The sequence below is a fragment of the Manis pentadactyla genome, chromosome 5 (genome assembly GCF_030020395.1).
Source record: "Manis pentadactyla isolate mManPen7 chromosome 5, mManPen7.hap1, whole genome shotgun sequence".
NCBI classification, from domain to species: Eukaryota; Metazoa; Chordata; class Mammalia; order Pholidota; family Manidae; genus Manis; species Manis pentadactyla.
This window is the reverse complement of record NC_080023.1, coordinates 139,988,636-140,060,724: the sequence shown is the minus strand read 5'-3', so window position 1 is coordinate 140,060,724 and position 72,089 is coordinate 139,988,636. Positions and strand designations below refer to the sequence as shown.

At 41.5% G+C, this 72,089-nt stretch overlaps 1 protein-coding gene across 3 annotated transcripts; it reads left to right on the top strand.

Annotated features, from left to right (window-relative positions):
• The first annotated feature begins 28,717 nt into the window (after positions 1 to 28,717).
• On the top strand, positions 28,718 to 67,359 carry BTBD3 (BTB domain containing 3). Of its 3 annotated transcripts, none has more exons than XM_036876194.2 (5): positions 28,718 to 28,872; positions 58,794 to 59,061; positions 59,535 to 59,625; positions 60,193 to 60,311; positions 63,369 to 67,359. In XM_036876194.2, the coding sequence occupies exons 2-5, from the start codon at positions 58,919 to 58,921 to the stop codon at positions 64,399 to 64,401; spliced, it is 1,386 nt and encodes a 461-aa protein (XP_036732089.1). In that variant the 5' UTR covers positions 28,718 to 28,872; positions 58,794 to 58,918; the 3' UTR covers positions 64,402 to 67,359. The 3 variants fall into 3 exon arrangements, with proteins under 3 accessions (XP_036732089.1, XP_057358706.1, XP_036732087.1); XM_057502723.1 differs by lacking the exon at positions 28,718 to 28,872 and adding an exon at positions 39,330 to 42,289; XM_036876192.2 differs by lacking the exon at positions 28,718 to 28,872 and having other exon boundaries at positions 57,201 to 59,061.
• The last annotated feature ends 4,730 nt before the right edge of the window (positions 67,360 to 72,089 follow it).

Sequence of the window (72,089 nt, the reverse complement as noted above, 5' to 3'; positions counted from 1 at the left end):
TCAGACCCTTTCTATACATACACCATCTCCTTGTCCTGAAGTGTGCACCCCCCTGCCCATGCCTCATCCCTCTCAGCCTCAAAGAACCTTCTCTGAAACCTTCCCTCACCCTCTAAAAGGCTCAGTAGGTCTCACTCCATCTGGCACATGCCTCCAGCACAGTACTCCTCATGTTGTAATAAAACTTGTTTGGAAGTGTTTCTCACCCTTAGACTGTAAATTCCTCCAGGGAGGCAGCTGTCTCTGTTCTAATTTGCATCCTTGGTACTTGCTACTAAGGTTGAGTGAGCTGTGCACAAAGAAGGCACTCAATTCATTTTGATTGAGTGAAAGAAAGGACAAGGGCTGACTATTCATTTCCCTGAAAACTTCACTCATTCATTCATTCATCCATCCATCCATTCATATATTTATCTATTCATTGGGTGCTTCCTAAAAATGAGTGGATTATTATAACAGAAGCTCTGGGAGGCTCAGTAAAAATAAGGCCACTTTACTTGTCAGAACAAGAGGCATTGAAAGCCAAGTTAACTCATCTCAGAATTTTGCTTAGGGCCAATATATGTCAATTATTAGAGCAAACGGGTAAATATAATAAAGAGGGAAATGTACATAATAATAATGATAATAACAATGGCATCTCACATACATACATCACTTAACAGTTTATGAAGCACTTAGGAGTTTTCAACCTATTTCTCACATTTTAAATCATTAGAAATATTTGGAAGGGAGGTCCTGATCATCTCCAGTTCATTGACAACAGAACTGAGAACAGACAACATTGACAAAGAAAGATTAAGTGACTTGTCTAAACTTTTGTGTGATAAACAGCAAAAGTAGTCCAGTTCCTCACCCCTTCCTGTACCTATGCCTCTAGCCATCAAACTATGAAGTACTTTCCACTCTGCCTCTAGCTTCAGCTACCTACTCTCTTTGGCCGATGAGACATCAGCAAGTGTAATGCCAGTAAAGGCTTGAAAAGCCCATGCACAACTGGGCTTTCTTGCTCTTGTCCTCTGCCATCACCATAGGAAGCACCTGTCCAGGCTAACCTGTTGGTCCCAGAAGAAGGGGAAAAAACACCTAGAGCAGATCCCAGTCACCTCAGTCATCCAAACCACGGCTATATTGACAGCTAAGAATCTAGGCAAGTAAGTGGATCCAGTCAAGGCTAGAACTCCCCAGCTCAGTCCAGACTAAATTGCAAACCTCAGACTCATGAACTAATTATATGCTTCTTGTTTTAAGCCACTGAATTTAGTGGTGGTTTTATAATAATTATTGTAATATTCCACCCAGTTAATAAAGTAAAAACAAGAGAAGGTAGGACTAGAGAAGATAATGAGCAAAATAGTCCTCTTATTGCAGTCACCCTTTATAGATACTGGCGGCCTTGTAGGACATCAGCGACCTAGGTATTGAGGGTTGAACATATCTGATTTATAGTCCAGATTCCTCTCCATTTCCTAGAAATTACCTATCTTGAGTAGTTCTGTGATTTAGCAGTTGAGAGAGTACAGAGATATTTCTTTATATGACAGACAGTTCATGATTTTCTAACTTCCAAAGAAGCCATATTACAAGAAAAAAAATCATAGCATATTGTCCAAGACTATGCTAAATTGTGGTTTGGAGAGCAGTTGTGATTGGTGAACTATTACACCAAGGTGCCCATTCACGGGAGGCAGGGAGTGCTTTAGAGGAAGTTGTCTAAGTGTCTGGGTCAGAAATGGGAGGAATGAAGAGAGGGACAGGGAGGCCAGTGGGGGATGCTTCTTCCAAGTCCCCTCCAGCAATCAAATATGACCCCAGAGAGAAAGTGAAAGTCATAATACATGAGTTGGAATGTGGGAGATAGATGGGATTTAGGCAGTTGGATAAAGGCAAGGAGATGGAGGTAGAGGCAGAAATAATGCTTTGGAGCCCAGATAACAAAGACTTTCATAGTGGAACACAGAATATGACTTGTGAAGGGAGAACAGAATGGAACGTAGCATATGCTCTTCAGGAGCCTTGGACTTTGGCAGCACTTGGAGTGCTGTGAAAAATCTCTCATGGTGGAGACACAGTATTCACTTAGAGGGCTTAGCATCCATGGTCCTGATTATGCCACCTGCCTTATGGGCACCAAGTACTTGTCAGTGTTCAAAGACAAAATCCAAAAGAAGATTCATCTGAGCTAAATAGACAATCAGAAATAATTAGGTAGCTTTGAAGTTAGTGATTAGCCCCTGCATTTATGTAGGTGGAGATCAGGGACAACAGAGAACCTTTTAGTGTTAATATCAGTGTTTAACCTAGAGACAAGTGACACCACAAAGCTCAGGTTCCACCTATTAAAATTAAAATTGAAATTTAGTATCTCTGTGATGTGATATCACACCTAGCAGAATGAATAAGATGAAAAAAAGATGATAACATGAAGTGTTGGCAAAGATATGAAGCAACAAGAACTGTCCCACAATGCTGGTATAATTTTGTATACCACTGGTAGGTGATGTGTACTAGAGCTGAATATAAGCAAATCCTCTGACCCAGCGATCTACTTTTAGGTGTAATTCCAAGAGAAATATGTATGTGTGTTCATCAAAAGATATGTATAAGAAAGTTCATAGTACCACTATTTGTAATAGTTTTCCTATTGTAAATGACTAAAATGCCCACCAATGATCAGACGGATGATCAAATTTTGAAATAGTCACATATGGGATACTATACAAGAATAAACAAGCTACAACCACACTTAATAATCTGAATGGAACTCACAAACTTAATAATGAACAAAAGAAGACATAAAACTTACTGTATGATTCCCTTTATATAAAAAAAGAAAGACAAAAGGAATCGATACTGTTAGAGGTGAGAGGATAGTGTTGTCCTGGGAGGACTGGGCAATAGCATCCAAAAGGGGTGTAAAGTGGGCTTTAGGGATGATGTCATGCTCTGTTTCTTGACCTGAGTCCTGACTGCATGGATATTTTGAAGTTGTGAAATTCACAGTTGCATATTTATGATTTGTATTCTTTTCTATGTGCACACTATACTTTGTTAAAATGTTTGAAATTGATATTAAGCATCAAGTAAATGATATGATAAAAATGTGATTATCTTACAAATACTGTACACTGTCTTTATAGCTGAATCAGTAAATTACCATCCAAGTTTCACCTTCCTCATTTTTAAAATGGGGAGAATTGTATCTGTTCTGCCTATTCAGTTGATTTGAAAATCAATGAGTTAATAGGCATGAAAAAAAACAAACTTTGTAAACTGTGAAAATGTATACACATCTAAGGTATTCTTATTGGAACAGGGGCAAAGGGGAGATTTCATTTTAATTTTTAAATGATTTTGCACTGTTAAAGAATAACTCCCTTTGCAAATGATAGTAATTTTAAGTTCTTTGGATCAAGTTCTTAAAAGCATGCTTGTCAATTACATAATGGTCTTTAATGTACCCAGATTCTTGCTTTTGTTTCAGAAAACAGAAAATTACATGATAGCTTATAAATGGCACAATCAATTTCACAAACTGAGAATGTTTGAAAAGCAAAAGGTCCACATATAATACAAGAACTCAAATTTAATGGCATCAAATGATACATAATTTGATTCATTCAACCACATTTCCAGAAATTAATCACTGAGTGTCAGTATCTTTCTGACCTTCAGGACTCGGTTTGTCAAAAGAAAACTGCCCTTTTTGCCATAGCACTACTAATCAGTAATAGTTGATTCTTTGGATTTAGCATTTCAATCCAGTGCTTAGCATCTGGAAACATTTAAAAAGGTCAGACTGCTACTCCCTTATTCAATTTAGTAAAGTTTCACAAAACAGAATGAGCTTCCTTTTTGTGCCTCTCAACACACTTAGAAACACCTTTCAAAATGAATGGAATTGTAGAGAAGAAATTGAAGGTGAATATTAGGAGATGAAATTAAAAAGCACAAACTGGAGCTTCTACTTCGCCTTTAATGTTGTTTCTCTAGATCAGTGTCTGAACAGTGCTAAAATTGAATGTTTAGAATGGCTAATTCTTTGAGGAGTGGGAGGTTCTGCCCAGAGCATTGTAAGGAGTTTAAGAGCATCTCTGCCAACAGTACCCTCCCCACAAGTTGTAACAAACATCAGTGTCTGTAGCCCTTGTCTTAGGAATGAGAGGAATACTATTTTCTCTAGTTGAAAACAACTGCTGCAGATGGTATCTGCTAACACCTTTGCCTTCAGATCTTCTCCATGATGTCTACACCTTCATACAATTTCTTCCAAATTTTCTGGAAACAGTCTGGATATAAGGTACCCTGGTCAGAGGGTGTGCAAATAGCCTGGTGGTTTGGCAAACCCATGTTGTCCTACAGGCAGGCATAGTGGCTCACTGTCTGGTGTGTACATCTTTAGAGCATTCCTCTATTTAGAGTATTAAATGTTGAGAAGATCAGTGTGGGGAAAATGGAAGTTAATGTGAACAGGATCCTCACCTAACCTTCAACTACTTGATGATGTAATTGGCCTGCTGCTAGGCTACTGCTTCCACATCTGTTGGTAATGATCTATTATTGACTGAATCATTATAAAAAGAGCTCACTGGAATACAGACCTGCAGACCGCTGGAAGCAGACAAGATCCTAGTGCTCGACCTACCACCATGAGAATAAACCCAAATATAAACCCTTTTACCCCAAAAATGTTCCATTGTCATTCTTGGTCTCACCGAACTCATAGTGAACTTGCCCAGGGCTGAAACCCTCAGGCAAGACAATTGGTGTAGTTGGCAGGATTCACTGTAGACCAAAGAATGGAAAAGGCTGCCCTCATAGGAAGGGTACTTCAGCAGGCTGCTCCTATGGATGGGGAGACATTCAAGTGTCCCCCAGTGCACATGTGGCATGAGGTGTCTTGACTCCTAGAGGGCTAGGCCCCACCCCAGGACCGGGGGAAGATGGAGGTGATGCCTGAGGTAGAAGGAGGTTCTTTGAAAAACAGAATTCCCACAAGGTGGTAGGAACTGTGAGTTGGCTGTTTCTCACCATATTAAAAAAAGGCTACAGATGGGAAGAATGTCTTCCTGCAAGGGACATAAGAAATGGCAGCATGAGAATGCAAGCTGCAAAGTTCTATGGATTTGTTGAAGCATGAAATGGTGTTGATATAAGAGGAGGCAGCACAAGAACGTGAGCTGTGAGATGCTGTGGAGGAAGGAAAGGTCATGGAGAAAGACACACCCCTGCAAGAAGCATGAGGAGACACAGCATGAGAATGTGATCTGTGAGGTTCCTCGGAGGAGGTAAAAGATTCTTAACAGAATGAGCCAGTGATGTTGAAGGAGCTGTGGAAGAGGCAAAGGCCACGAAGGAGAAGGAAATACCCCTGTGAGAAGCACAAGAGAAGGCAGCACAAGAATGCAGGCTGCAAGGTATTGAGCTGAAGGTAAGAAAGCTGTTGATGACTGAGCTAGCATTACTGTGAGGTACTGTAGAAAAGGTATAGAAAGGAGATACTTGGGGAAGAGGAGAGAAAGATGCCATCAGCCCCAGAAATGGAGGAGGGGCCAGGGAAGGATGAAGGGGTGGTGCCAGAGGCATGGACCCCTCCTCATTTGAAAGCCTGCCTGGTTGTAGTCAAGAAAATAAAGACACAGCAACATCAGGTTCCTCTAGGAGAGGTGCAGCCCCCTCACCAGGTCATGGAGCACTCTATGCTCTGCCCCTACACTCAGGACGAGCTGGTGGATTGGGGCTTCTGGTTTTGACAGAAGCCCTGAGTCAATATCAGCTTGGTTCCTGTGTCTTTGGAGGTGTGTGTGGGGGGGTGGGGTGGGGGGTGGTGTCGGGGCAGTGGGACTGGAATTGTTCTGTCTGGATCAGAAATGGGAAAGCTGGTTTCCCTGAAAGTTCATCCTGCCTTGATTACAAATGTACATCAGACCCCAGAAAATCACTGTCTCCTTGATTGGCTTATGGCCACACTTTGCAGCCAATCAGGGTGATTTACCATCCTTGCTCACTAGATGTCAGACATATGCCAAGCTCCAACAGATATTACGGAGTTAGGCATGAAAAACGCCGTTTATAGTCCAGAGAATTATGGCCCAGATGAGGAGCCTTTTCTAGCAGGGATGAGAAATGTGGTGCTTCAAGAGGTTCTCATGTCTCTCTTGGGCCCCTAGTGGCCATTCTTGCCCCTTACTTAGGGCAGCCCATAAGTGAGGTTACTTTTATGGTAGCAGACTTGGAAAGGCTGAAGCAATGAGATCATGGAAGCAAATATGGTCTGCTACTAAGAGGAAGAATTTAAAGGGCTTCATGAAGGTCATAGGGACCCAGGTACAGGTTTGTTTAATAGGGGCAGGAGCTGTGGCAATAACTGAAACTGGAGCAGCAGTTCTGGCCATGGAGGACCGGGAAGTGGAGGATTGAGACAGAGCCTCAAGCCTAGCCTGTGTGTTTGCAAGACTTCCAGCAGGAGTGAGCCAACCTCAACTGAACCTGCACAGAAAGATGATTGGGGGATATGGTTTGACTGAGGGGAATGTTGAGGTAACTGCCCTAAGGAGGCCACATGTTGAAATATCAATTCATTGGTCCCCAATGAACATACAGTGTGTCCTGACTTGGTAGACAAAGAAGCTGAATGTTTACTGATTAATGGCAACCCTGAGTGGTTTCCTGAGACCCGTGCTGTTATAGATGGATACAGGGGTAAGGCTATTAGTGAAACAAGCTCAAACCCCATTGGGAATAGGGTGTCTACCCCGAAAGGAGTATACTGTATGTACCTTTCCCATCCCCAAATATATTTTGGGGATAGATATCCTGCAGGGCCTACTGCTGCAGACCACTGCAGGTGGGTTCAGATAGAGGATATGTGTGGTGACAGCAGTTTTGAGGGGACATGATAAGCACCCACCTGTAGCTTGCCTGTGCCTCAGTGGGTGACTAATACCAAACAATACAAATTATCTGGAGGACATACAGAAATTGGAGAAACCCTCTAGGAACTGGAGAAGGTGGGTATTATAAAGCCCACCTGTTGTCCTTTCAATTCACCTGTGTGGACAGTAAAAAAATGGTCAGATCCTGATCCTGGTGTATGACTGTGGACTACAGAGACTTGAATAAAGTCATACCCCCTCTGCATGATGTCATCCCTTCAATTGCAGTCCTGATGGATACACTCAGTCATGAACTAGGAGCATATCATTATGTTGTGGATCTTGCTAATGCCTTTTTCCATTGACATAGAACAGAAAAGTCAGTAACAGTTTGCCTTTACGTGGGAAGAATGGCAATGGACTTTCACTGTCCTTCTATAGGGATACTTCCACCACCCCACCATCTGTCATGGACTTGTAGCCCAGGACTTGGCAGCATGGGAGAAACTGCCAACAGTAAGGCTGTACCATTATACTGATACCAGGCTCACATCTGATTCTCCTTCAGATATAGAAGGTGTAGCACCTAGACGGCTGCAACATCTACAGGAGAAAGGATGGGATGTGAACAGCAACAAGGTTTGGGGACATGGTCTGTCTGACAAATTCTTGAGGGTCATCTGGTGAGGTAAGACTAAAGTTTTCCCAGAAGTAGTCATAGACAAGGCCCAGGCTTTCCCTGTCCCTACCAATGTGGCACTGTTACAGGAGTTTTGGGGTCTATTAGGTTACTGGGTTTATTAGTTTTGTGGTCTATTTAGGTTATTGGAGAGTGTTCATCGTGCACTTGGCACAAATTCTGAAGCCCTTATACCAGTTGGTATGAAAGGGCATCAGGTGGGACTGGGATGAGACATGTGCATCTGCTGTTACTACAGCATAATGGGCAGTCAAGGTCGTGCATGCCTTAAGTGTGATAGATGCACCAAGGCCCTGCGAGTTGGATGTTCATGTGACTGAACATGGTTATGGCTGGGGTCTCTGGCAGAAGCTTGAGCAAACTCTCCAACCTATTGGATTCTGGTTGCAACTCTGGAAAGAAGCAGAGGTACTGTATACCTTAACAGATAAACTATTGAATGCAATGTTCCACACCTTGATGGCTACTGAACCCATCACTGGAATGGCCCTGATAAAGGCAATAGCCACCTATCCCATCACAGGGTGGGTATGAGACTGGAACCTAAAGCTGTGGAGTGGCACAGACACCTACATTGGCCAAGTGGGGCATGTACCTACAGCAGTGTAGCATCGCTTGAGTGAAGAACTCCAAAGCTTATTGGGGCCAGCAATAGGCAGTGAGGCAGAAAGACTTTTCTTTACAGCCATTAATAGCAGAGAGCCCTTATCAGAAAGGAAGAGACCTTATACCTGAAAATGCATGATACACAGATGGCTCCTGCATGGGCAGGCCCTGAAATGGAGGGCTATAGCTTTCTACCCTAAGACTGAAACAATATGGATGGAAGATGGTGAGGGCAAGAGCAGTCAATGGGCAGAGTTGTGGGCAGTGTGGCTTGTGATCAGCTAGGAGCCCTCCTCAATAGTTGTCTTCACTCAGAGCTGGGCCATCTATTGAGGCTTGACCCTGTGGCTACTGACATGGTACCATGCCAACTGGATGGTTGGTCACTGATCTCTTTGGGGACAAGAGCTGTGGCAAGACTTATGGGCCTCTGGTCAGACTAAGACAGTTACAGAATATCAGGTGACTGGCCATTTATTACTGGCATCTCCAGGAAATGAGGAAGCAGATAAACTGACGCAGGTACATTGGCTAAAAGGAAAGCCTGCCTCTAATGTAGCCCAATGGTTACATCAATGTTTGTTGCATGTGGGGCAGAAGACAAATCAGTGGAGCCTGCCTTAAAACTTTGAAGAAGACAGCAGAGCCCTCCAGGAGTGCATTGTATACTCTAAAAGGGACTTACATAAAGTCCCACAGCTACCTGGGATGATAGCTAAGGGGCCAATACCCTTTGTCAAGTGGCAGATAGACTATATTGGGCCTCTGCCCATGTCAGAAGGGTTTTGCTGTGTCATGACTTGTGTAGTCACAGCTACTGGCCTCCATGGAAAGTGCAAATTGTGAACTGGGACTGGTTTAAATATAGCTGGGTTGACCACTTGATGGCAATCAATCTCCTCAGGCTTGAGGACAACTACTATTATAATTTCTGCTGTTACAAGATTCCACCTTTCTTGAAAGCACAGGGACTATTGTGGAAGATTGATTTCTCCCATAGAAAGTATGAGTCATGAACTCACCTGAGTAGAACTGTTTTGAATACAGATGGAATAACCACTTGGTGGCAACCGATGTCCTCAGGCTTGAGGATTATCATAATTTCTGTTACCTGTATCATAATTCTTGTTGTTATCTGTATGTTGTTGTAAACCTCTGTTGCTATTGTGGAATATGGTTACAATGCTCCAGGTTTCTCGCACAGGGATCATTGGAAGACTGAGAGCATGTAGATTGTGAGGCAAGAATCCTGGAGGGGTGGAGTGTGGAAAAAATGGAAGTTCCTATGGCCGGGATCCACACCTGACCCTAAACTACTTGGTGATGTAATTGGCCTACTGCTAGGCTACTGTTACAACATGTGTAGGCAATAAGCTATTATTGACTAAGTCACTATATGAAGAACTCTGCCCAGTGCTCTGGGCAGAGGAATTGAAGGAGGAGGATTACAGACCTGAAGACTGCTGGATGCAGATGGGATTCTAGTGCTCAACCTACCACCATGAGAATAAAGCCAGTATAAAACCTTCTAACCCAAGAATGTTCCACTGTCATTTCTTGATCATGCCAAATCCAAAGCAAACATGCCTGGGGATAAAACCTATAGGCAAGTGTCTTGCTGTGGATAAAATGAGAGTTCTGTGGCCAGGATTCTCACCTGGCCATGGCTGACTAGCTCACTGCACACCTGTGGGCAATACATGGCTGTTGACTCTATGAAAAAAAAAAAGTGCTCTGGGCACGAGATGGTGACACGGCTGCAAGGCTGCAGGAGAGCAGAGTAGAGGCTGGAGTGGTGGCAGTGCTGAGGACAGAGGCCCAGAGGACAGCTGTGCAGAAGGAAGGGCCCAGATGCAGAGACCGGCTTGCTGCATGCAGACTCGCTCTGAGTGAATGGGATTTTAGTGACTGACTGCCACCTGGAAATAAAGTTGAGCATAACCCTTTCACCCCAAGAACGTTTTGCTGTCAATTTCTTTGGTCACACTGAATCCATAGTGAACTTGCCCAGGGCTGAAACCCCCAGTTTCAGCCCCAGTTTCAGCCCCGGGAAAGTTCACTATGGATTCAGTGTGACCAAAGAAATTGACAGCAAAATATTCTTTGGGATGAGAGGGTTTATTACCCAGCTTGTTCTCCCAGTGGTAGGTTGAGCACTGGCATCTCTGCCTCCACCCAGAGTGCTGGGCTGAGCTCTCTATATAGTGCAATAATAGCTTATTGCCTAAAGGTGTAGAAGCGGTAGCCTAGCAACAGGCCAGTTACATCATCAGGTGGTTTAAATTCAGTGAGGATCCTGGCCATAGGAACCCAACTTCCCCACACTCCACCCCTCCAAGATTCTCGCCTTACAATCTACATGCTTTCAATCTTCCGCAATGGTCCCTGTGTGAGAAAGCTGGAGCACTGTAACCACATTCCATAACAGCAACAGAGGATAACAACAACTTAGAGATAATAACAAAAATTAAGACACAACAAGATTTTGATACAGGTAACAAAAATTATAATCATCCTCAAGCCAGAGGAAGTTCCCAATCCACAAAGACTTTAGGGGCGATAAGACACATGTTTTAATGCCACGAACATAAGCAAATCTTGTCTATCAGGTAGGATGCATGCAAGAGAGTGGTCCTGTGATAGGACTATAGAAAGAAGGGGGCCCCTTCCAGGTCTAGTATACCATACTTTTACTCCTTCCCACTAGGGGGTCACTGAAGGGTCTATGTATAGTGCTACTGGAGGTGTATGCACTGGCCATAATGATAAAACAAAACTCCCCAGTAAGATCCTCCTACCTTCTGGCTGTTCAGGATATATTACTTTGACCTTTGGTGGCCACTCTGTTGTTATTCCAGGAATACACAGGAGGCCAGCTTCCAGGCCTTGTCCCCAAGGTGCCAGGAGAGCCAGCCATGGTTGGTCCATGTGTCAAAAGGTCCCAGGCCACATTCACTCAGTGGAGTCTCCAGGGTTCAGTACAGTTGGTGCTGGCAGCAAGACGTTATTCTGGTGGCTAAACCTCGGCTTCAGTGATTCTTCCTTGATTTGTACTTGCAGTTGTACAGGGGAGGCAGCCATATGTGTTAACATGTCTATGGGGCTCAGGGCTCCCTTTTGGGGTCTCTCGTTCAAATTCTGTAGCACAGTCCATAAGTGAACTGACCATCCCTGCAGACTACTGGTATCTGACTTTAGTCTGAATTTTAATAGGCCATTGTGCCTCTCTTATCATGCCTGCTGCGGTAGGACTGTATGGCACATGAAATTTACACTTGATTCCGAGCTGTCACACCCATTCTTGCAGTGTATGTCCAGTAAAATGGGTGCCCTGATCACTCTCAAATACCTGTGGTCAGCTATAGGCAGCAAAGAGATGCTCCAGGCCTCCTTTGGTCTTCTGCTAGTCTGCACAATGGGTAGGAAAAGCAACCAGAAATCCAGAAACTGTATCCACACAAGTCATGGAATATCAATATCCTTCTGACACAGGTAGAGGCCCAAAATAGTCTATCTGCCACCTGACGAGGGGTATAGGCCCCTTAGCTATTGTCCCATGTTGCTGTGGAACTTGGAGTAAGTCCCTTTTGGAGCACACGACACACTCCTGTCAGGCTTTATTAACTTCTTCAAAGGTCAAGGCAAGCCTCACTGATGGGCTACAGCCCACATTGTCTTTTGCCCTGCATGCAACAAACGCTGATGTACCCATTGGGCTACATCAGAGGCAGGCTTTCCTTCTAAACAACATATCTGGGCCAATTTATCTGCCTCATCATTTCCTGGGGATGCCAGTGGCAAATGACCTGTCACATGGTATACTGTAATTATTTTGATCTGACCACAGGCCCATAAGTCTTGCCACAATTCTTGCCCCCAAAGGGGTCGGTGACCAACCAGCCAATTGACATTGTACCAGGATGGTAGCCACAGGGTCAAGCCCCGATAGAGAACCCAGCTGTCAGTGCAGACAACTATAGGGGAGGGTTCCTGGATGATCATAAGCTACACGGCCCACAACTCTGCCCACTGGCTGCTCTTCCCCTCACCATCTTCCATCCATATTGTCTCAGTCTTAGGATGGAAAGCTATGGCCCTCCATTTTGGGGGCTGCCCATGGCTGGAGCCATCTGTATACCATACATCTTCAGGTATAGGGGCTCCTCCTTCCCAATAGGGAGTCTCTGTTACTAATGGTTCAAAAGCAAGTTCTTCCTGCTTTTCACTAGTATAAGTTACCGGCCCCAATAAGCATTGGAGTTTTTCATTCAAGGGGCTACTAGAGAGGGCACTACACTGCTGTAGGTAAGCACCCCACTTGGCCAGTGTGGCCATTTGTGCCACACCACTCCTTGACTTTTGGGTCCAGTCTTGTACCCACCCCAAGATGGGATAGGTGGTTATTACCTTTATCAGGGCCATTCCAGTGATGGGTTCTGTAGCCAGCAAGGTGTGATACATGGCAGCCAGTTGTTTTTCTATCAAAATGTATCATACCTCTGCCCCTTTGGTCTTAATGGCTGGAACTGCTGCACTGGTTTCAGTTGTTGCCATAGCTCTAGTAAGATCCTATTTGACGTCCCATCTAATTTCCTTCCATCTACTCCTGCCCGTATTAAATCAACCCACATCTGGGTCCTCATAACCTTCATGCTGCCCTTTAAATTCTTCTTGTGAGTAGCAGATCTTATTTCTTTCTGGGTTCTCATTGCTTCATTGTCTCCTAAGTCTGCTACTGTGTGTGTCACCTCACTTATGGGATGCCCTAAGTGAGGGGAAAGAATGGCCACTAGAGACCCAAGGAGGGATGTGGGAGCCATTTGAAGCACAATATTTCTCATCCCAGTAGTGAAAATCTCTTCATCTGGGCCATAATTCTCTGGACTATGGATGGCAGTTCTTATGCCTAGCTCTCGTAACACCTGTTGGAGCTCAGCATATGTCTGCCCTCTAACAGGAGAGGATGGTAGATCACCTGGATTGAGCCATACAGCACGAACTGGAGCCATAAGCCAATCGAGGAGAGAGTGACTCCCTGGGGTCTGATGTACATTATGTAATCACTGCTTCAAGGCAGGCTGCACTGTCAGGGAAGTCAGCTTTCCCATCTCTGATCCTGACAGAACAATTCGATCCACCCCTAAGTCCCACAGATGCAGGAGCCAAGCTGATATTGACTCTGAGGGCTTCTGCCTAAACAGGGAGCCCAAATCCACCAGCTCAGCCTGAGTATAGGGGCAGAGCATAGAGTGCTCCATGACCTGGGGAAGGGGCTGCTCCTCCCCTTGGCGAACTTTCAGCTGCTGGGTCTTTATTTTCTTTACAACCACTGGACATACTTTCAATACAGGAGGGGCCAGTGCCTCCGGCACCACCCCTTTGTCCTTCCCCAGCTCCTCCATTTCTGGGGCTGATGGCACCTTTCTCTCCCCTGCCCTGAGTGCCTCCTCTGCTACAACCTTTAACTTCTCTACTGTGCCTCACAGAATGCTAGTTCAGTCTTCAGACGCTCTCTTACCTTCACCTCAATGCTTTGCAGTGGGTGTTCTCGTGCCACCTCCACCTGTGCTTCCCTCAGGAGTTTGTCTTTTTCCTTGATGGCCTTTTCCTACTTCAGATCACCTGGCAGCACTGCCAGCTCATTCTGTAAGGAATCTTTTACCTCTTCAATGGCATCTTGCTGCTGGTGTTCTTGTTCTGCCTCCTCTTGCAGCAATGCCATTTCCTTCTTCAGGGAATCCACAGAAGTTTGCAGCTCGCATTCTTGTGTCACCATTTCTTGGGTCTTTTTTATGAGCATGTCCTTCTCTTCTGTAGACTTTTTTGATACTGTGAGAAGCAACCATCCCACAGTTCCTGCTGCCCCATGGCACTCTGTCTCTCAAAAGACCTACTTACTATATCAAGGGCTACCCCTATGGCCTCAGGTATCACCTTCACTTGCCTCCATTCCTGCGGTGGGGCCTAGTTCTCTAGGAGGCAAGCCACCTCAGACCACATTCCCACTGGGGGACAATCTACTGTCTCCCCATTCACAGGGACAGCCCGCTGAAGCACCCCTCCCATATGGGCAGCCTATCTTTTTCCTTGGTCAACAACGAACCCTGTCGACTTCGCAAATTGTCTTGCCAATGGGTTTCAGCCCTGGGCAAGTTCACTATAGATTCAATGTGACCACAGAAATTGACAGCAAAATGTTCTTTGTGGTGAAAGGGTTTATTACCTGGCTTGTTCTCCCCATGGTGGGTAGAGCACTAGCATCTCTACCTCCTCCCAGAGCTCTAGGCTGAGCTCTCTATATAGTGCAACAATAGCTTATCACCTAAAGGTGTGGAAGCGGTAGCCAAGCAACAGGCCAGCTACATCATCAGGTGGTTTAAGTTCAGGGAGGATCCTGGCCATAGGAACCCCAACTTCCCCACAGCAAGACAATCAGAGAGGACAAGATAGAGAAAACTTGAGAAAAGAGGCAGTCATGGGAAGAGGGATGAAGATAATATGCATGTCTGCCTGGAAAAGGACTTCATGATGCCACTTCATGTCCCTACATACCTGGTGCATACTGGTACTACCCTGCTCATATTCCTATATGCTCACAGGTGCAAGCTGCCTTTCTTCTAAGTGCCAGCAAATGAGATTCATTGCCTTGTTCCTGGCCACAAAACCATCGTCAGCGCATGAGAAAGGGTGTAGTGAAAGTGCAGGGAAATTCGTTTTCCTGGGAGCAGCCCTTAGTTTTGATAGGCTAGGTGGGAATTAGAGGATAATGATTCCAGGTTTCTTGTCTCTTGATAAATGGAAGTTAGTGGATAATAATCCCTGCTCCTTTGACCCTTGATTGGGAAGCACCTGAGATGTGTGTTCTATGGAGGCTCTCAGAGTTCAGAGTTTCCCTGCAGGGTTGAGCTCCAGATGGTAACTTGGCCACCTCTCCTTCATTATTTCACTTCCGCACTTCACCACCAGCTTCCTCCAATCAACTCTAAATAAACTACTTGCACTTCAATCCTGTTTGGTGGTTTGGTTCTAAAGAAAATCAAGTTTAGAAAGTCTGGTAGGATACAGATTCATGCTGTTACATTAGGTTCCAGAATATTCCAAACTCACAAAGCTAACCTTGGGAGAATTAGAATCTGCAAGGCTTCCCCTATTCCAACTTAGTCAGAAAGAAAATCTTCTCTAGCTTTATGGGGAGTTACCCAGTAATAACCCCTTTTTAAAAAGGCAAACATAAGTAGGTGGTGTTTTCTTAGTCTATTTTTTGTCATTTACTCATATAGGCACAAAATGTTACATGGTAACTGAAAGCTCCATGAACTGTAATTTACTCTTAAAAGGTTATAATCTAGTAACAAACAATTTACAATGTGCATTTAAAGGGAAAAAGAAAAAAATGTTTCTATAGACTCTAAACCTCCAAAGACACCAAATAAGTAACCCCAGGGATAGAAATGTACTTGTTTCATATCTTAAAATACAGTTTTGTCATATACTCAATTGACAAAACACAATGCACTTTACTTTAATGTCTGGATTTAAGAATCTTTCCATACATAACTCCTCAGTATGTTTCCCTCAAAATTCAACCAGGAATGGTTTTACATGATGAATTGAGCCATGGGTTGTGAAGGATTACAGTGAAAAATGCACATGTGAACTACAAATGTTAAATGGACAACTGGCAAGCAGGAAGTGATGTTTATCATTACTGTATGGATTGAGCATTTACTTGCTTAATCTTTCTGAAATCAGGTTTAAAATTTTGACAAAATTTATAGCACTTAAAACCTTTCTGGAACTGAAGACAAAGCATAAAGTCTTTCAAAAGCATTGTATCTGTTTACCAATTGTTTAGTTGGTAAAGATAGTATTCCTTTTCATTACTGATCCATATAATGAGGTTGTAAAAAAGATTTTAAAAGTGTGAAAATGAATAAACCACAAAAGAAGAAGTTCTCAAAGACAGAAGGATACTAATAAAACTTGGAGAAAGATCCTACTTATAACAGAGAGATATTCAAAACTGCAAAGCTAAAGTAGATTTAAAAAAAAAAGCTTTGCAGAGCAAAAACAACTGGAAATGAACAGAATAAAACATGACAGAACTAATCAAATGAAACACTGGGCATGGCCGATTGAATGCAGTAATGCCTGTATCCATGTCCTCTGGTAGTGCCCTCCTGCACTGACCCTGGGCTTCACCATGTGATTTGCTTTGGATATTAAAGCAGGATCAACTTGATCCAATCAGAAGCTGAAAAATGTGCTCGCATATTTTATACCATCTCTGGAAGCCCACTGGTACTCTGAGAACAAACCTGGGCTAGACTGCTTTAGAGAATAAGAGACCATGAGGAGCAGAGCTGAATTGTTCTAGTTAAGAAACTCCTAGACCAACTAGCCTCTAAGGCATCACACCAGCTAAATGTGGATGCTTGAGAAAGCCCAGGCAAGGTTAGCCAAACCTGGCCCAAACCACTAAATCTTAAAGTAGTTTGTTACTGAGCAACATTAGATATACCTGATATATTAAGTACAGATAATCAATAATCACTGGAGTAGAAAATAAGATGGAAAATATTTGTCATGAATGTGGGTTACCTATTATACGTGCAATAGAATATTGGCTACAAGAGTTAAAAATTGCCTATGTACTTTGTATTTGTGGCTAACATTTCTTTCTACAAAACAGCACTGATCCCAGACTGTCCCACTAAGCTAAAATATAAGGTATGGAAATAATTAGTTTACCAGTCATGTGACTTTACAAAACCTTGCTTAATATGGTACGTGTTAACATTCTAGAAAACTGGATATAATGTTCTGTAGGAGGTTCATTTTTAAAGAAAAATCCCTTTGTAACCAGAAACTGGATTTGCTGCACTGTTTTAGTCATTGCATATTCTAAATACTTGATGTGCATTTAATTTTTATGATTATACCCAATTTCATGTTTTAAATGTCATATTGGTATAAAACATACTAAAGATTCAAAAATACAGGAATAATTAAAATGTGCAAAAATTGGCTTATAAAAAAGTGTCAATCACATTTTGTCAGTGGGATAAAATATTAAAGGGAAGAGGGAGGTAGAGCTTATAAAGAATAACCAATATTGTGCCCAATAGCCATTTTATTAAACTATGACGTTATGATAAAATATTTTGATAGTAAGAAACACTTATATTGCCATTCTTCCTACTGGATGGGCAACATTCTGCATGGAATACTGGTCAGGTTGAATTTTCCTGAAGAGCATTAATTTTAAGAAAAGCATGGAAAGGAAAGTGTTACATATGAATAGTGTAGTGCTGTATTTTGCATCTAATTTTAAACCATTTAATGTTAGCGCATTGGTTAAATTTATAAGGCACCATTCCAGGATTTGTAATTTTTAAAAAATCTGGCTCAGGATGTATTTTAACTTATTTCACATCTGCTTTTATTATTATTACTCATCAGATGATAATTGCCATCCACGGCTGGAGACCATTGCTTTCTAGGTTATTAAAACTCTTCCTTTTCTAGCATGACATTTCCTTTAATCCCAGATTAATTTATTTCACATTCACTTGGCAAAAATCCTAAAATGAATATATTCACAAATTCTCATGATAAGATATCCTATTTAAAGATTACTAAAATGCTGTGTATTTTCCCCAAATCACTTCCTCATGTAATTCTGGAATTGGTTTATGCTCCTCTATGATGGAATATTTCATCTACAGCCAAAAGGAACAAGGAGGTCAGTTATGACAGCATTGTTTATAGGACAAACATTACAGTCACCTCTGTTCACTCCATGAAGAGTTTTCCAGCTCAATCACTCCTTGTCCTTTTATAAACCCAAACCCCCACCTTCTGTTATTTTCATGTTAGTTTTTTTGGATTTTCCTCACAAATCTCCATTAGGTCAGAGAAATTGATCTCAGTTTTTTTTTTTTAACTCTAAAGTTAAATTTTCCTTCAAACAAAACAAGAGCTATAACAATAAAGAGAAAACAAAGAAAAGAGGAGCTTTTACATCTGAATGGGATGTAAAGGCCTCTCTTGACCCAACCTTTCTCACTGTAAACTGTGTAGCAAGTAAGTCAGTGGAATAAGAATGTTACTTTATTTGATATTTATCAATTTTGCTCAAAACATTTTTATAACAGCTGTTCTGCCCCACTGGTCTTGCACCATAGCAAACTGCAAAGCTGAGGCCACAATGAGGCAGGCTTAGGAGAGTGAGCCCCAGAACCAACTCCTGAAGAAGGTAAAATTAGCTGCATTCTTTATGTCCCCTCCTGTGGCACTTGGCCATGTTCTATGTTAAATTATTGTTAAAGTTATTCTTTTTTTTCTAGGCTATTTGACAAATTCTCTGAGGGAAAAGATGTTCCCTAGCTCACAATAAATGGCAATATTTTTAAATTAAATGGCATATTTTATCCATTTTGGCATGCTCTGAATAGCTATAGGCCTGCCCCAGAAGGAATTCTGTAACACGGATTAAGTGCTATATCATGCATCTACTCTGAGACTGGGAATTATTTAAATAATAAGCTCTTCTTATAGGTACCCTCCTACACTGTTGGTGGGAATGTAAATTGGTGCAACCTCTGTGAAAAGCAGTATGGCAGTTCCTCACACAACTAAAAATAGAAATACCATTTGACCCAATAATTCCACTTCTAGGAATTTACACAAAGAAAACAAAATCCCTGATTCAAAAAGAGATATGCACCCTTATGTTTATTGCCACATTTTTTACAATAGCCAAGATATGGAAGCAACCTAGCTGTCCATTAAAGATGAATAGATAAAGAAGATGTGGGACATATACACCATGGAATATTATTCAGCCATAAAAAATAATAAATCCTGTCATTTGCAACAACATGGATGGATCTAGAGGGTATTATGTTAAGTGAAATAAGCCAGGCAGAGAAAGACAAATATGGTATGATTTCACTTATTTGTGGAATACAAAACAAAGCAAAATAGAAGGAATGAAACAGCAGTTATCTCACAGACACTCAGACGTGACTAGTGGTTACCATGGGGGTGGTGTTGGGGGTAAGAGGGGAAGGTGAGGGGAACAAAGGGGAAAAGAAATTCTCAATTCTCAATCATAATAGAAGCTGGTCACAGGGACAGTAGTACAGCATGGAGAATGTAGTCAATGATTCTGTAACATCTTATGTGACAGATGGTAACTGCACTAGTGGGGGTAAGGATTTAAAAATACAGGTAACTGTTGAACTACTGAGTTGTATATTTGAGACCAATAAAAGATTATGTATCAGGATTAAAGATGGCAGCATGAGAGGTGAGACAGAGGCTTCCTCCTAAAACCACATATAATATGAAAATAAAATTAATACAACTAATCCTGAAAAAGCAACAGGAAAGAGGGCTGCGCCAGACTGCATACACCTGGAGAAAAGAAAAATCTTCATGGATCAGGGTAACAAACCAAAGCCATGGCCGAGCAGGACCCAAGCCTTACCCAACCCCAGCTCATTGGTGGGAGGAAGAGAAATGGAGTGGGGAGGGAGTGGAGGCCTGAGACTGCTGAACACCTAGCTCTAAAGATCTGCTCTGGGAGCACAAACTTACATTTCATGGTGCTCTCCTGATTAGAGGGGTTGGAAAGCTAAGAAAGGCAGAATATCTGGAGAGACTGAGATTCCAGCCAGTGGTGGAAAACAGGGATCCATATCCAGCTGCTCTGGGACAAAAGAAAGGTGGGCAGTCTGAGAGACTTCCTAACAGGGAGAGGGCTGCTAGAGGGGCAAGGGTTGCACAGAGGTTACTGCTCAAGACAAAGGACAGGAAGACAAATTTGTCTGGGTGAACTCTGCCCAGCAGGTTGGGAACTTTCACGATCTTCAGATGCTTCACTCTCCTGGCTATGTTCGCAGATCAAATGCCCCCATCCATGATATGCAGCCTTCTGTGCCTTCCTCCAGGCCAGCACCACCTGGCTCGCAAACCGGCAAACCCTACCCTCAGCGTTAGGCCAGCCAGAGGGAAGCCCGGACTACAGCAGCTACAAATGCAAAGCATAGAGGCTTATACCTGTGTGCTTGCCCACTGGTTCTAGCAGTGGAGAGAGGCATAGCAGCCAGGAAACAAGAAACAGTTCTTCCTTCCCCCCAGGCACCAACACCACTCCCCTGCAACCCCCAACATTGCTTCAGGGGCTGAGCAGCTACAGAGAGAAGAGCTTCAGACACAAGAGGGCACCACATATAAGCATGAAACATCAAAGGAAATTGGTTCAAAGCAAAATTATAAATACACCAGAGAAAGATTCAAAAGAAATTGACCTCATGAATCTTTCTGAAAGAGATTTCAAAGTAAAAATCATTCACATGTTACTGGAGGTACAGAAAAATATTCAAGGACTCAGGAATGAATTACGGTCAGAGATGCAATCATTACAGAACACAGTATCAGAAATGGAACATACAATGGAAGGTTTTAAAAGCAGATTAGATATGGTGGAGGAGACAATAAACGAAATAGAAATTAGAGAAGAGGAATACAAAGAAGCTGAGGCACAGAGAGAAAAAAGGATCTTTAAGAATGAAAGAATATTGAGAGAACTGTGTGACCAATCCAAACGGAACAATATTCACATTATAGGGATACCAGAAGAAGAAGAGAGAGAGAAAGGGATAGAAAGTGTCTTTGAGGAGATAATTGCTGAAAACTTCCCCAATCTGGGGAAGGAGATAGTCTCTCAGGCCATGGAGATCTACAGATATCCCAACAGAAAGGACCCAAGGAAGACAACAACAAGACATATAGTAATAAAATTGGCAAAGATCAAGGATAAGTACAGACTATTAAAAGCAGTCAGAGAGAAAAATAAGATCACATACAAAGGGAAGTCCATCAGACTAACACCAGACTTCTCATCAGAAACCTTACAGGCCAGAAGGGAGTGGCATGATATATTTAATGCCATGAAGCAGAAGGGCCTGGAACCAAAATTACTTTATCTGACAAGATTATCATTTAAATTTGAAGGAGGGATTAAACAATTTTCAGATAAGCAAAAGCTGAGAGAATTTACCTCACACAAACCATCTCTACAGTCTATTTTGGAGGGACTGATATAGATGAATGTGTTCCAAAGGTTTAATAGCTGTCACCAGAGGTAATAAAACCACAGTAAAGAAAGTAGAACAGCTAATTACTAAGCAAAGGCAAAATTAAATTAACTATCCCCAAAGTCAATCAAGGGATAGATAAAGAATACAGAATATGATACCTAATATATAAAGAATGGAGGAGGAAGAAAAAGAAGGAGAAAAAGAAAAGAACCTTTAGATTGTGTTTGTAACAGCATATTAAGTGAGTTAAGATGGACTGTTAGATAGTAAGGAGATTAACCTTGAACCTTTGGTAACCACGAACCTAAAGCCTGAAATGGCAAATAGTACATACCTATCGATAATCACCCTAAATGTAAGTGGACTGAATGCACCAATCAAAAGACATAGAGTTAGTGAATGGATAAAAAAAACAAGACCCATCTATATGCTGCCTACAAGAGACTCACTTTAAACCCAAAGACATACACAGAATAAAAGCAAAGGGATGGAAAAAGATATTTCATGCAACTAACAGAGAGAAAAAAGCAGGAGTTGCAGTAGTTGTATCAGACAAAATAGACTTCAAAACACAGAATGTAACAAGAGACAAAGAAGGACATTACATAATGATAAAGGGGTGAATCCAACTAGAAGATATAACCATTATAAATATCTATGCTCCCAACACAGGAGCACCCACATATGTGAAACAAATACCAACAGAATTAAAAGGGGAACTAGAATGCAATGCATTCATTCTAGAAGAATTCAACACTCCACTCACTCTGAAGGATAGATCAACCAGACAGAAGTTAAGTAAGGAGACAGAGGCACTGAACAACACAATTGAACAGATGGACCTAACAGACATCTACAGAACTCTACATCCAAAAACAACAGAATACACATTCTTCTCAAGTGTACATGGAACATTTTCAAGAATAGATCATATACTAGGCCACAAAAAGAGCCTCAGTAAATTCAAAAATATTGAAATTGTACCAACCAGTTTCTCAGATCACAAAGCTATGAAACTAGAAATAGATTACGCAAAGAAAATGAAAAATCCCACAAACACATGGAGGCTTCACAACATGCTCCTAAATAACCAATGGATCAATGACCAAATAAAAACAGAGATCAAGCCATATATGGAGACAAATGACAACAATAATTCAACACTGCAAAATCTGTGGGACGCAGCCAAGGCTGTGCTAAGAGGAAAATATATTGCAATACAGGCCTACCTCAAGAAAGAAGAACTATCCCACACAAGCAGTCTAAACTCACAATTAATGAAACTAGAAAAAGAAGAACAAATGAGGCCCAAAGTCAGTAGAAAGAGGGACATAATAAAGATTAGAGCAGAAATTAATAAAATTGAGAATAATAAAACAATAGAAAGAATCAATGAAAACAAGAGCTGGTTCTTCGAGAAAATAAACAAAATAGATAAACCCCTAGGCAGACTTATCAAGAAAAAAAGAGTCTACACACATAAACAGAATCAGAAATGAGAAACGAAAAATCACTATGGACACCATAGAAATATAAAGAATTATTAGAGAATATTATGAAAAATTATATGCTAACAAACTGGATAACCTAGAAGAAATGAACAACTTTCTAGAAAAATACAACCTTCCAAGGCTGACCAAGGAAGAAACAGAAAATCTGAACAGACCAATTACCAGCAAAGAAATTGAACTGGTAACCAAAAATCTACCTAAGAACAAAACCCATGAACCAGATGGCTTCAATGCTAAATTTTATCAAAAATTTAGTGAAGACTTAATACCCATTCTCCTTAAAGTTTTCCAAAAAATAGAAGAGGAGGGAATACTTCCAAACTCATTCTATGAGGCCAGAATCTCTCTAATACCAAAACCAGACAAATATACCACAAAAAAAGAAAATTACAGACCAATATCCCTGATGAACATAGATGCAAAAATACTCAACAAAATATTAGCAAACCAAATTCAAAAATACATCAAAAAGATCATCCATCATGATCAAGTAGGATTTATTCCAGGGATACAAGGATGGTACAACATTCAAAAATCCATCAACATCATCCACCACATCAACAAAAAGAAGTACAAAAAACACATGATCATCTCCATAGATGCTGAAAAAGCATTCAACAAAATTCAACATCCATTCATGCTAAAAACTCTCAATAAAATGGGTATAGAGGGCAAATACCTCAACATAATAAAGGCCATATATGACAAACCCACAGCCAACATTATACTTAACAGTGAGAAGCTGAAAGCTTTTCCTTTAATACTGGGAAAAAGACAAGGATGCCCACTCTCCCCACTTCTATTAAACATAGTACTGGAAGTCCTAGCCAACAAAGAAATACAAGGCATCCAGATTGGCAAGGAAGAAGTTAAACTGTCCCTGTTTGCAGATGACATGATACTGTACATAAAAACCCTAAAGAATCCACTTCAAATCTACTAGATCTAATATCTGAAATCAGCAAAGTTGCAGGATACAAATTAATACACAGAAATCTGTTGCTTTCCTATACACTAACAATAAACTAGCAGAAGGAGAAATCAGGAAAACAATTCCATTCACAATTGCATCAAAAAAAATAAAATACCTAGGAATAAACCTAACCAAGGAAGTGAAAGACCTATACCCTGAAAACTACAAGACACTCTTAAGACAAATTAAAGAGGACACTAACAAATGGAAACTCATCCCATGTTCTTGGCTATGAAGAGTTAATATTGTCAAAATGGCCATCCTGCCCGAAGCAATCTACAGATTCAATGCAATCCCTATCAAATTACCAATAGCATTCTTCAACAAACTGGAACAAATAGTTCAAAAATTCATATGGAACCACCAAAGACCCCGAATAGCCAAAGCAATCCTGAGAAGGAAGAATAAAGTGGGGGGAATCTCGCTCCCCAACTTCAAGCTCTACTACAAAACCACAGTAATCAAGACAATTTGGTGCTGGCACAAGAACAGACCCACAGACCAGTGGAACAAAATAGAGACTCCAGACATTAACCCAAACATATATAGTCAATTAATATATGATAAAGGAGCCATGGACATAAAATGGGGAAATGATAGCCTCTTCAACAGTTGGTGTTGCAAAACTGGACAGCTACATGTAAGAGAATGAAACTGGATCATTGTCTAACCCCATACACAAAAGTAAATTCGAAATGGATCAAACACCTGAATGTAAGTCATGAAACCATAAAACTCTTAGAAAAAAACATAGGCAAAAATCTCTTGGACATAAAGATGAGCAACTTCTTCATGAACATATCTCCCCAGGCAAGGGAAACAAAAGCAAAAATGAACAAATGGGACTATATCAAGCTGAAAAGCTTCTGTGCAGCAAAGGACACCATCAATAGAACAAAAAGGCATCCTACAGTATGGGAGAATATATTTATAAAGCAAAACAGCAGCAGACTCACAGACTCCAAGAAGGGACTAGCAGTTACCAAAGGGGAGGGGTGTGGGAGGGCGGGTGAGGAGGGAGGGAGAAGGGGATTAAGGGGTATTATGTTTAGTACACAAGATATGGGGGATCACGGAGAAAACAGTGTAGCACGGAGAAGGCAAATAGTGATCTGTGGCATCTTACTACACTGATGGACAGTGACTGCAAAAGGGGTTAACATCTAAAATATATAAAGAACTCACATGCCTCAACACCAAAAAAACAAATAACCCAATTAAAAAATGGGTGGAGGATATGAAGACACAATTCTCCAAAGAAGAAATTCAGATAGCCAACAGACACATGAAAAGATGATCCTCATCACTTATCATGGAAATGCAAATTAAAACCACAATGAGATATCACCTCACACTAGTAAGGAAGGCCAGCATTGAAAAGACTAAGAACAACAAATGCTGGTGAGGATGCGGAGAAAGGCAAACCCTCCTACGCTGCTGGTGGGAATGTAAGCTAGTTCAACCATTGTGGAAAGCAATATGGAGTTTCCTCCAAAAACTAAAAATAGTAATACCATTTGACCCAGGAATTCCACTCCTTGGAATTTACCCTAAGAATACATGCACCCCTATGTTTATTGCAGCACTATTTACAATAGCCAAGATATGGAAGCAACCTAAGTGTCCATCAGTAGATGAATGGATAAAGAAGAGTACGTATACAAAATGGAATATTATTCAGCCATAAGAAAGAAACAAATCCTACCATTTGTAACAACATGGATGGAGCTGAGGGTATTATGCTCAGTGAAATAAGCCAGGTGGAGAAAGACAAGTGTCAAATGATTTCCCTCATTTGTTGAACATAACAATGAAGCAAAACTGAAGGAGCAAAACAGCAGCAGACTCAGAGACTCCAAGAAGGGACTAGCAATTATTAAAGGGGATGGGTATGGGAGGGCGGGTGAGGAGGGGGCAAGAAGAGGATTGAGGGGTATTGTGTTTAGTACACATGATATAGGGGATCACGGAGAAAACAGTGTAGCACAGAGAAGGCAAATAGTGAATCTGTGGCATGTTACTACATTGATGGACAGTGACTGCAATCGGGTATGGGTGAGGACTTCATAATATGGGTAAATGTAGTAACCACATTGTTCTTTCTTGTGAAACCTTCATAAGAGTGTATATCAATAACACCTTAACTTAAAAAATTGTGCATCAACAACGTTACAATAAAAAAATTTTTTTAAATTAGCTCTTCTTAGGTTTCTCCTTTTTAGTAGAACGAATCAAACTGGCACTTAAATTGGAAAATAATCTTCAGAGATGAGTTCACAACTCTGCTTTCCATGCTTGGTGTCTCAAGAAACAACTAGAATATCTTTGCTTAATGGCTCGTTTGGCATTTATTTGCAAATAATTAAAATATTCATATATATCACTATTTTAGCATGTCAGAGCTAGGGAAATCAAAACTTTCTGTTTTTTTTTTAAATTTGTTTTTTAAATTTAGTATTATTAACCAGTGAACTGAGAAAATGTTTTCACTGTGCCCATATCCACCTTCTCTTTTGGTTTTGCATTGGTATTCATTCACAAGTAACAGTTAGTTGCCATTTATTCAGACCCTACTATGCTGGTGCTTTACTTAATTTTTTTATAACCTGACCTATTAAAGATTATAATCCTCATTTTTCAGATTCAGATGATAATTAATTTATGTAATCTTCATGACCTTGAAAGGTATTTTAATCAGAGTTCTCTGGAGAAACAGAAGTAACATCGATCTATCAAGATATGTTGGAAAGAGAGACAGAGACTTATTTTAAGGAATTGACTCACATGTTTGTGGAGGCTAGCAAATCCAAAATCTGCAGGGTGGGCCCGCAGGCTGGAGACCCCAGAGAGTTGCAGATCATGTCCAAAAACAATCTGCTGGCAGAATTTCTTCTTACTCAGGTGAGGTCAGTTTTTGTCTATTAGGGCCTTCAACTGTTGGATAAGGCCACATTACAGAGGGTGTTAAGGAAAACTTCTGAGATGTCCTAAAAGTAACAGAAGGGATACAGAATGGGAGAAAGAGACAATGAAAGGTTATCAGTCAATAGCCTCTGGCGATAGCTAACCAGAAACTCTACATTCCTGGATGAAGTAATTTCAGCAATTATCTAGAAGGTCCCCAGAACCACTGCATCCCCCTGTGTATGACCAATGTCTGACCATCATCACCAACCAACCCATGAGCCTTCTCTATTGACTAATTACCTACCCTGAGACTTTCCCCACTTTGCATTAGCCCATCTTCTTTATCTGCAGTCAATGTGAATTTTAAAACTGTCTTTTCTTGAGATCCCTCATCAGCGTCTCCTGTTTCTTGGATCTGGCAGACAAATTGTTCCTATTCACTGGCCTTGATGCTAATGAAGCAGAAGCTTCCTCGGATATATATTTGGCTACATCTGTAAAGGCTCAGTAGCCCTTTTATTTCAGAGATGGAGTTTTTGATTTGTGAAGGGCAATCTGCTTCACTCAAAGTCCATTGCTTTTTTTAAATTGAAGTGTAATTGTCATGCACTGATTTATATGTTCATCTCACCTTTAAAGTAACTTCCCAGAAACATCTAGAATATTGTTTGATCGAATATCTGAGTACTGTGGTTAAGCCAAACTGACATATAAAATTAACCATCATGCAAGGTAAATATTATGATCCCATGTTACAGATGAGCACATTAAAGCTCCGAGATAGTAAGTAATTTATACAATAGCAGTTTGTTATGGAGCATCTGTACATTGTAAAAAGACTTTTTGTTTTCCAAAACCCATGTCTTTCATTGTACATATTCATAAATTAACAATTTTTAAATTGAGTAAAAGTAAGTTTTTCCAGTGCCAAATTCACATTAAAAGAAGCATTTAACAATGTAGCTGTATAATTTAGAGGTGTAATTTATCCACTAACAAATACTTATGAAGGATGATAATCTAGTCTAATGAAATAGGTGTCTGTCATATTAACAATTCTCTACACCCAAAGAGGCAGTGCAAAAGCTAAGGAAATCTCCTGTCCTTCACAATCTGAAAACTTTTCCATGCTTTCCATTCCTAGTGCCAACAGTTGAATTTAGGACCCTGCTACTACTTACCTAGAATAATATGCATTTCCTGTCTCTAGTCTTTATATTCCTAAATTTTGCATTTAATCAGATCACCACTAGCTCCTCTCCTCCCATCTTTGGTATTTCTCAGTTACTCATTTAAAAAAGCTAAAATTTTGAGGTTGAGTATTAAAAAACATTTCCAGAAGACCTTCAGTTACCCGTCCAGCTTTTATTTTTGCCCTTCACTATGAACAATAAATTCAGATTAAACTTGTCCCCAACAAAGTTGTGAGCTCACATATTATTTTATTAATTTATTAATTTTTTTGCCACTAATGGTCTTGTATTCACCTGTCTCACCAGCTGAATTTATCTTCTGACTCTAGCTCTTACTCTTCCAAGCTTTCCAAAGTTTCCTACATCACCCTAAGCCAGCGGCAACTCTCCTTCCCCAAATCACTTAGGGGTGTAGTTAAGATTTGCAGTTTTAGACACTAGGTAATTTCTATTTATTCACTTTCCTTTTCTGCTCAAAGAACGGGATGTAATCACTGCCAGAAATGTAATTAAATATGCAATCCCCATTACTGGAGGATGTCCTGTGTCTTGCACAGTCTCTGCCAAAGTAGATGCTCAATAAATGTCTAACACATTAATGAATGAGTGAACTAGAGAAGAAAACTGCAGTCTGTGGAGCAAAGGCGAACTTGCCTCTCAGTGAAGGGTATTGCTGGCCGCTTACTACTTTCCTCCCTTCACTGGTCCAGGGTCACCGCCTACTCAAGCGGACCCCAGGAAGGGGCCTGCAGTGCGCATGCCCGCATCCACGGCCGCCGCAGGGAGCACCGCCCACTCGGCCCGCCCCCTCCTAGCGCTGGGGCACGCGCGCGCGCGACCCCGGGGAGCGTGTCCTGCGTGCGGGTGCCCGCTAAGCCCGCGGGGCGCTGGATCCCCGAGTGCCCGGCCGGGACCTGAGAAGCAGGCACCGGGCTGGGGCGCCGGGCGGAGAGCAGCGCTGGCTGCCGCGGCGCCAGAGACGACGAGGAGCGCGAGCGGTGAGAGAGGGCGCCGCGGGCGAGCGGACGGGCACCTTCGCGCGTGCGCAGCGCCGGCCCGCCGGGCCAGGGGCGCGCTCCCGGCCGCGGGCCGGAGTAGCCGAGCGCGGCGGGGCCGGGACGCGGCCGCGGACTGGGAACGCAGGGGAGTCTGGATTTCCCGCCCGGGCCCGAGAGGCGGTGGCCGCGCGGACGGGCTTCCTGAGGGGCTCCAAGCGGAACGGCTCTGGGTCTGCTCGGGGGTCCTGGAGCCCCGGCTAAGGGGCAGGGCCAGCTGCAAAGGAGCTGCCCCAGGGAGGATCGAGGCGAGCCTCCAGCCACGGCTCAGCCGGCCTTACCCGCACCGGTCTAGTGCGCGAACCCCGGAGGTTCAGGCAGGGGGCGCGGCCGGGAAGCTGTGGCGTCGAGCAGGTGGCGTGGCGGGGCGCGCCCCTGACCTGGGGAAGCGCATGGTTGGAACCGGGAGCAAAGTTCCCCCAAGTAACTTTACTGAGGCGCTGCCAGTGGGGTCCGGGGTGGGGGCCTGAACTGGGGGCTCCAGGGACCCACACCCGCCCTTGCTCAGCCCTGGCGACCGCAGCACCCGACGAATGGTGGTGGGTTCCCGATGGTGCGCTTTCCTTCCTGTAGCGGAGCACGTCCTCCCAGCCCTGAGCGGTGTTCTCAGCCCGTTCGTCTTTAAAAGAGATGTGTAAGTTTGGTGTTTTGGTAAGAAGGATGTTTGCTCTCTTGGGAAGAAAAGGCTTGTCCTGCCTGGTCTTTTTATCTCAAAGAAAGTACGTGTTGTTAGGGCATGCCGGGGATTCCTATTTATCAAGAAACCTATTGTCCTGTGTGTGCCTGGAGAAAGCCAGCCAATTCTATAATTAGCCTTAAAAAGAAAAAGGGAGATAGTTGTGATTTCTTTTCCTTTTCTCTCTCTTTTTTTTTAAATAGTCTCCGCCACCTCGCCAAATCGTGGAAATGCAGTAGTTCCCGAAAGTGGTTGCACAGCACAGTCACTGGGGAGTTTTAAAACTCCAGGCTCAAATCGCGCTCCAGAGCAGTTAAAACACAATGTATATTTTAAAGATCTCTAGGTGATTCCAATGTGCACCAGAGTTTGGGAACCAGTGACTTAATATTAAGAAAGTCAAGATGTTACTTTAAAGAGGTAGCATTCAGTTTGTATTGGAAGAGATGAAACTCCAGCTTCGTTTTCCAAAGACACGAACTGACAAAGGGTGGTTTGTTTCCCACCAGGGAGGAAGGGAAGCGTCTCCAGTGGTTCACACTTTAACTGAACTGTAATATGACTCTAGCGTCCAGAACATTGTTCTCATTGGTGTTTTGGGGTTACTAAGCCCACCTTCTGACTCCAGTCACAGTCAAGGGGTTTCATCTTTTTATCCCTCTCTCAAAACTGCCCCCTTTTCTCTCCTCTCTTTGAACCATCCCCCAGCCTGCGGACTTGCTGGCTTCACAGGGTTACTACGAGTTCCCATAGCAACGGGTCCTCCAGGGAAAGTGGGCGGGTCCTCTTACCTTTTGGTTACTGAATAGGACTCGCCCTTTTCTCGAAATTTTGAATCACGCTTTTCAGTTTTTGGCCTCCGCGCAGGTAAGGGTGAGCTCATACAGTTCCAGTTTTTCTCTCGAAGTAATTACAGAATTATTTATTAACGCAGTTGTGTATGGTGATAACTACTAGCAGCTATGTTGTTCTTAACTGAATGTTCATTTTTTCCCAGTGTTACGCTGAGAACTTGTTTAACCAACTTCCAAAATGAGGTGGAAACAATTAAAAAAAAAAAAGCACTTTTCCTTTGGGGCACACAACATAAGAATTGCATGCATGATATCTCTCAAGTCCTAAGACCTCTAATATTTAAGAAAATTTTAAAGTAAAATATAATCCTACAGCCATTCAAAAAACCTTTGATAATTTGTGGCGGAAAAAAAAATGTCATTAACAGTTCTTAAGTTCTTAAGTTTTGTTCCTAGAAAGTGCTTTGCTTTGATTCCTTACTAAGCTACACGACTTGTAATGTTATACTTTGAAAGAACAAAGGAAAGGCACCCTTTGTCAACAGATTGCCCCCACTCCTTCTCTTCCCCAGCATAAACACATCCAAACAGAAATACTTTAAGTGTTCATTGTTTTATGTTCAAAACAGGTTTTCTGCAGCCAGTTCCAATTTGCCTTGCAAAGAACTGTTAAAACCATTCTGAACAAAATAGTACAGAAATAACTAATACCAGTTATGTGTCTCAGACTTTGTTTTTTGAAACCTATCAAACTTTACTGTTTAAATAATAATCAGAATTCGTACATCAATTCCAAATTTGCTTTTAGTAGTTCAGAGATTCTGAGCATGTATTGGGAATTGAAGAGGTTTTCTTTTGCTGGTATCTTGTTTTATGTACTACTTACATTTCATTTAACTGGATTATTAAGTAAATTTTGTAAGGCTAATTTTTTCCATTTCATTCTGAGAAAATAATGATGGACAAACCCTCTCATTTGATGGACCTTGTAGTTCAGTGGTAATGCTGTGCTAAATAAGATAGTAACCTGTCACCTAATCTTTTTGTTTTTCTTCACGTTTAAAAATTGAAGCAATCTTCAATTTCTATTGTTTCTATGGTTTTAAATATTTTAAAGTAAAAAGTAAAAAAACAATTATCCCTGTTACTGACATTCTGGAAATTAACTCCAGAAAATTAAGATCATAATCACATTATCCAGAAATAAACTATTAATAGGATGAGGTTGCTTCCATTTGTTCCTTTTTGTTTGTCTGTATAGCCATATTTTTAAACAAAATTGACATTTTAATTTAATCTGTAGTTTTAAGTACTGCCCTTTTAGTTACTATATCACAGATATTTCCTATGCCCTTAAGTCTTTGATAATAAGATTTTTAATGGTGGATATTAACTAGTTTTCTATTATTGTTTGACATATTTCCATTTTTAGTGACTGCAAATCCTAGCTTGGCCACTTCTGATATAAGTGACCCTAATTACCCAATTCTTTAATTGTCTTTCCTTTATCCATAGAATAAGGTTAATAATGCTGCCTGCAACATAGCATTTTAGGGAGGTGGAATACACCAACTAAATGAAGGTCCTGAGTAAAATCTGGGAAAGGGGGCAGTCTCAGAAAGTAATAGCAGATACACAGCAGAGCTGGAATAAATGCTCTTGTTTGCAACTCTCAATATCTCTGACTTGACTTGGTCTAGATTTATAGCAGGATTTCTGGGGCAGAGGTGAACTCTTTTATGACTCTTGAAGATTGCCAAATGGCTTATGCCAAGACACATTGATCCCCTTCCACTCTGACTGGTCTTTCCATAGTGTCAGCATTCCAATGTTTAATCTTTCTTAATTTTCTATAAAAATGTGCTCTTGTTTTAATTTATATTTTTTGGTAGCTAGTGAAATTTATAATTTGCTTTTTGTTTTACCTTTTGAGAGTTGTCTATAAGGTATTATACTCACTTCACTCTTAATTGATGATCCTTTATTAAAAAATTATTTTAAACACTTGTTTTATATCAAAAGAATTGTGCCTTTATCATATCTGTAATGTTTTTTTTCCCTTTATACTTTTTGTTTTTCATAATTTTTGTTTGTAAACATTTATGTTTGTAAAGCTCTGAAGTAAGGTAAATGAAAACAAAATTTTGGAAGTACATTTTAGTGTTTGTGTCAGTATATGGATATGAATTATCCTTCTCCTCCCCAGCTAGCCAGTTTTACCAGCATCATTTATTAAATAGCCCATCTTTTCCTCATTGGTTGTAGTTTTTCCTTTACTACATTTTAAGATCTTGACAAGCTTTTGGGTCTGCTTCTGTTTGATGTCTTACCCATCAATGCATTGATCTCTAATCTTAATCAGTGCCAACTCTATAGATTTAGAATACATAGGAATACCTGGTAGAGCAAGTCACACTCTGCTTTAAAAAATCATAACTACATTCATCTGTCCTCTTTAAGATTATTTTGTTATCTTTAAACTGATACTGCATATAGTTTAAGATTACTAAAAGGCTTATTGTAACAAGGTGACCTCTGTCCCTTTCCCTTCCCCTTGGTCTTTCTCTCCGGTAGTAGCCTCTTGACTGTTTACTGTTTCTTCTGAGTGTTTCTACTGGGGCCATTTGTAGGGTCTTTCTTCTTGGGCTGGTCAGAGTGGTCTTCCAGCACCCTTCACTGCAGAAAGGATCAAGCTGCCAGTGTTCATAGAGCCATCTGGCTGGAGTCTTAGCATCCTCTTTGTGTAAATAGAGTCAGTCACTTGGGGGAACACTCCTGAGCACACTACAGCCTTACCTGTTTTTCCTACTCAGTGTCTAGTCTTGCTGGGGTGTGGGACTTTTGGCAGAGCTCTGCAGCAAGGAGCTGGGAAGGGCATCCAGGGGTGTAGGACTTATCGAGGAAGCTTTACTAACCTTGTTTTAGCCTGTGACCCTTTGACCTCTGGTTTTTGAGTGAACTGGAGTGCTTCTCAGCTTTCCTCACTGATGACATGTGTCGCATTTCACTCTTAAGTCCTCTAGTTGCTACTTATCCATCTGTTTTCCACTTTCTTGACTGTGTTGTAGTTTCCACACAGCTTTTTTAAGTCTTGGGGTCTGTCTTCTAGAAGGATCTTTTTACTGCCTTTTTAGTGGTTTAGAGAGAGGATATACTTGAATGTTTTATTAAACTTGCCATCTTAATCTGGAAGACTCTGCAGATGAATCCTTAGTACTAAGAAATTCCTGATTATGTTGTATTTTTGTTCATTGGCATGGACTGTCATTTACATGTAGAATAGTCAGTGTTTCTATTAAGGGACACAAGGTTATTCAGACCTTCTGTCTCTTCTAACAGAGATCTTTTTTTTCATGTAAGTCCTAATATTTCTTGTTAGGATTCTTGGGTATTTTTGTTGCTGTTGTGATGGGCTCTTCAAATTGGTTATTGCTGGTGTAAGACAGTTGTTGATTTTGTGTATTTATTTTATAGTTTGCTTTTATTCTAAGAGCTTTGCAGTTTATTGGGCTTTCTAGTTATACAATCAGTTGCAGATAATGACTCTTGTGTCTACTTCTTTTTAATAATTATACCTTTTATTTTGGTTTTATGGTAGGCTGCTCTAGTGTTAGCATTTTAGAAAAATTATAAAATGCTCTGGCACATTACCAAATAGTAAGGGTGATAATGTACAAACGTGTTCTTTATTTTAATAGGAAAAGTAGTAGTATGATACTGGCTTTAGGGTTTATCATAATTTCTTCATCAGGACAAAGGAAATGTATGTTTCTATTTCCAGTTTACCTGGAGGTATTTTCTTTCTTCTAAGGAATAAGAATTGCGTAATAGCAGGTTAATGTCAGCACCTGAAGGTTATCACTGTTATTTCTTTAAAAATCTACTGATTTGAGCCCCAAATATTAGATTGGAGTAAATCCTTCCTTTTGGTTAATTCTTTAGGAAAACAAATTCAGTTTCATAAGCAAACTGAAAGATAACATTATATTCAATGTACAATAATGTCTTTTAGGGTTGGGGTGGATTAGGGTACAGTCAGCAGGGCTTTTTCAGAAGAAAATATTCCAAGTCACTGAATCCAACAGTCAATTCTCATTTTACCTATTGGCAGCATCTGATATAATTGGTCATTCCCTCTTTTATATATATATATATATATATATATATGTATGTATATATATATATATACACACACACACATATACATATACTTTATTCAGTTAGGACAATATATTCTGCTTTTCCTCCTGTATTGCAGGCTCAGTTCTTGTAGGATTCTTGTCACAAACAGTTGTAAGACTCTCATAAAATACCATGTAGCTGCTCAAGACTCCCAAATTGTAGATTTGCAACTGGATTAGCTCTTTTAAATTTCTGATGCACATGTACAGCTAGTTTTTTGACTTCTTCACTTGAGTATGTAAAAGATACCTCAATATTTAACAGAACTAAAATTGAATTTCTAATCTTCCTCAGCAAACCTGGTCTGCTTTCTGCCTGCCCCATTTTGGTGGGTGGGAGCTCTATTTTTCAGGTCATTCAAGCCAAAAACTTTGGAATCATCCTGGCTTTTTTCTTTCTCTCCCACTCTGTATCAAAGCTATCAGCAAATCCTGCTCCTTTATCTTCAAAGTGTATGCAGAATCCTGTCCTCCAGATAAATCCAGGAGTTCCCCTTTTCCCACCTCTACTGCTAGCACTTTTGTCTCCATTTCTTGCCAGGATTATTGCAGTGGCCTCTTTTTTCTCCATCCCTGGCTTCTCTTTAATATGTTATCAGCATCACAACTGGAGTGATCTTTTTAAGACATAAGTCAGATTAAGTTTAAAACCCTCCAGTGGCTCTCATTTCACTCAGAATTAAAGTCAGATTACTCTTGCCCGATTCAATCTGGATACCACTACCTCTGACCTCTTTCTCTGCTCTCCAGTCCAGCCGTCCTTACCTTCTTGCTGATCCTGGGCATATCAGGCACTTTTCCACTTTCAGGTCTTTGTGCTGGGTTTTCCCCCTGCCTGTAATGTATTTCTTCCCAGATACATTCATGGCTACCCCCCTTACCTCCTTTCCAGTCTTCACCAAAATAGCACCTTGTCAGTAAGGTCTGCCCTGTGTCCCTCTTTCAAGGCTCTACTACTTCTTTTTCCGCAGCACCTATAAACTCCTAAATTACTACTTACATGATTTATTTGTTTGTTCATTTGTTTTTGTTGAGTTGTCTCTTTCCCCACCCCTGCTAGACTATAAATTCCATTTGGGCAAATATTTTGTGCCTGTTCATTAATGTGTCCCAAGTGTCTGATACATACAAGGTACTCAATAAATATTTTTTGAATGATTGAGTGTCGTCTGCCTTCTCTGTTTTGTTTTCCAGTGAATTCCTCATAAAGCAGTGTAGTCCTTTGGCATTTGTTGATCCAGCGTTGGTCGCTTAGCATCCCACCAGCAAGGGAGAAGTTCAGAACATGTGTAATTTATAATGGAGATAATAATACTTATAGTGGTTGTGAGGATTAAACAGGATACTGTCTGTAAAGCACTAAGTGATGCCAGTGTGTAGGGATAGGTTGCTTAACTGTCAGAAAAGCCCAGACAACTGCCTCAGTTCACATCTGAATGGCAGGAACTGTCTTCCAGAACCTGTTCTCTTTAGATTTTAGTTTTTAACCAAGGGTGGAAAAGAGACAATTCCTTTTTGGCAAGGAAAGTTCTCACTTTGGGAACTTTTCAAAACTTACCTGAGCTCCCTAGTAAATGGCAGTAGTATACTGTGATTATCTGTTCTTTAACCAGTCTGTTCAAGTGGAATGTAACCATTTCTTTTCTCCTTTTGTGTTTTCCTGCTGGTCAGGACATCCCTGCATCTCTATGTCCCCTTAAAACCTTTTTCATCTGAGGTTCTAGCTGAAGTAAGTTCTTTAATAAGGTGATTTTGAAACCTGTCAAGTCATAATTGAATGTGGTACTAAATCCATAAAATTAAAGGATCTCAATGCTTCACCTTCAATTTCCCAGACCGGAATGCACTGTAATCATACCTACAGCAATATTGTAGCCATCATTTTAAAGTTTTGCGTGGTGTTTCTAGTCTCCCTTTCATCGTCTTTTTTGTTGTCCTCATTTGAGTCCTTCAAATATGAGAACATCTCAGAAACATCATACTCCCATTCCTTCTCTTGATAGGGCAAGAAATATATGGTTTGTACCATTGCAATTGTTGTGCAAATAAGTGGTGTCAAGTGCAAGAAATATAATTTGGGGATTTGTGTTAGCAAACAAAGAACAGACAATAAACCAAAAAGATGATGTATGTATCTCTAGAAATGCATAAACCCAAGAGCTGTTACCTAAACACAAAAATGACAACTTCCCTCAATTTCTGCTTTTTTTCTTAAGACATATCTAGTACCTTATTTTTTCCTCTACTTTATTTTTATGTAATAGTATGTGAGCAAGAGCCGTCTCCATATTCAGTTAGAGAGTATAAACATTTTAGCCATGATTATAATACATACTAGAAACAGAATTTCACAAGCTCACCACTGCTCTGAATGCATTTACCTGATGAGTTTGCCTTGCCTTTGAAACTCAGGCTAGTGTTACATTTAGTTTTGTTATTGTGAAGACTCTTTGCAGATAAAACTATTACATAGTTTATTTTCTTTTGAACCCAAAACAGTCCGCTCTATTGGCCATCGCTGAGTGGAAAGTTCCTCCTTTGTGCTGCTGAGTCACACAATATCCCTGAGTTTAGGCTATTAATGGATAGCCCAGTTGGAAAAAACACTTTGTTTTTATAGTGCTACACCTGGTTTGGGGACCTTGTGTTTGCTTTTTGAAAATTTTTTTTTAGTTGCTATCTTTTCTTATATTCAGCCAGTTTTTCGAAAGTGGTGATCTAGCCTACCTGGCACAGGGAACATGCCTGCTTTCTAGTAAGGGAGGAATTTTGGCTGTCAGCCATTATTATATCTAGGTCTCTGAATAGACAAGAGCTTATATAGATAATGCCACCTATTTTCAGACTTTTGTTTATAGAAAATGTAGTGAAACATCAAGTGTAATAGACTACACTTAGATGTGTTACTGGGGAATGATCTTTGTTCCTAGAAAGTCTAGAAAATGACAGAGTTCTTAATTAAGGTTACAGAGGGTATCCTATCCCCAAATAATCCTACTGTCAGTATTAAAAATGGTGAGAAGTGACCCAGAAGCACATCCTGCTCAAGATTCAGGTTCTGGCTCCACACAGCTACGGGTGGCTGTTGCACTGCCCTTCCCCCCAAACTCCATGTAAGACATCCATCCTGGTAGGAGTGCATCCCAGAGTGTCCCCCCATCCTCTCCTTTGGCTTAAGGAGATGGGATGAGTGAGTGCTAGAAGCTGGCACCCATCTTTCTGAGAGTGGGCATTCAGTCACTTCTGACCCCCACGTAGCCAGTCTCTCGGACTTCCCATCCTCCCGCAGATGACTTCACATATTTCAGTAAATGCCGTAGAACTTCTTTGTGTGAGTTAGCAGTTAATTTTCTAGTTAATTTAATACTATTCTAGTTTTCTGTGGGACCAATGGGATCAGCCTGTGCTTACCTGAAATTCTAGGTTACTTGATTATCTCCTGTCTCTTGTCATTGTCATGAAAGTCTCTTCAACATGCCAAAATGGATCCTGAGCTCTTGGCTAGCATAGGCTCCCGGCACGTACACAAAATCATCACCAGGCAGGGTGGGTGTTTGTTAGGGATGTCAGTATACAATGGTGTTCAGGTTCAGTTATGGGAAAATCAAATGCTCAAGATAGGGACAACCTATATTTTTATTTTACAGTTTATCTATAATAATAGATAATTGTTCAGTATAAAATAAATATGAAGACCACAGTCCTACTACTAACACAATACACATCCTCTGAAATCTTACAAACAATGAAGCTGAGAAGTGTTTGACTAATAAAAAAAGGCTATTTTTAAATGAAAAGTTACTATGGGTATATTAAGTATTTCCTTTGTTTGGACTTCTACAAATTCCTAACCTAAACTTTGTTTCCAGCAAACTTTTTTCTACTACTTAATATAAAGGAAAGTTTTGATACTATACAGTATCAAATACTATACTGTATAGAAATATACAGGAAGACATTAAATTCCTGTTGGGAGAAACAGGTTCTACCTAACGTGTGTCTTAAAAATGAAGGAAAAAGTGAACAACAGATTCTCCTAAATGTTGGCAACCATTCCTACCTTGGGGAACAGCTGAGGTTTCTGCTTCTGAGTGTCTTGAGGAAATGTGATAGAGGAGAAGACATTATCAAAGAGAGATACTTGCTTCTTTCTTGCTGGTTTCTGTGAAGTTTCTAGGGATAGTTGTCAAAGTCCATTTAAATTTTTCTTGTAAGGTCTTCAAAGAAGGTGTCAGTAGATGTGTCTTAAAGGTTAATTATCATGTAGACTCAAATCATCCATGAACTTTTTGTGCTCCTGTTATACTGAAATCCATTGGTCTGCCTTGTACTTTAGGTTTTGTTCTTGTTTTTTTTTGTACAGCTTGTCTGTTTTTTTGTGTACAGCTTGATGAATTTTGATATGTGTATATGCTCTTGTAATTATCACCCAGATCAAGGTATGAAACATTCTGATTTTTTCACTATTCACCTATTTCACCCATCCTCTCATTGTTGTACTTGGAATGGACCTTTCACCTATGCTCAATTCTGTAATATAATTGTGTTGTTAGAAAACATTGGTACACTGAATTATGCAAGTTTTCAAATGTTGACATGTTTCATTAATAATACCAAATTACATTTATTTAATGTCATCACAGATGTCCTCAGAAACAGTCTTTAAGTATTGGGAAACTATCAAGCTGATGGTGATGTAATCAAGATTTCCAAATTTCTGATTTTACTTGAAGGTTAAATTTTACAATTGGTAATAGTTTTCCTTGATGTGACAGGCTCCATTCATTTTGAGAAAATGTCTGCTAAATGCCTAAGTATGAATAAGCATACTTTGTATATTTTGTCAAGTATAGTGGTTTAGCTATAACACTGTTGCACAAGTATTTTTTCTCAAGACAACCATTCTATTTCAGTTTCACCAGAAGTGCTTTAAGCATACGTCCCATTTTGTCACACAGAATATTAAAAGAATGTGTACACAAGGGTCAAGATTTAATAAAGTCAACCAATTTTACTGCTGCATATCACAGAGATTCCCCATGAAACAGTACACTGGTTATGGCAAAGGAATGCAGTCACCAACCTGCATTCACCTGAGCTGTTACATCACTAAGACCCCCAGTTCCCTAGGTGTGGAGAGGAGTGGGAAAGGAAATATGACTTGACTGGTCCTCCAATACCCATTCCCTTTGGCTTCTCAGGGTACACTGGAGTGATCTTTGTGGCTTAGGAACCAGCGTCAGTCATGAAAGAAGAGTCACAGAGCCTGGCTATGGAACACTGTTAAATTTTGGAGCCCTGGGAGAAAGCCCTCTCTCTTCTGTTTGGAGCAGGTAGCTCCTCCCATGAGAGCTTTTGGTTATGTATCACCATTATCAGATGTTATAGGAGATTTCAGAGGGCTTCAGTCACTTGTACCTACTTCAAAGACTTTCTTAACCAGTGCAGTTCAAAACTGCTTAAAATGCTTAATACTTCCAAATCATAAACAACTTTATTATAAACTTTAAACAACAGACACAAAACAATGTATTTACCTCATCCCACCTTCCAAAAAATGCACTTTTATAACCAGTTGAACTTACTTGGAAATTCAAGCTACTATTTATTTTTTGCCAACCACAGTTCAAGCCATTACTTCATAATACTTTATTTATATTATCAACCCTACTAATGATTTTCAAAATCATTGCTGGTGGTAAAAGTTTCTTTTCATAAACACACCAGCCCTGCAAGAGACTTTCCAGCCATGGCTGGGATATTGAGCTATTACGCTATTGATAACAACGATCTCCAGTGATTATTACTCCAATATTGTAAGAAAATATATAGACAGAAGTTGAGAAATCCTTATTTGTGGGGGAAAAAATCAAATACTTGATTACTTAGCACTCCAGATTTTAGTAAAGCATGACCTGGAGGCGCACACATACAAGCAGTGCACTTTTCTGCCGGCGCTTCTACTCTGTGGTGATCCGAAATGTGACACTGCCCATCCGGAGTGGTGTGGTTTGTTTGCGGGGTAGGAGCCAGTTTCCAGACTGTTCATATACTTAGCCCTGTACACACAAGCCTGTTTTATTACTTTGTTTGAAGGTTGGGTGTGTCTAATGTAGTGGAAATTCATCCATTCAATGTTAAGTACAGACGAAACACATTTCAAAGCTGCATATAAAAGTCTCTTTAATTATCCAGTTTTTTAGATCATTCGTATGACTGCTTTCCTCCTTTCATGTGAATTGCTGAGAATTTATTATCCTTTCCAGTTCATTAAATCACTAAAATTTTCTACTGGTGCTATAAATAAATAGGCCAGACCACGAATTGAGACTAGTTTATAAAAGCAGCTTTGTCCTGATAGCTGAGTCTTGCTTCTGGTTAGCTCACACTTCTCTGAATATGTGATATCTGTATTACATTACATTTTAGACTTCTGATGAAGGAAAGTCTTGCTTTAAGCACATGTGGGGACTTGCTTTAAGTTGAGCTTTAGTATTTTCTGTTGGCCCAGCTGCAAGATGACTGCAATTTTATAAAACCACATTTGTGCTTAGACATGTTCAGGAGAGCCTCAGGACACTATTAATAGATGTCTAGTTTCTTTACCACTGTACCTCCTATAAACCTTACATCTCAGTCTGAAACAGCATAGACCTCAGTTTCAGACCATTTTAGCCCAGGATCATTTGCACTCCACAAATGCAGTCTAGAGTTCTGGATGGACTTGGACTTGATCCTTCCAGTTACATAATTGTTACCTATTGAAAGTCAGTTGTGGGTGTGGTGGTGTTGGCTCTTTGGAGATAGGGAGATGCAGCCTTTGGAGAACCCAGCCTACCAGACAACATAAAGCAGGATGGAATAAGAGAACATGCTGCATGGAGTCTGAACGTGCTGGGAAGCCCTCCTTGCTGAAGTGTCTTTGCACTGCATTGTGAAGGCTGGATAGGCTTCTGATAGGCAGGGTTGTAGGAAAGAAAGGAAGGTGAGAATGGCAGGAAGCAACGGGCTCATTCACAGTGGGAATAGTCTTGTTTGCAAGGTGAGTGAATGGAGCCGATGAGTCAAAGAACTCCGGTCAAGTTACAGACCCAAAATGCATTACAAACCATGTGGCTTCCTTGCACTGTGAAAGGTGAGACAGAATTTCTTCTCATCTTCCTGGATAGGAGCCTGATCTACAGTCCTGTTAGGCTGATAGAAGGAGAGTACTAACAGTTGAGTCACCTCTTATTAAAGGTTTATTTTGACTTGAATGTTTTTAATCTGCTCGTTATAGCTAAGGTACACAGTAAATACTATCTGCATGTTATGTGATACAGAGATTGGAGAAACCCAAATTTAAGGACATATTTCCATGAATAATCTTGACTTTCTAAGAGAGACTTATTTGAGCATTATTTTTTTAAGCAGTTAAATTATTTTATTCTATACCTCTAGGCAGTTCAAGTACTGACCTACTTATATGGTAGCTGTTAATTAAAAAGAAAAAAGGATTTGCTGAACATTATTAGAATTGAATTTTTGTTTGAAATACCTTATTTTCTTCATTCAGAAACAGTGGAGCTAAGTATAGAACCCCCTCAACTCTGATTCCAGCTACAACAGCATGAAAGATGAAAGCAAGAAGGGAGTACTTTATCAGTGCCAAATAATTACTTTCTACAGCAAATGGAGGCAATCTCTGACTGTTCCTGATATTGATATAGGTAAGGCTATGCCAGCTTTTATAGGACAGTGTGACTTTATAGTGTGTCCTTCTCTACCGTCTTCAGGAATTGTGTACTTTAAAGCTAATTAAAAGTAGCATTAAAACATTTTTTTTAATTCGGACTTAGAGCAGATTTTACTTTGAGTTTTTGCCAGAAGCTGGTTTCTGTAATAACCCTCTGTCACAGGCTTCTAATTCTACTTGAATTTTTTGTCAGGAAATACATTTGTGACTCAATTTAGAAAATATGTGCCTTTTTCATTTTCATTTGGTGATCTCTACTCCAGAAAAGATATGTTGGAAATTGAGTGGGAAGGGAACATGTAACTTTATTTGTGTTTGTGTTTTCCCATAGCACAATTTCCCTTAGTGTAGAGCATTTCAGATCTTGTATTTGCGTAAAAAAACTACATTTCATAGTGGTTCTACATACATTGCAAAAAGGAAGGCATTTCATTAAATAGTGATTAATTGAGGCCCTTATGGATGTGTTTATTATGATGGTCAAGTCACAGAATTGGTAACTGGTCTTTTTCTATGTGATTTGCTAAAATAAGAAATGAAACTGGCTTGTTTTTGTTTTGTTTTCTGGCCTTGCCTTTACCAGATTTACCTTGTTCGTTTTATAGTGAAAAAAAAATTTAATTTAATATAATTTACTTCAGGTGTTTCAGGAGGTGGTAATAAATTGAATGATAGGAAAGTGGTATCACTTCCAAACACCCTTGTGTCACTGAGGGCATGGCTCACATTTAGGTAACTTGAATTTAGGAATCTTTGATCTTGTAGAGCTTTGTCATTACAAAAAGTTGCAGATGTTGAAGAAACTGGTCTGTGACATTTATCACTAATAATTATTACTGATATAGAATATATGGTGATTTGAGGATTGTCTAGGTTTTCTTCCCATTTCATGTGCTTTTTGGGAAAGGTAAATTTCCCAAATTTACACATAGAGCAAGACCTTTGGTTAAATATATAAGCAAAGAAGGGCTTTCGATTGTAATGATCTGATTGTGGAGATGTTTTCAGTTACTGTCTTCCTAAATCACCAGCCAAAGTTTAAAAAATCTATGAAAAACAGTTTTTTTCTTTGACTGAAACACATTATTTTCCTCTTCTGTCAACTAAAGCCAGCAACCTGGAGAAACACAGCAGTGGTTAGACAAGGCGGTTCCATTCAAGCATTTCTGATAGGATTAGTATTTCCTGTTGGGTCCTGCCTTCTCAGAAGTGAGGCCTGATTTTACTTTTCTTTGGATACATTGTTTAAAAGTACTTAGAGTCATACATGTAATGAGATCATTGTAATATGATAGTATTTCTCTTTCATAAATGAACATTTTAATATAGATTCTATATAAAAATAATTTTATATCTAAGTTTAACCTGTGTATAATGTTGTAAGTTAATAAATAACAGATTGACTATTAAAAATCTTTAGCAAATATTACCCAAAGAGTCAGGCTTCTACTAATCAGTTTTACATACATATGTCATTGCATGCCGTGATAAAATATTAGAAATGCATCATATTAATGCTGGAACTCTTATCAGTCCTAGCAGTGGAAATTCTCGCTTTGGAATTTCCATGTAGACTTTCTACCATATCATCGATTGTCATAGTAGCAGTCTCAGGTGAGAATTCTGATTATACTTTATCAAGTGACTACTTGATGAAAGCTCAATTATTCTAACTTAGTTCAGCCAGAATTCTGAGCATTATCTTGCCTGGTTAGGGGAGCAATTAACCAATCTAAATCCTTTCTTTCTGTTGGATTGTATATGCTTTACCTGGTTTCACTGACTGTAAGGTGCCGTCAGTTGCAAGACATGCCATTATTATATGTACCAAAAAGAAAGAGGAAAAAATTCTAATAGTTACACTCATGAGATGCCATCGGTTATAAGGTACAACCCAATTTCAGATGTTAAAGGGGAGGAGGGTCAGTCTTACAATCAATAAAATATGGCATATATATACACTTAAAGTTTTAGTTGAGCATTGGTCACAATCACAGCATTAAAATGTAAAGAAACTATTTTATATTTTCTGCTAAATATGCAGATTCTTTAATCCTAAAAATCTAGAATTGGAAAAGATAAAAGAGATTATGTAATGGACACTTTTACACATGAGGAAATTTACTAGGCAGTCATCTAGAGTATATAAAGATTAGCCATTGATTACCTTGTTTACTCAAGTATTTTCAAGTTTACAGGACTCATAGCAGTATATTCCTTTAAGTAGCTATCTTTAAAATACCTTCTATGATAATTTTTATATACTATTCCTTTTCAAGATCACTTAACATATAATCAAGAGTCATTTGGGATTTAGTTGAGTTATTTAGTATTCTAAACAACGTACACACAGACACAGCTGTAATTATCAAATATGTTAAACACCATATGGAATTTTTCCAAAGAATCATTGTTCCTGCCTTCAAAGAATTGCCACATTATACTGTTGAGTGTTTTTCCAAGTTTAAAGTAGAATTTAAGGTTAACTGGAGCTCTATATAGTGACAAGGAAATGACTTAGTGAAACTACGTTCCTCATCCTTTCAGGCAGACTGAGGTATGCTTTGCCCAAATCCTTGTCTTAGTTACTGCCCTTGGTGCTAGAATTCAAACTGGGTGCATGCTGAGAGAGGCCAAATTGAGTTGCCTCTGTAGGCACTGCTGGGGGCCTGTAGACAGACTACCCACAGCTAGGGGCTCTCTGAGGAAGCAGGTATAGCAGCACTTTTGCCAATACATGGTCATATGGAAATTTGAAGTCCATTGACAACCCAGCCCAGAGTGTAGGCTCCAGGTGTAGGTCCAACCTCTAGGTGGGTACCTGAACACACTGTACAACACAGATTTTGATTATGTAACCTTATCTGCAAAACCCAAGCAAGATCCACAGAAATCTAGGACCTGCCTTGGTCCATGGGTAGAGCTGGAACAAGCCTACAGATGATAAAATGTCAGTAGCTATGAAGCCTGGAAGATTACAGGAGAGCAAGATTAATCTTTGGGTTTTCCTATTTTGGAAGATTGTATCACAAATGTTTCCTACTTTGTGTACCATTGTTACTGATAGTGAAAGCTTACCTTGGCAGAGTGTCAACTTTTATCCAAGTTTTTTCACAAACATGTAATTTTGCCTTCACAATACTCCTGAGAGGGATGAGGGGGGTTTAATTACCCATTTGGCAGATGAGGAGAATGAGGCCCACAAATACTAAGGACCACCAAAACTCAAGGCCACTTGTTGGCTGTTACTCTTTTCACTGTACCATGCTGCCAGTGCTTGACTCCATGTTTATTTCCAAATTTAGAAAGCATAGAGTCTGTTTTCCAGGAGCTGCTGCTATGCTTTGGGACTGTCAACATTTTCTTGCTTATCTTTTTTACCTCCCAAATCACAAGTACAACTTTTGCTCGGTATTGGAGAGAAAAATAAGCCATAAAAGAACGCTATTCCTTCTTGACTTACCAGGTTAAATTACTCTCCTCTTTTTCTCAAAATTTCTGGCAGTGATACTCATTTCTTCTGTCCACCCTACCTCGTTTAAACCTCAGTTAACCTCACAGCTGTACTGTTCAGGTGTCTGTAGTAAACCAAGTACAAGTCCAGGCAAAGAGTCCAGAGTTAGAGCAAGTTAAACAAAAGTTGCCAGCACTGTTCGTCATTGACATGGGATTTGTTGGTGTTAACCAGGAATGGCTGGTTTTTCTAACTTTCATTTTACCTGGAAAGTGTCTTCTGTTTTTAAGCAGTTTCCTCATGACTGTTAGGCATGTGTGTTCCTTCCCGTTACAGCTCCTCTCCATTTCTTTCCAAAAAGTCACCTTCTAGCGTTCTTCCTGCATGGTGCAGAGTATATATGCTCATGGTTTTCATGTCTGATTTTGTGCATATTTTTCTTTTAAAATTGATTATAAATATGAGTATAAAGCATTATATAAAGATATGGGTAATTACTGTGGGGGAAAATCACAGTGAATGGAACAGACAAAATTAGGCAAGCAGGAAATCAGTACTCCAGTCCAAACATTGCTCCACTGCTTAACTGTGGACCTTCCACAAATCTCTTAATCTTCTGGACATCTATTTACCTTATTGAAGGATAAGTTGCATTAGAGATTTCTAGAGTCCCGTTCTGTTCCAAGCCTCATTCAAGCCCCCAAACTGAATACACAATATTGTACTAAATAAAGGGATGTCTGGCCAACCTTCCAGTAGAGAAGAGGATTCTATAGGTGAGCTTAAATTCTGTTGCTAATTTTGTTATTACTGGGAATTGAATGAAAAGAGGTAAAAGTAACTGAACTTTCTGGAAAATTACAAAAATCATCCAAAACCCACTATTAGCAAATCTTTTAAGCTTCTTGCTTAATCTTGTTCACATTGTATGCCCAATACCTGATGCAATGCATAGTCATTATGCCATATTTTGAGAATATAGGTTTGCCCTGGTATCTGAGAGTAGGGTTCCTATGAAACCTTTTGTGAGTTGAAGTGAAAAAACAATTACTGCTAATTTATATGGGAAAATTTTTTAGCATTTCCAGACGCAAAAAATAACCTCTCTTAGGCTTCCCGGTACCATAGGACACATCTTGATAACGGATGCCCAAAACAAATTGAGGTAAAGCACAGATGCTCACAGACAAAATTCAAAGCTCTGGTGGCTTGATAACCGAGATGAAGAGTGTGGTTCCTGGGGAAGGAGCTCGGTGGGGCCACTCTCCCTCCTCAGGCTGCCCACTGCCTTTACGGCAGCTCGCCACAAAATCAATGCTGAATACTGTTTTCATTTTTCGCCTTTTTTCATAAAAGTGAAAATACTCTTTTGATCTCTTTTGCTTAGTGAAAACAGGGGCCCATATAGGTCTTTCAAGTGAAGTGGCCTAATCCAGACTTTTGAAAAGTGGGGGATACCTGTATGCACTTTTCTTGAAAGATTGATGGGTTTCTTGATCTATTTACTTCATTAGGGCAGATTAAGCATGTCTTGTAACAGCTTTAAAATTAAGCAGATGTAGGAACAAGTGATACACTGATAGTTAGAAACTTTAGAGGTGAAATTTGACAATAGATATCAGGCTGGCATCCTTTATTACCCTTCAACCCAGAAGGTGATGTTTCTGGGTTACAGATTGAATAGATGGGGTTTTAACTATTTAATTTCAAGGGGAAAAAGAAGCCATAATTTGTATTTAATGACATAGATTATATAAATGAAAGCAGAGAATACAGTGATAGGAATATTTGTATATTCAAATCAATCTTAGATTTTCATAACATTTTGTTGTGTTCTGGATCATGGATTACTCTGAAAGACAGATCACAGCTGTGGCTTCTCTTTCCAGAGAGATAAATGCACACTCAATTCTGTGTGCAATTTGAGGGTTTTATGGGCTCCATTAGGTTGATGCATCCTTGCTTCTTCCTTATCTGGTGTGGCCCCTGGTCCAAATACTTGATGGCAAAGAACCCTGGAATGTTAAACCTTAAAAGCCCTCAGAAATAATCTAGGCCAGTATTACTTATGCTATGGTCATGAAATCAATGGAATGAATCAGGACCAACATTAAGAAAAAATTTAAAAAAAGAATAAAACAAAATGTCAGAGTGTATCATGCTAAGAATAAGTTTTGTTTTATTAATTTCCATGTGCGTGTGTGTGTGTGTGTGTGTGTGTGTGTGTGTGTGTTAGTACTGGATCTGACTATACAATTCATTTCTTACTGTGGATTGAGGGTAGAGATTGAGAAACACTCATCTATTCTAAATGAACCTCTTCATTTTGTGGCTGAAAAAACTGAGGCCCTAAAAAGCTAAAGGGTTTGTTCAGGACCCCCTCCCCGCAACACACACACTTTAATTTTCAGTGGCTGAGCCAGGATTGAACCAGTTTACTTGATAGCTAATTTTGCTGTGCCACAGTCCTAATGTTTTGAAACAGAATTATGAAGTAGATTATTTAAAAATATAAAGTGGTTCATCTGTTTCACACTTGCCATTTTTTAAACCTTCATTTTTCACTAATACTGTCTTAGTCATCATCCCTTAAAATAATTGACCTTTAGCTTCTTTTCCAGAGAATTAAAAAAATATTTTGGGGCCTCTCAGTTGACTGTATACATACCTGACTCCTGGAATTTAGGGCCTGATCAGAAGAATTTCAGAGCAAGACATGAAGGTTAAGTTCTATGTCTAAACCAAATTAAATTATTTTGACTTATTTCTCCAGTCACTTGATAATTAAAAGCAAAATGTGGTACCAGATGTTGATCCTGGACCATTGGGAAGATGCTGTAACATCCCTTAGTTTAATCTGTATGAGGTTTTCTCAAACTTGAATCATACAGATTACCTGGGGAGTCTTCTTAAAATGCAGATTCTGATCCAAAGTGTGGCTGAGATTCTGAGTTTCTAATAGGTTTCCAGAAGATGCTGCTGCATCTGAACCACACTTCGAGTAGCAAGGACCTCGTATTACTACCTGCCTTGTTACCATGGTACGAAAAGGCATCTCTCAAGCTTTCCATTGGCTCAATTTTATTAACATTTTCATGCTTTTCAAATTGGCTATAAAAATTAAAATGCTGTTCCTATTTTTTTTAATGGGATTACTTTTTGTGGTTTAAAACAGCCATGCTTATATCTCTCCCCACATCCATGAGTAATAATGCCCCTCTTTACTGCGCTGTTCTAGTTGAATCAGACTCAGTACTACTTCATTTAAGGAATGCATCCCCCAAGCTTTTCCACTAAACGTAATTTTCCAAATAATTGAAACCTTTAATTTCAGAAAGAACATTACCTAAAGTATAATTTTCTTTCTTAAACTATTATGTGCACTCTTTTCCTTTATTTTAGTGGCGTAAGTGTAGTGTTTGTGGAAGCCTTTCTTGTAAAGGATGTTGAAAATATTGTTAAGTCCAGGGAAAGGAAATCCTGGGACAAAATACCTCTAAAAAGGGAGAAATAAAGTTCAAAACCCGTTTATTTCTCACAAACTGCAGTCCCAGGTTGTCTTCCCTCTCTGCTCCAGCAGCAACCACGCTGGCCCTCCCCCTCACCTCTCAGGTACAGATAAGCCCTCTGTTGCCCAGGTAATCACCCATTTATATGGAGATGAACTTCTCCACCCCTGAGGAAAGATGCAAATGCACTAAAGCCATACTTCTTTCTACCTCTGAATGCCTATTTATATGCAGATAAACTAAAGCCCAGCGAGATATTCTGGAAATGTTTCAATTTTACCCACAATCCACCCTTCCAGAAATCTCGCCTTACAATTTACTCAATCACCCTCTTCCGACCAATCTAGTAACATGCAATAGCAACAGCAATAAAATCTTGATAATCCTCAAGCCAGAGGATTCAGCCTATGTAGATCAAGTAAATGTACTTTACAGCACAATCTCTCACTAAGCAAAAAATGCGTTTCTGAAAGGAAAGGAGCGACACACAGCAGCAATTCACTGGAGAATTCTGCTTTATTAGGGAAAGGTGCTGGGTTATATAGGAAGGGGCATGGGGTGATTGTGGTGTTACTTCTACAGGGCTGGTGGCTATTGGCTAGGTGCTGGGATTGGGAGGGTGGCGAGGGGTGATTGGGCTTCAGGTGGCGCCGGCAGGAACCGAGGACCCAGAAGAGAAGCAGGAGGTTCACCATCTTATGGGTGGGGGCCCTTAATTGCCCCCTTTCTCCTCTATGGGGTTGTGGACGTTGCTTTCTCTCTGACTGCTTCCTGCTGAATGGGGGCAGAGAAGGGAGTGAGGGCTTGAGGACCGGGAGGAAAGGGTTGATAGGACTCCCCACAGTAAGGACGAGTAGATGTGGACTTCTTCAGGTTGGAAATCAATGAAGGTTCCCTGTAACTATAGGTCGAGGACTTGTTGATTCTAATGGTGCCAAGAGGATACGGGTGCCAGAAGCCAGGCGTCTGCGGCCATTGTTTCCAGGAACAGTTTCCAGTGGAGAGAGGAGTCCGTCTCAGCGTGTGGTGAGGAGGTTACGTGAGGGTGAGGGATCTTCTGTGGCTAAAAGCTGGTAGTTCCTGAGTAAAAGCTGGTTGAAAGTTTGATTAGAGATTTTACCGACTTGGGATTTGATAAACTTTACTATACAAGGTAAGAAGAGACAGGCGAGAAGAATGATTATTATAGGGCCTGCAATGGGCCACAGCCAGGTGAGGAAGGGGTTTGTTAGTATTGAAGAGAATGGGTTGGAGGAGTAATACTATGGGTACCGGGAGTTACCCATGTAGTGAATGGCGCAAGACCAGTAGGGACATCTCTGTAGGTGTCTGGCCATCGCCTGCAACAGGCTTGTTTTTGGTCATAGAGGAAGCAGAGGTAGGAGAATAAAGGTAGCTGCTAGTGAACACTTCGGTGGAGGGAGGAAAGTGGAGGTATAAAGGCTCGGAGCAGCCTTTCAGAGGGCAGTCTGATGTGGCAATGAGGGCAGTAATTTTTGTTTGATGCTGTGTGTAAGTCTGTCTGACTTTGAATCACCATACAAAGGAGGCTGGGGTGGCGGGGAAGACAATAGGAATGAGGAAAAAAAGCGAGAGAGAGCGAGGGAGCAGTAAAAGAGGAAAAAGTCATTATTCGTGTATGGATGGCCAAGGGGGTGAACGGGATTTTGGAGGAAAGAGGACAGTAAGTTCAGGAGTCTGGAGGGAGGGAGAGTCTGTAAACTTTTGTAGGTTAAGAGATCCTTTAGGTGATGTGGGGACAGAATGGTAAGGGGCACCCTGAATGTCAGTTTATGAGCTTCCTTCTGCAAGAGCTGTCCAGCGGCTAATGCCCATAGGCAGGGGGCCCATCCCCGAACTGTGGGGTCTAATTACTTGGAAAGATAAGCTACTGGGGCAAAGGATGGACTATAATATTGGCCTAGGACTCCTAGAGCTTGACTGGACCTCTCATGAATGTATAATGAGAAGGGCTTCAACAAATCAGGAAGATGGAGAGCTGGGGCTTCCACAAGGGCTCAACGGAGCTTAATGAAGGAGTGTTGGGGTGAGGATAATGGTTCTTCAGGGGGGCCCTTGCTGAGGTCGTATAGGGGTCTTGCCAACAGGGAGAAGTTAGGGATCCACGCTCTAAAATACCCAGCCAGGCCTAGAAAGGAAAGGATTTCTGTCTCGGTTTTGGGAACGGGCAGGTCAGAGAGGAGCCGTTTTCTGTCTAAGGTAATGGACTTTCTTTGTTGAGATAGAAGAAATCTGAGGTAAGTGACAGAAGGGGAAGAGATTTGAGCTTTGACAGGGGATACCCGGTAACCTCTGGAAGCTAGAAGGTTAAGTAGGGAGGCAGTGTCAAGTTGAGACTGTTCCCAGGAGGGACTGCAGAGTAGAAGATCGTCCACGTATTGTAATAAGGTGGACTCGGAAGCCTTGTAGCAAAACTGTCCAAGTGTGTTGTTCAGAATGTCTTGTGTATGGGTCCGTCCAGGTGAAGGCGAAAAAATCTTGGGAGGAGGGGTCCAGAGGGATAGAAAAAAATGCGTCCTTGAGATCTAGGACTGAGAAGTGGGAGGCCGAGGCAGGGATCTGCGATAAAAGGGTGTATGGATTTGGGACTAAGGGATGGATAGGGACGATGGCCATGTTAATGAGGTGAAGCTCTTGGATGAGGCAGAAAGATCCGTTGGTTTTTTTAACAGCTAATATGGGGGTATTAAACGGGGAGTGAGTGAGTCTGAGGTAATTTTTGTTTAAAAGATCTTGAATGATGGGTTGGAGGCCTATGAGGGCTGAAGTGGTTAGGGGGTATTGGGCCTGACAGATATACTGAGAGGGGTCACGTAATTTGATAGAGGCAGGAGGACATAGAGCCACGGAGGGGCTTGTAATATCCCAAACTCTGGGATTTGCAGGGTGTATGAGGGCGGAACTGGAGCTTTCATTGGGTAGAGGGGGGTCGTTGGCTATGAGGGCCATCAGAAAGGGAGTACTGGGGACTGTGGGAGTGGATATAGTTATGGAAACATGGAGGAGAGAAAGGATGTCCCATCCTACTAAGGGGATGGGACACTGGGGCATAACCAGGAAGGAGTGGGAGAAAGGTATGGGATTGTCTTGGATTGTGCATAAAAGGGGGGGGGGGGTTTAATGGGAAAATCTGTTTACCTCCTACCCCGACTATAGGAGTAATGGCAGGCGTGGTAGGGCCCCGGTATTCCCGCAAGACTGAGAAGGTGGCTCCTGTGTCTAGGAGGAAGGAGATGGGGCGACCGTCTACTATTAAAGTAACCCTGGGCTCCTGTTTGGTGATGGAAATGGTCGGGCGAGAAGCCCCCGGGCCCCGTCAATCTTCTTCTGCCAGCCCCACTACGGCGGGCTTAGGATGGGGGTTGTTCGTCCAGCCTCCCCTTTGGGTGGCTGGGCAATCAGACCCCCAGTGGCCCTTTTTGTGGCATCTGGGACATGGGGTGGTAGCCCTTGACTAATGTCCTTCTTGTCCGCACTTGAAACAAGCTCCTGGGGGGGCTTGTTTGTAGAAGAGCGCCCAGGTTGTGGTTTCATCAGCTGGGCCAACATTTGGAAATTGTCCTGATCAGCGTTTTGTTTACGGTGTTCTTTCTCCTCCTCCCGGTTATGGAAGACTGTAAAGGCCACTGTTAGGATCTCAGTCTGTGGGGTAGCGGGGCCCTGTTCTAACTTTTTGAGTTTAGGTTTAATGTCGGGGTAGCTTTGAGCTAGGAAGTATGACATAAGGACATGTCTCCCGTCAGGCGTTTCTGGGTCCAGGCTGGTATACTGTAATAGGGCTTGAGTGAGTCTGTTTAAGAACTTGGAGGGAGCTTTTGAAAATTGACTATTTACGAGCTGCTTTTTTCAGACCTGCTATTAAGCAGCAGGCGAAGATATCTCGAGAGCAGAGACCGACGGCGGTGTTATAATCTCAGTGTGGGTCTTGTTCGGGGACAGCGGTGGGGCCAGGGGGATAGGTGGGGTCAGTCCTGTGGGTTTCGGAGGCGTGCGTTTGGGCGAAGTACCAAACTCGTCTATGCTCTTCAGGAAGGAGGGTATTGGCCAGGAGCATGAAAATGTCATGATGTGTGAGGCTGTATGACTGGAGGGTCCATTGAAACTCTGATATATGTCGTGGGATTGGTGGAAAAGGAACTTAGGCGTTTCTCAAGTTGGGCTAAATCTCCTAAGGAGAAAGGGACGTGAACACGCACGATACTTTCGGATCTTGCTATGTCCCAGAGGGGGACTGAAAGGCTCAGGCTTGAACTGCAGGGGGGTGAGATGGGGGAGGAGATGGTGGTGGAGGAAGGGGGAGGGGCTGTTGTAGGAGAGGAGGGGGAAGGGAGTGAACGGGAGGCTTTTGCGGGGGAGACGGCTTGCAGGCTAGGAGAACTTGGGGGGAGGCAGCGGCGGCGAGGGAGGCGGGAGGAGGAGGGGGAAAGCTTCAGTATAGGGAATCTCCTTCCATTTTTTCAGGTGCTGGCAGTAGTTAAAGAGATCGCGAGTGATGTTAGGATCAAGAGTTCCCCCTGCGGGCCATTGGTTGTTATTGTCTAGGGGGCATGTCGGCCAATCTTGGGAGCAGTATTTATGGAGAAGTTTTGGTTTTATATCAGGCTTCAGGGAGAGGGTGGCTAGACACTTGAGCAGGCATTCAAGAGGTGAACTTTCAGGGAGGGATGAGGAGGCTCCCATGGCTAAAGGACAGAGAAGGAGACAAACAGGGGAAGACGAACGGAGACCCTCGGACTGGGAGCAGAGCGCAAGGAGACAAAGGGCGTTCCCGGTGATCCTTGGGGGTCTGCGGAAACTCGTATACGAGTCGGTTTCTTAGGAAGTGTGGGTCGTCACCCAGACTTCTCTAAGAAGGCAGAGTGCCAGAGTCACGAGGTACCTAGTACTAGGAATTTTCGGCGGAAGGAATTTTCGGTGGAAGGAATGGAAAGAGGAGGAGGGGGGAAGGGAGCGTTCTCATCCGCAAAGGAGTCACCTCGTTTATGGCTGTTGGAGGAGGGGCCTGAGGGTCCGCCTCAGCCGTGAAGGCCTAAGGCGGGGAGAGTTCCCTCCTCGTCCCCGAGCGTCAGGGCCTTGCCGGACGATCACGGTCAATGGCGCTGCGATAGCTCGGGGAAGAGCGGCCCACCTCGGGGGAAAACTTACCCAAAGGCCAGAGAGGAGTGGTGAGTGTGAGGAGCCAGCGCCGGAAAAAGAGGACGAGGGCAAGCTGCTGCTGGTGTCGGGGGGGAAGACGGGGCCCAGTTGGGGTGTCCCGTCTCCCGGGTTTCGGCACTAATGAAAAGAAAGGAGCGACACACAGCAGCAACTCACCGGAGAATTCCGCTTTATTGGGGAAAGGTGCTGGGTTATATAGGAAGGGGCATGGGGTGATTGGGGTTCAGATGGCGCCGGCGGGAACCAAGGACCCGGAAGAGAAGCAGGAAGTTCACCATCTTATGGGTGGGGGCCCTTCAGTTTCTACCCTTGTTTACTCATTCTTAACAATCATGTTAGATTGCTCACAAAACTTTTACCAAATATTCGACACAGTCAAGCCTCTGTTTAAACATTATTTTTTTGACAACAGCAACACAATCCTAATTCTCAAGCCAGAGGATTCAGCTAGGTTCCTTCACAGCACAGTCTCTCACTAAGCACAAAAATACGTTTCTACACTTATTTACTCATTCCTAACAATCAAGCTAGATTGCTCACAAAACTTTTACCAAACATTAGACAAAGTCAAGCCTCTCTTTAAACATTATTTTCTTGACAACAGCAACACAATCCTAATTCTCAAGCCAGAGGATTCAGCTAGGTTCCTTCACAGCACAGTCTCTCACTAAGCACAAAAATACGTTTCTACACTTATTTACTCATTCCTAACAATCAAGCTAGATTGCTCACAAAACTTTTACCAAATATTAGACAAAGTCAAGCCTCTCTTTAAACATTATTTTCTTGACAACAGCAACACAATCATAATTCTCAAGCCAGAGGGTTCAGCTAGGTTCAAAGTCCCATGCAGATTAAGTCCAAAGCTCGTCCATTCCAGCCATCACGCGGCAGCTGCAGCCAGGGGACACATCCAGGACACAAAGACCGTAGAACCAAATAACCGTGATTGTCTGGGGCCAATTTGCTGTTATTACAGCAATACACAGAAGGCCAGCTTCCAGGCCTTTCCCCAAGGTTCCAGAAGAGCCAGCCATTGCCGATCCATGTGTTGAAATGTCCAGGACCACGTCCATTTTACTCCTAATTGCTGCACCCATCCTTGCAACACATGTCCAATAAAGTGGGTACCTCAATTGCTCTCAGTAACCAGCGACTGACCGTAGGCTGCAGAGAGACGCTGTAGGCCCCTCTTGGTAGTTTGCTGATCTGTACAATGTGCAGGGCACTCCTTCCAGGCTCTGTGACTTCTTCAAAGGTGAAAGGCAAGCCCCACCAACAGACCCACATTGTCTTTTGCCCCATGTGCAACAAACACTGATGCAGCCATTGGGCCACATCAGAGGCAGGCTTTCCTTCTAGCCAGCGCATCTGGGCCAGTGTATCTGCTTCATCATTCCCTGGGGATGCCAATGGCAAGTGGCCAGTCACATGATATACTGTAGGTGTCTGTGCCACACCACTCCGTGGCCTTTGGGTACAGTCTTGCACCCACCCCACAATGGAATAGGAGGTTATTACCTTGGTCGGAGCTGTTCCAGTGATGGGCTCTGTAGCCAGCAAGGCGTGGTACACAGCAGCCAGTTGCTTCTCTATCAAGGTGACCTGGACCTCTGCTCCTTGCCACTGGCCGGCAGCAAGAGCAGCAGCAGTGCAGAAGCAGTAGCCTTAGGCTCGGGCCACAGGCCGGGGTTGGCATGGCCAGCAGCAGTGGTGGCGCCTCCATGACCACACGAGTGTAGACACATGTCCCTTGGCATGAGCGCTGCTTCTCCCCATCATTTCTAGGGGCGGCACTCCCAAAGGTCGCACCCATTATGACAGATTTCGGGTTCACAGGAATCCTGCCAACTATGCCAATTGTAAGTCTGGGGAAAGGAAATCCCTGGACAAAATACCTCTAAAAACCAAAATCAGTCAAAGGGAGAAATAAAGTTTCAAACCCGTTTATTTCTCACGAACTACCCACAATATGCAGAATGAATAAAAACCACAAAGCCTTGTAAGTTCTTATGTGTACTTTTTATTCTTTTTCTTCTATTTTGTTTGTCCAGTGGCCAGTTATTAGTATGTTTGTCTGAAAGCAGCTTGTTTCCCATTCCACTCTAATTGATTACTCTGTGATCTGAAAGCCAGGTATATATGGGATAAATCCCTGTCAGAAGGACCCTCCTATCATGGGGGCTTTCTAGGAGGGTAGTGGTCAGGACGCTGAGTAGCAATTGAACAGGAGAGAAATCCTTTGGTTTTAATCATGTCCTGAATATTCAGTCAGATAGGAACTCATTTGTTCTGTCTTCATGCTTTCATCATGTTCTTTCTGAAACTAGTTTCTAGAGCTCTCTCTAAATTGTATTAAGTCTGTTTGAAGGCCATATTGAAGTGTGTGCTTCTGTGTGTATAGGAGCCCTGTGATGGGAACAGGGTAATTTACTAAATCAGCACTCTAGCATCCATCCAAAATGGGGTGAATAACCTCGTGCCAAAGACCTTGGTTCTCCCACGTTCAACCTTCCTTGCAGTGACTTTGCAAACAGTTTTAGTAGTAATGATGACAATAAAGAGGCTATTCCTTGGTTTGGTGTAGTGATGTAAGGTCTCAGGGATTTAAAGTCTGATTTCTGGTGTGTTATCTTCAGTAGATGTTTTGTAATAATAACAGTCAAAGCCCTATTTGTTGAGCCCTCAGTCTGTCAGGCACTCGTTACTCAGATGGATGTTGTGTGTAGGGCTGTATCATGAAGGTGCATTAGGTGGGGGGTGGCAAATAGCTGTTGCACTTTCCACAAATGAGAGTAATTCAAATAGAGAGGGGAGATTAAATCTCCTCATTAGTCCCTCTTGAGAAATAAATAAGCATGTGTGGAAACTACAGCAGGTGTTTTTGTTTTTTTCTTACTCAACAAAGCTAGAAATTGTTGGAGGATTCACATCTATGAAACCACATAGTAGTTTGTATTCTTCTGACTCAAAGCAGAGGGAACCTGTTTGCATTTTAACTATGCAGCATCAGAACATTTATCATCTGAATAGCCTTGTTACTGGTTTTGTGTTACAAGTTGTGGATTATATTCTTTAAAATTATGGCAAGGCTAAATGTAGCCATAACATTTATGTTAGGTTTTGAGATCCTGAATAGGGCCCCACCTGACCTATTTTTAGTGAATTACAACCCTTAAACACTGATTACCAGATTTGTCCCATTTGAATCTTAATTTTTATATTTAGAATTTGTCTTATGTTTCAGTGCAGCTAAGCCTACTGGTATAATCTTACTCTAATTAACAGTATTTTGTGATCTGGATTCCTGTCAGCTAACATTATAGGAGCTAGAAAACATTGGGAGGTAAAGTGAACAAATGACCTCATCTCTCTTGTTTTGGACTAGATTAAACTCATATTCAGAGACTGAAAAAAAAAGTCCTTTCCCTTTAAGCTGTAAGAAATGTGTATAGTACAGTTTTGCTATTAATAAACTCTCTTAGGTGGTGGAATGGAGGATTTTCTTGAAATATTTGAAACTAAATGCTGCCATGGTAAAGATTTTACTAGAAATATAGAGTTGTAGTAATAGCCTTTGTTAATTGTTTCTGCTTGTTTAACTGGGGAAATAAAAATGTACAACTACTGAAGAAAAATCTGTGGGCACAAACTCTGCTTCCTGTTTTCAAATATCTCTCATAGGTTGTTTATCTTATTTCCATATACAATCATATAGTAGACAAGAGAATGCGACTGCTGTTCCTTTAATATCAGAACCGTGCACGTTACAATAGGTGTCACTGTTTTACTTGGTCCAATCATGATTGGTGACTTCAGCTATTGGCTCCGAGCTCTGGCTGTCTGACTCCATCTGCAGGGCTGTAAAACCTGCTCTCCTCCTATCCATTCAGCACACAACTTCAGCTGGTTGAACAGACTCGCGCAGCTCCAGCACATCTTGCTAACCTAATTCAGAAAACAAGTGCTCCGGTTCCCTGCCTGTCATCTTCGCTCAGAGTAGCATTTTCAGGTGATCTAGGAAACTGGGTTATTCTTATGAGTGAATAAGAGACAAACAGGAATCATGATGGGGATGTATTTAACAGACCCAGTACTGGATAAAACTTAAAGCCAGTTTCTATTCAACATAGTGAAAAGGTCACCTTGCCTGGCTGAGAAAAGAAGCAAAATATCAGCTTGTTAGTTTCTGTTAACATCTTAGCTCGTGCCAGCCTCTTTCCCTTGAGGTTTGCACCAATTTGGGATATCTATCTGCAAAGAGAGACACACGGTACTCATGGTAGATGACCAGGAAAAGAACATGAAATGTCTCACCTTCTTCTTGATGCTTCCAGAGACAGTAAAGAACAGGTCCAAGAAAAGCTCAAAGAAAGCAAATACCAGCAGCAGCGGCAACAGCGGCAAGTTGCCCCCAGTTTGTTACGAAATAATCACCTTGAAGACTAAAAAGAAGAAGAAGATGGCTGCTGACATATTCCCTCGGAAAAAGCCAGCCACCCCGGGCAGCACCGCTGTCCATCAGTACCACCAGCAGAACCTCAGTAACAACAATCTTCTCCCGGCCCCCAACTGGCAGGGTCTTTATCCTACCATCCGGGAAAGGTAAGTGCCCGGCCAGCACACTGGCTTTAAAAGTTTTCCTGTGTTGAAGTTTCTGCTTTTGCATAGCCTGTAATATGTTTTAAAATAAATCTGTTTCCTCTTTTCCCAGAAGCTTTATTGGTATGGAAAACTGCCTTGTATCTTCCCCAAAACAGTACAGCTGTTTTCCTCTTAGATAAAAATGTTTTTGCAGGCTGTAACATGAAGTGACAGAGTTGTGTCTGTGGGCCGTAGTAGATAGCAACCTTCTATTTATGTCCTAATGAAAAGTTTGGATAACTTTCTTTTTTTTTTAACTTACTTTCTTTGTGTGCAGTGATTCCAAACACAGTCGGTTAGTTGGAATCTCTATTTGTAGCTTTATCCTGATAAACTGTTACTTAGCTTGGGAATCTTTTACGGGTTTTATATGTGTGGGAGGGGGTATTAAAAATACCGGCTGCTGTGAATTAATGAATTGCCTCTGTTTATAGAAATGCGGTGATGTTCAATAATGACTTGATGGCAGATGTACATTTTGTGGTCGGGCCACCAGGTGGGACTCAGCGGTTGCCAGGACACAAAGTAAGCAACAGCTGCATTACCAGCTTAGTCCTGAGACCTACAAAGAGAGACCCTCTCCAGATGCCTGCAACTTGGTTGGGGTGGGCAGCTTGCCTACGGCAAGCAGTGCAAGTTTCTCACCACCACGGAGAAGGCAGGCCCCTCCAAAGAGCTTTGGCCACGCTTAATTTTTTTCTTTGTCCCCTTCTACCCTGTTTTAGAGCCCACACAAAAACATGCCCTCTTAACTCTCCTGTCATGGGAAGTTGTTGTGACAGGTTAGGAAAGTTGTATGTTTACTCTTCTCCAGAAATCAGTTATCTTTTGTTCTATTTATCTGTTTTATAAAGAGGGAACTTGTGCATTAATCTCTTAAAGCCTTGAGTGAGTTAGCCTCGTAGAGGCTGGTTTGTGTGAACATCTATCTTAAGCTTTCATAGCAAGAGTCTGTCCCTTGGCTTTGACAAAAGAGTGGGGTGTTAGATGCTTTGCGTCCACTAAACCTAATTGCTGAGTTATTTCTCTGAATTGATTTGCTAAAAACGCTTTCAGTTTAGTGCATGAAATAAGATTTCCCTCTCTCCACAGTATGTTTTAGCTGTTGGAAGCTCTGTATTCCATGCAATGTTTTACGGAGAACTTGCTGAGGACAAAGATGAAATCCGTATACCAGATGTCGAGCCTGCTGCTTTTCTCGCTATGCTGAAGTAAGCGTCATTCATATGTTTGCAAAGAGTTTGTTTATGCTGTATTTGTACTCTGCTGGTTTCACAGTTAAATACAAGTTCTGTGCAACAGAAAAGGGAGACTCTGATGAAGAAAGAGGGTGCTGCTTACTCTGTAAATTTTTTTGGAGAAACATCTTAGTGGAAAGCATGTGAAATGGTGCAGCCTTTATATTCATGTTTTGGCATGGGATTTGGGGCCAAGTGGCATGTATAGTGATTTTATTTTTAACGACTTACAATTAAAGAAAAATAACTTTCTGGTGTAATCTGTCTGGAATTATCTCAATAGAGCATGTTCTCTCTGAAAGCATTGTCTGAAGAAGTTTTTAAAGATACAGATTAAATTTTTTGCTTCACAATTCTGGAAATTATATACCTTCTTTAGATACCACCACTTTAAGAGATTTCTAAGTTTTCTAGGAGTTGTTTCCTATCAGCAAGTGTAAAACTTACTATCTCTTGAAATAATCTTATGTGTGCACACATATACACACACACCCTTAACATTAAATCAGATACCATTTCTCAAGGGTAGGAAGCATTTGCATTTGGTAGTAGAGGAGAAATTTTTGAGAGATGAATAGCTTTCTGTGGTTCTATATAAATTTATACAGAAAAACTTGAGAGATACAGAAATGTAAAGCTATAAGATGTATTTATTAAAAAAGTAGTTTTATATCTCAGGGGTCTTTTTCAGAATCTAACACATGTTGACTAGGTAAATAGAACCTGCTTTTTTGACATGTGCTGGTGTTAGACATTGGGATAGTCTACCATGTGATAAAAATCCAATGATAATTCAATAACATATTATTTATGTATAATACATATGTATGTGTTTTATACACATATATATTTGTTAAAACCTTATTCTAGCACACCAAGTATATCAGTTCAGGGTTCCTGCTACTGTAGAGATTTTGGTTCCCTGGAATAAATATAAGGTATGTTGAAAAACATTATTCACTGGGTCAAGTTGGACAGTAATATCCCACAAGTGGTTAAAATGTTGCTATATATTATCTGCTGTCAACTAAAAAATAAGTAACATGGTTAGTTGTAGAACTTAAAAGTATTCAATTCTCTATTTGTATTACAATTTTGAAATCTAATAGCTTCTGACAAGAACTTTCACAGTGAGAGATAGGGAATTAAAGGCAAGTGAGCCTGTGAAGTACCAAAAGATAAACTAATCCAGCACTTTAAACCAACCAACAAATTTGTGACCTTTGTAGTCCTTTAGAGACCTATGTACAGAAACCAATTTTACCTACAAGGGTTTTCGTGTTTGTTTCTGTCTTTTGCCAGTCAAGTCAGCTTTGTATATTTGATATTATCTGTTGCGGAGAAGAATGCTAACACTAGTATTGCATTCATTTTGACTTCACTGCATTTGAATAGAGTATTGTCATTACAGATACATACACAAGTAGGAAAATAGAATCACAAAGAGTTATATTTCACCTAAGTCATTTGATTCATCATTGGGCAACCATCTTATCTCATAAATGTATTGCCTAGAATATATCTTGATAACAGCTTTTAAATATTGTACATGCAGTTCACATAAAGTGGTAAGAGTCAGAATGTAGTAAGGTGCCGTTTGCTGCCATGCCATCATTGATCCATACCACATTGTCGCCAGGGATAGTGGAGGCCAGGTTTTCCTCACTCCTACGTTGTGAAAAGTATTCCTGGAAGGGGGGCTTTCAAGAAAAAGGGAAGACTGCTCACTTGACAGTTGCAGGTAAGAGCTACGAAGTGCTGACCATGCTCTAGAGTCCTGCGCAGTCCTGGTTCTCTGGTCAGAGCATCACTAAGCTGCAGGTGTTTTACCTAGTGTGGTAGATGGCTTGTCCTGTCAGAGAAGAGGATGAGCTTCTTGAGAGCAGACATGTGGGCTCCATCTGTGATCAGAGACATTTTTCTTACTGCCATCTCCTGGTGTTTTTTTACTTTCTTAAAGATGCCATTGCTAATTTCTTGTGATGTGTGTTTCATTAAGTTGCAATGTAATAACTAAAGGGAAATTTCACAGCATGTAGTTAAACATGTTAGCTAGAAAAATTTAAAAATTAAGCATTACCAGTATGTATTTTTCACCCATATGTAGTTCTCACTGACTCTTAGTCAACTTGAGCAATCAGAAAGCAGCAGATGATTTCTACTTCTACATACCATTTTGAGAGACTGCCACAGTCCCCACGAAACACTCAGACATCTCTTGACATAGGTATACTTAACAGAAGAACAGAAATAGTGCATGTTTAAGCTTTCTTAGTCTTTTAATTAAATATATCTAGAGGTCATATATTCTTCAATTCTGAAGGTCAAAGGCATGTATGGGGGAGATGAAAGAGTTTATAGAGTTTTAGTGAAAGAGCTAGAGAAAGAGACTGCATTGCCTTCTATGTAAAGGTAATTGGAAGATAGCACTGAAGCCCATATTTGATAATCCATTGAATGTGGAACTACTTTAAAAATCTCAGGATTTAATTTTTGTTTAGGAAAAATCCAAGTCATACTTGGTTAGAATCATCAAGATGCAGTCATTGCTTATTACATTGTAGCATTAGAGAGATGCTTCTTGCTGAATGTACAGAAAAATTTTAAGTGTATAAAAATTTTTAAAGTATATAGATAGCCCCAAGAACATAGATTATTCCTTGATGTAATAGAATTTTGCTATTTTTTTCCTTAATGGAAACTATATCTGATAATGTACTTCTTCCTCAGTTATTGTGTCTTTGTCTTCTATTTTTTATTTTTTTTGAGAAGACATTGAATGAAGCTTCTAAAGTAGAGGCTGGAATGCTAACACAAGGTTAAATGTCTTGATACAAATGTACCTAACGAGTTGAAATATTAATCATTTATGAGCCTATTTCAGATGTTTCTTTAATCCCTAATCATTTTTGTAACAATTGTCACATAAGATGATTTTCCTGGCACTAACTTGACAGTGGTTGCATCTTTCCTGGCTGGACACGTTCATTTTGTGAACGTTCCGCTCACATGCTGTGTGCTTTTTTTCAGATATATCTACTGTGATGAGATTGACTTGGCTGCTGACACAGTGTTGGCCACTCTTTATGCTGCCAAAAAGTATATCGTCCCTCACCTCGCCAGAGCCTGTGTGAATTTCCTGGAGACCAGCCTGAGTGCCAAGAATGCCTGTGTGCTCCTCTCCCAGAGCTGCCTGTTTGAGGAGCCAGACCTGACCCAGAGATGCTGGGAGGTGATCGATGCCCAGGCCGAGTTAGCCCTCAAGTCTGAGGGATTCTGTGATATTGACTTCCAGACACTAGAAAGTATCCTCTGCAGGGAAACTCTGAATGCCAAAGAAATTGTGGTTTTTGAGGCAGCTCTCAACTGGGCTGAAGTAGAATGCCAACGGCAAGACCTAGCTCTGAGCATTGAAAATAAGCGCAAGGTCCTTGGGAAGGCGCTTTACTTGATCCGCATACCTACAATGGCCCTGGATGATTTTGCAAATGGTGCTGCACAGTCTGGAGTTTTGACTCTCAATGAGACCAACGACATCTTCCTCTGGTACACTGCAGCCAAAAAGCCCGAGCTGCAGTTTGTGAGTAAAGCCCGCAAGGGCCTTGTCCCCCAGCGCTGTCACCGTTTCCAGTCATGTGCCTATCGGAGCAACCAGTGGCGCTATCGGGGCCGTTGTGACAGCATCCAGTTTGCAGTTGATAAGAGAGTGTTCATAGCTGGTTTTGGGCTATATGGCTCCAGCTGTGGCTCTGCAGAGTATAGCGCCAAGATCGAACTCAAGCGGCAGGGCGTTGTCCTGGGGCAGAACTTGAGCAAGTACTTCTCCGATGGCTCCAGCAGCACCTTCCCTGTGTGGTTTGAGTACCCAGTGCAGATCGAGCCAGACACCTTCTACACAGCAAGCGTGATACTGGATGGCAATGAACTCAGCTACTTTGGACAGGAAGGCATGACGGAAGTTCAGTGTGGCAAAGTGACTGTCCAGTTTCAGTGTTCCTCAGACAGCACCAATGGCACTGGGGTGCAGGGAGGGCAGATCCCCGAACTCATATTCTATGCCTAAAAATGCTGCCCGAGGCAGTGTGAGCTCTGAGTGTACATCTGTTTCCTACTTGCTTGATGCTTAGCTCATCTGCAGATATGTGATCAGTGCAGATAATTTGTTATGAATGAAACTATAAGCAGTTTCTCATTTTTTTCAAGCTTTTAATTATGTACAGGCAGAAATGCAGCATTTAGCTTTTAACTATATGCTTAAAAGAGCCAAGTTCTTATTCAGGCTTTGTGGTTTTAGAGCCACATCTATACACCTGGGGAGAACTTGTGCCCTTTTCCAGCTGCCCCAGCCACCTCCCAGTTTTGTCCCTCTTAAGAAGATTTTTGGATCACCTTGAATTCCCTTTAGGGCTTTATTTTGACAAATAGAAATAAATAGTCTAAAATAATGACAAGAGTTATTTTTAAACAGAACCCCCTCTACCCCCCCAGAAAAAAAGTAACATAAACCTCAGTGTACAATTTTGAAAGAAACTTTGCTTTGTAATAAGTAATAATTTAGAAGGTAAACAGTCATGTTGGGTTCTTATTTTATTTCCTTTTAAATATTTTATTTCTGGGCATTGCTTTTTCTTAAGTCCTAAATTCCTAAGATTGTTAAATATTAAACACTGCAAAGTGTCAATGTAATACAGGAAAGTAGGAAATTGGGTGTTTGTTTAGGCCATAAATTCTACTACAAGCAGATTTGTATTTTAGTTTAGAAGACAAAATATTACAGTATACACACATCTCTTAGAAGGAGCTAAATTATAAAATCTTTTCATTAGAAAAAAGTTGTAGGCCTACTTAAGCTAAAACAGTCTAAAAAGGAAACCTAAAGAAGTCCTGCAGTACAGTTAATTGATGCCACAGTAGAACACAGTTTGAGAAACTCAAACTCTTTTCTTCCCCACTTAGCTTCTGATCTCCACCATTTGCTTGTTTTCAAAAGTTGTACTGTAGAGAATTCCTATTCCCTTTTTCCCATGAAAACAGGACCAAACAATTCTCTAGATAAATGGAATAATAATTAGTTTTGTAGCACTACACTTTAATGTAAAAAGATGCTTTTATTCACTGATTTTCTTTTTTTAATCTGAAATATACTCTACTGATCTACTTGGACCACATACTATCTTAGTTAATTATGTCTGTTCCTAGACTGCTAGAATCTGGCCTCTGGCCATCTTAAGTGCCAATATATGCCTGTGGGGTTTTTAAACATGGTCTGGAGCAATACACTTGATGATACGTAGTATTCTCTGCATCAGCACCACATCCAGCTCTTACTTGTCCATGGATAACGTCAGAGGGAAAAGCTCACCCAAGAAGTCTCCTTCCGTGATGGCTTGTGAGGTCAGTGCCCTGATCCTGGTGATGTCCAACATGTTCACTTCCAGCTGAAGTATCCATGTGTTTCCGGGCAGCTCTTCTGCTCAGTCTGATCCTGAGATGGCTCCCTGCCACCCAGAGTGTGGCCCTCGGCCGCCTCCTTCTCCTGCTCTGCAAGCCCTGAGGCAGGCTTGCCTGGAGCCAGGGGTTAGTCCTGGGGTGGCTATGTATGGGTGGGTGACCTGCCCGTGCAAGTGCATTTGCCAACTCAGAAATTGTCTCCTCCCTGCCCGGCCGCACAAGGTGGGACAGAAGCAGTCCCCCTGCTGGCCCCAGCAAGGCCCCAATAAGTGACTGCCTTGACTTCCTGTGCTTCTGGGTCACTTCTTCCCCTGTAGAATGGGCTCATTGCTTTTGGCGGGCTTCTCTGATGGAGGAGAACACTGGATGATGGAAATGTTCTAATCAGCCTTGCCATTACTTAGCGTCTGTTAGCATAGATGACCAGAAGCTGTTATCGTGATTATATATAGATGAGCACTCACAGAACAACTTTTCAAAATTATCTAACAATTATTTCTTACTAGGGAGATGACAGTCGTTTTGGCAAAGCATCTATGAAATTAAGGTACATTTCCAATTTAAAAAATAATTCTACAAAGGATTTTGTTTTTTTAAAAGTATGCTTAAACATTTCAGTAACTTGTAGCTACTGTGCACGTTGGTAGACTCTCCACATGATTAGGAGGCACTCATTTTTAAGCCAGAGGAGAAGAAACTTAATTTAGCACTGATTTCATCATATCAGTTTGTTGATGTGGGTATGATAACCTTAGAGTGAAGATTTCATTCAGTACCACTCACGTCCCGTGCTCCTGTTAGCTGCCCTCCATGTGGAGGGAGCCACGGGGTGAAAGTCAGGCCATATGAGATCCTGTGCACTGGGTGTAGATGAGCCTAATTTTATGTTAGTTACTATTACTCCAAAAAAAGACACATCCACTATCTGATGGACTGGTGCCAAGAGCTGTAAGTTAAATTTGAAAATTGTATTTAGAATAAGAAATTGTATTTTTAAAATCCCATTCTCCCTTCTACATTTTCAACAACATGGAAGGAAGGCTAATGTGCTTGCTTTATTATATTTTATAATCTCAAATTTTGTAGCTTTTAAACCTAGCAACCATTGTTCTGACAAGGCAGGCAAGGTTAGTGTCTAAACACAACTTTATTAAACAGAATACTCTGTAGATGCTTCTCCCAGTGTCTCTGGCAGTCTTTGTCATTGTTCTTCCCGGGGATAAAGGATAACTAGGCTAGCAGTTCTAATGTAATATTCTTTAAGCATATCTTAATATAGTATTTAAGTAAATGATCTAATTTCTACATAATTATTGCACTGAACTGTCTTTTTTGTTTTTTAAGGTGTTTAAATAAGCTCAGCTAATTCAAGACACTAGCCACATGTGCATCATAGTGCTTGAATTTAGCAGCTTACAGCATTATTTATGAAGGAAAAAAATATAAATATGAAGTACCTCATGTTGAATGTTATTGTACTGTATTTTTAATGTAACAGTGCAGATCATGTTAGACACATGAATGTGTATAATCATGTTAAATGCAAATAAAAATAAAACTGGTTCATAGATTTGTTTTCCTTAGCATGTTTGTAGGTCCCTTGACCTTGATAGGCATTTTTGGTGCCACTGTGTTTTACAAAGGTGGTTTTGCAGGAGCATTTGTTAGCTGAGTATTCAGATGTCTTTGATCCCTAAATAGAAGTAAAAATTTAAGGCAAAAGCATAAAAGAACAATGAATATGTTAATCAATTGCATTGTTCAAAGCCTCACTTTGTCTTGCTAATGGGTTTCAGCCCGGGCAAATTCGCTGTGGATTCAGTGTGACCAAAGAAATTGACCACAAAACGCTCTTTGGGGTGAAAGGGTCTTACAAAACTGCCGTCCGGCCCATCTCTCCCTCCTGCTCCAACAGCAACCACATCAGCCCTCCCCCTCACCTCTCCAGTACTGATAAGCCCTCTCTGTTGCCCTGGTAATTACCCACTGATAAGGAGATGAAAGATGCAAATGCACTAAAGCCTACTTCTTTACACCTCTGAGTGCCTGTTGATATGCAGATGTACCAAAGCCAGGCGAGTTATTCTGGAAATATTACAATTTTACCCACACTCCACCCCTCCAGGAATCTCGCCTTACAATCTACATGCTTTCAGTCTTCCACAGTGGTCCCTGTGCAAGAAAGCTGGAGCATTGTAACCAGATTCTACAATAGCAACAGAGGATAACAACAACTTAGAGATAATAAAAATTAAGATACAGCAAGATTTTGATACAAAAATTATAATGATCCTCAAGCCAGAGGAGGTTCCAGTCCACAAAGACTTAAGGGGTGATAATGTTTTAATGTCACCAACATAGATAAATCTTGTCCATCAGGTAGGATGCATGCAAGAGAGTGGTCCTGTGATAGGACTAGCAGGAAGGGGGTCCCTTCCAGGTCTAGTATACCATACTTTTACTCCTTTCCCCATGGGGGTTACTGAACGGTCTATATATAGTGCTACTGGAGGTGCATGCACTGGCCACAATGATAAAACAAAATTCCCCGGTAAGATGCTCCTACCTTCTGACAATTCAGGATATACTACTGTGACCTTTGGCGGTCACTCTGCTGTTATTCCAGGAACACACAGGAGGCCAGCTTCCAGGCCTTGTCCCCAAGGTGCCAGGAGAGCCAGCCATTGTTGGTCCATGTGTCGAAAGGTCCAAGGCCATGTCCACTCAATGGAGTCTCCAGGGTTCAGTGCATTTGGTACTGGCAGCAAGAGGTTATTCTGGTAGCCAAACCTCGGCTTCAATGATTCTTCCTTGGTTTGTACTTGCAGTTGTATAGGGGAGGCAGCCATATGTGTTAACATGTCTACGGGGCTTAGAGCTCCCTTTCGGGGTCTCTCATTCAAACACCATAGCACGGTCCATAAGTGGACTGACCATCCCCGCAGACTATCAGTATCTGACTTTAGTCCAGATTTTAACAAGCCATTGTGCCTCTCTATCATGCCTGCTGCGGTAGGATTGTATGGCACATGAAACTTCCACTTGATTCCCTGCTGTCGTATCCATTGTTGCAGTGTATGTCCAGTAAAATGGGTGCCCTGATCACTCTCAATCACCTGTGGTCAGCCATAGGCAGCAAAGAGACGCTCCAGGCCTCTTTTGGTCACCTGCTGGTCTGCACAACAGGTAGGAAAAGCAACCAGAAGTCCAATAGCTGTGTCCACACAAGTCATCACTTACCGATATCCTTCTGACACAGGTAGAGGCCCAATATAGTCTATCTTCCACCTGACAAGGGGAATAGACCCCTTAGATATTGTCCCATGTTGCTGTGGAACTCGGTGTAAGTCCCTTTTGGAGCACATGACACACTCCTGCCGGGCTCTACTAACTTCTTTGAAGGTCAAAGGCAAGCCCCACCGACAGGCTACAGCCCACATTGTCTTTTGCCCTGCATGCAACAAATGCTGATGTAACCATTGTGCTACATCAGAGGCAGGCTTTCCTTCTAACCAACGTATCTGGGCCAATTTATCTGCCTCATCATTTCCTGGGGATGCCAGTGGCAAATGACCTGTCACATGGTATACTGTAATTATTTTAGTCTGACCACAGGCCCATAAGTCTTACCATAATTCTTGCCCCCAAAGGGGTCATGACCAACCAGCCAGTTGGCATGGTACCAGGTTGGTAGCCACAGGGTCAAGCCCCAATAAACAGCCCAGCTGTCGGTTCAGACAACTATAGGGGAAGGCTCCTGGTTGATCACAAGCAACACAGCCCACAACTGTGCCCACTGGCTGCTCTTCCCCTCACCATCTTCCATCCACATTGTCTCAGTCTTAGGATGGAAAGCTATGGCTCTCCATTTTGGGGCCTGCCCATGGCTGGAGCCATCTGTGAACCATGCATCTTCGAGTATAGGGGCTTTTCCCTCCCAAAAGGGACTCTCTGCTGCTAATGGTTCGAAAGCAAGTTCTTCCTGCTTTTCACGAGTATATGTCACCAGCCCCAACAAGCATTGGAGTTCTTCACTCAAGGGGCTACTAGAGAGGGCACTGTGCTGCTGTAGGTAAGCACCCCACTTGGCTAGTGTGGGTGTTTGTGCCACACCACTCCTTGGCTTTTGAGTCCACTCTCGTACCCACCCGAAGATGGGATAGGTGGTTATTATCTTTATCAAGGCCATTCCAGTGATGGGTTCTGTAGCCAGCAAGGTGTGATACACAGCAGCCAGTTGTTTTTCTATCAAAATGTATCGTACCTCTGCCCCTTTCCAGAGTTGTGACCAGAATCCAACGGGTTGGCAAGTTTGTTCAAGCTGCTGCCAGAGACCCCAGCCATAACCATCTCCAGTGACATGAACATGCAGCTCACAGGGCCTTGATGGGTTTATCACACTCAAGGCCTGCACGGCCTTGACTGCCCGTTTTGCTGTAGTAAAGGCAGATGCACAGGTCTCATCCCAGTCTCACCTGACGCCCTTTCATACCAACCGGTATAAAGGCTTCAGAATTTGTGCCAAGTGCAGTATAAACACTCTCCAGTAGCCTAGAAGACCCAGAAACTCCTGGCTATGTGTGGAGTTAGGAAAGGCCTGGACTTTGTCTATAACTGCTTCTGGTATAACCTTGGTCTTACCCGACCAGATGACCCCCAAGAATTTAACAGACAAACCAGGTCCCTGAACCTTGGTGCTATTCACAGCCCATCCTTTCTCCTGTAAATGTTGCAGCAGTCTAGGTGCTGCACCTTCTAGATCTGAAAGAGAATCGGTCGTGAGCATGACATCATCAATATAATGGTACAACCTCACTGTTGGCGGTTTCTCCCATGTAGCCGAGTCCTGGGCTAGAAGTCCATGACAGATGGTGGGGCTGTGGAGGTATCCCTGTGGGAGGACAGTGAAAGTCCATTGCTGTCCTTCCCATGTGAAGGCAAACTGTTCCTGACTTTCCTGCTCCATGTCAATGGAAAGGAAGGCATTAGCAAGATCTACCACATAATGGTATGTTCCTAGTTCATGGCTGAGGGTATCCATCAACGCTGCAATAGACGGGACAGCAGCATGCATAGGGGGTATGACTTTATTCAGTTCTCTGTAATCCACAGTCATATGCCAGGAGCCATCTGGCTCTTTTACAGGCCACACTGGGGAATTGAAAGGACTATGGGTGGGCTTTATAATACCCACCTTTTCCAGCTCCTGGAGAATTTCTCCAATCTCTTTATGCCCTCCAGGCAGTTTCTATTGTTTGGTATTAGTCACCCTCCAAGGCACAGACAAAGCTATGGGCAGGTGCCTAGCATGTCCCCTCACAACTGCCTTCACTACACGTACTCTCAGTCTGAACTCACCAACTGGTCTGCAACCATAGACCCTGCAGGATATCAATCCCCAAAATATACTCAGGAATAGGAGATATATACACATTATACTCTTTTGGGGGTAGATGCCCTATTCCCAAAGGGATTTGGGCTTTATTTACTCTGATGGTCTTCCCCTGATAACCATCTATGATAGTGGGGGTCCTGGGGAACTGCTCAGGGTTACTATGAATCAGTGAACATTCAGCCCCTGTGTCCACCAGAGCCAGGACATGTTGTATGTTCACTGGGGACCAATGGATAGCTATTTCAACATGTGGCCTCCACTCACCTCCTGGTCCCTCAGGGCAGATATCTTGACCTTCCCCTCAATCAAACCGTGTTCCCCAATCACCTTCCTGTGTGGGCTCAAGTGAGGTTGGCTCGCTCTCCAGCAGGAATTCTTGCAAACACACAGGCCAGACTCATGCCTCTGTCTCTGACCTCTGCCTCTTTGGTCTTAATGGCTGGAACTGCTGCTCTGGTTTCAGCTGTTGCCATAGCTCTAGTAAGATCCTATTGGACTTTCCATCTAATTTCTTTCCATCTGCTCCTGCCCATATTAAACCAACCCACATCTGGGTCATCATAACCTTCATAGGGCCCTGTAAATTCTTCTTGTGAGTAACAGGTCTTATTTCTTTCAAGATTCTCATTGCTTCTGCCTCTCCTAAGTCTGCTACTGTATGTGTCACCTCGCTTATGGGATGCCCTAAGTGAGGGGAAAGAATGGCCACTAGAGATCCAAAGAGGGATGTAGGAGCTGTTTGAAGTACAACATTTCTCATCCCAGTAGTGAAAACCTCTTCATCTGGGCCATAATTCTCTGGACTATAGATGGCATTTCTTATGCCTAGCTTTTATAGCACCTGTTGGAGCTCAGCATATGTCTGCCATCTAACAGGAGAGGATGGCAGATCAGGAGAGGATGGC

What these genes read in the sequence shown, in the direction of transcription:
- BTBD3 (XM_057502723.1), top strand. Translation starts at nt 42,190, where the DNA reads ATGAAAGATGAAAGCAAGAAGGGAGTACTTTATCAGTGCCAAATAATT. An exon ending in TATCCTACCATCCGGGAAAG is followed by an intron (nt 59,062 to 59,534) that starts GTAAGTGCCCGG and finishes CTCTGTTTATAG; the next exon opens with AAATGCGGTGATGTTCAATA. An exon ending in GCTTTTCTCGCTATGCTGAA is followed by an intron (nt 60,312 to 63,368) that starts GTAAGCGTCATT and finishes GCTTTTTTTCAG; the next exon opens with ATATATCTACTGTGATGAGA.